This window comes from Quercus suber, unplaced genomic scaffold (genome assembly GCF_002906115.3).
Source record: "Quercus suber isolate HL8 unplaced genomic scaffold, Cork oak 2.0 scaffold_10, whole genome shotgun sequence".
Lineage (NCBI taxonomy): Eukaryota > Viridiplantae > Streptophyta > Magnoliopsida > Fagales > Fagaceae > Quercus > Quercus suber.
This window is the reverse complement of record NW_027069476.1, coordinates 1058832-1130920: the sequence shown is the minus strand read 5'-3', so window position 1 is coordinate 1130920 and position 72089 is coordinate 1058832. Positions and strand designations below refer to the sequence as shown.

The 72089-nt window shown below is 34.6% G+C and overlaps 5 protein-coding genes across 5 annotated transcripts; 1 reads left to right on the top strand and 4 right to left on the bottom strand.

The window, feature by feature from the left end:
• Nucleotides 1-30647: 30647 nt before the first annotated feature.
• LOC112013808 (uncharacterized) lies at nt 30648-33164 on the top strand. The gene is made up of 2 exons (XM_024046187.2): nt 30648-31150; nt 32484-33164. Exons 1-2 carry the CDS (start codon nt 30868-30870, stop codon nt 32855-32857), a joined length of 657 nt encoding a protein of 218 aa, XP_023901955.1. The 5' UTR covers nt 30648-30867; the 3' UTR covers nt 32858-33164.
• Nucleotides 33165-33436: 272 nt separating this feature from the next.
• Nucleotides 33437-36157, bottom strand: LOC112036532 (S-type anion channel SLAH1). The gene is made up of 2 exons (XM_024069366.2): nt 35271-36157; nt 33437-33739 (listed from the first exon to the last, which is right to left on the bottom strand). The coding sequence occupies exons 1-2, from the start codon at nt 36135-36137 to the stop codon at nt 33437-33439; spliced, it is 1170 nt and encodes a 389-aa protein (XP_023925134.2). The 5' UTR covers nt 36138-36157.
• Nucleotides 36158-41591: 5434 nt separating this feature from the next.
• On the bottom strand, nt 41592-43033 carry LOC112036531 (mitogen-activated protein kinase kinase kinase 18). Its single transcript, XM_024069365.2, has one exon. It carries the CDS (start codon nt 42900-42902, stop codon nt 41607-41609), a length of 1296 nt encoding a protein of 431 aa, XP_023925133.1. The 5' UTR covers nt 42903-43033; the 3' UTR covers nt 41592-41606.
• A 4420-nt stretch (nt 43034-47453) lies between these two features.
• LOC112036536 (aspartic proteinase) lies at nt 47454-55469 on the bottom strand. Its single transcript, XM_065777628.1, has 14 exons — nt 55341-55469; nt 53685-54062; nt 53518-53578; nt 53211-53305; nt 53016-53128; nt 52362-52530; nt 52200-52239; nt 51975-52039; nt 51338-51451; nt 51076-51140; nt 50437-50593; nt 48713-48832; nt 47817-47905; nt 47454-47715 (listed from the first exon to the last, which is right to left on the bottom strand). Exons 2-14 carry the CDS (start codon nt 54054-54056, stop codon nt 47631-47633), a joined length of 1545 nt encoding a protein of 514 aa, XP_065633700.1. The 5' UTR covers nt 54057-54062; nt 55341-55469; the 3' UTR covers nt 47454-47630.
• A 7440-nt stretch (nt 55470-62909) lies between these two features.
• LOC112036537 (probable WRKY transcription factor 31) lies at nt 62910-65842 on the bottom strand. The gene is made up of 6 exons (XM_065777624.1): nt 65271-65842; nt 64992-65090; nt 64677-64841; nt 64172-64546; nt 63969-64082; nt 62910-63840 (listed from the first exon to the last, which is right to left on the bottom strand). The coding sequence occupies exons 1-6, from the start codon at nt 65685-65687 to the stop codon at nt 63121-63123; spliced, it is 1890 nt and encodes a 629-aa protein (XP_065633696.1). The 5' UTR covers nt 65688-65842; the 3' UTR covers nt 62910-63120.
• Between the last annotated feature and the right edge of the window lie 6247 nt (nt 65843-72089).

Here is a 72089-nt window from a genome sequence, read left to right as displayed (position 1 = left end):
TGGAACCATTCAACCTCATGACGATGCTTTGGTAGTCACACTCAGGATCAGGGGATATGATGTGAAGAGGGTGATGGTGGACCAGGGTAACGCGGTGGAGATTATGTATCCTGACCTCTTCAAGGGGCTGAACCTCAGGCTTGATGACTTAACTCCATACTGTTCTCCCCTGGCCAGCTTTAAGGGAAGGATAGTCACCCCAAAAGGACAGATACGGCTGCCCGTACAGACTGGCTCAGAAATAGTTGAAGTGGACTTCATTGTTGTAGATGTTTATTCCCCTTATACGGCAATTGTAGCTAGACCTTGGTTACATACGCTAGGGGCTGTTTCCTCCACTTTGCATCAAAAAGTCAAATATCCGTCCGAAGGGGGCGTTTGTGAAATCCGCGGAGATCAAGCCTCGGCTAGGCAATGTTTGGTGGCTGCCATACGACATAAGCCTGAGACTGAATTCTCAACCAGGGCGAAAAGTGACCTATAGCAGTTAAGGGGTCGGATATCACCCGTTGAAGATCTTGTTGAAGGCACTAAATGCGAGGACTTAGTGCAGGTTTTAACTGGGAACAATCCTGAAAGGTACTTTCAAATCGGGTCTCAGATACCTCAACCAGAGAAGGAAGAGCTAATTGATTTCCTTAAAAGAAATATTGACGTATTCGCCTGGAGTACTTATGAAGCCCCAAGAGTGGATCCGGAGTTCATTTGCCATCATTTGAGGGTTAACCCACTGAGTGTACCCAAGAAGCAGCCTCCTCAGCGGCCATCCAAAGAGCATGCAGATGCAGTCAAAGAAGAGGTGATGAATCTCAAACAAGCTGGGGCTATTAAAGAAGTTTTTTACCCCGAATGGTTGGTAAATACTGTGGTGGTAAAGAAAAAGAGTGGAAGGTGGCGAGTTTGTGTGGACTTCACGGACTTGAATAAGGCTTGTCCTAAGGATCCTTTCCCTATGCCGAAGATTGATCAATTAGTAAATGCTACTATCGGCCATCCTCAGATGAGTTTCTTGGATGCTTTCCAAGGTTACCATCAGATACCGTTAGTCCCAGATGACCAGGAGAAAACCGCTTTCGTTACCCCCATTGGTAATTACCATTATAAAGTGATGCCATTCGGTCTAAAAAACGTAGGTTCTACTTATCAGCGGATGATGACCAAGATGTTTGAATCACAATTGGGCAAAAGCGTTAAGGTCTATATAGACGACATGGTGGTAAAAAGCAAGGTTATTTCTGAGCATGTGAAGGACCTTGATAACGTTTTTGAAACCCTAAGGAGACAAAAGTTGCGCTTGAACGCCTCGAAGTGCTCATTTGGTGTGGGATCAGGCAAATTTTTGGGTTACATGGTAACGCACAGGGGAATTGAGGTCAATCCCGATCAGATAAAGGCTATTCAAAATTTGCAGCCTCCTCGAAATCCGAAAGAGGTTTAGAAGTTAACAAGGATGGCAGCTGCTTTGAACCGATTCATCTCCAGGTTCGCGGATAGGTGTAAACCCTTTTTCTCGCTGATCAACAAGTGGAAGGGATTTGAATGGACTGAAGAATGTGCTTCAGCTTTCCAACAACTTAAAGACTACTTGGCTCGGCCACCAATTATGTCTAGCCCTGAACCAGATGAGGTCTTATTTACCTATATTGCAGTGGTTCCCCATGCTGTAAGTCTAGTGCTGATAAGAGTGGATCAAGGTATACAAAGGCCGGTTTACTGTGTAAGTAAGTCTCTACATGAGGCCGAGATCAGATACTTGCCATTGGAAAAAGCAATTTTGGCAATAGTACTTGGAACACGAAAATTGCCCCACTACTTCCAAGCACATACTGTTGTTATGCTCACGCAACTCCCACTTAAGACAGTAGTCCGAAGTGCCGACTACACGGAGAGGATAGCCAAGTGGGGCATTATTTTAGGAGCTTTTGATATCAAGTATATGCCTCGCACTTCCGTCAAAGGGCAGATCCTTGCGGATTTAGTGGCTGAGTTCACGGAGCCCAGCTTAGAAGAAGTAACGGCAAAGAAAGACATGGATGAAAAATCAGTTAGCATGATTTCTCAACAAGATCCTGCCCGTTGGGAGGTGTATGTAGACGGCATTGCGAATCGGAAAGGTTCTGGAGTAGGGCTAGTCATGATATCTCCAGAGAGAATCGTCATTGAAAAGTCGTTAAGGCTGGATTTCGGTGCGACCAATAACGAGGCAGAGTATGAAGCCCTGTTGATGGGAATGTCTATGGTCTTCCATGAGCCCACCGGGGTAGGAAGGGATGCAATTCGAGTCCACCAGATCCGAAACAGTCTCTGCTGGATGGACCCTATAATTAGATTCTTGAAAGATGACATTTTGCCGGAAGAACGGGGGGAGGCTGACAAAATTCGAAGGAAGGCAACCAGATTTTGGCTGTCCGAGGACCGAAAATTATACAAGCGATCCTATTCGGGACCATACCTGTTGTGTATTCATCCAGAGACGGCTGAGTCGCTACTATAAGAGTTGTATGAAGGAATTTGTGGGAGTCACACGGGAGGTAAGTCTTTGGCTCACCGAGCCATTACTCAAGGGTATTGGTGGCTGAACATGCAAAAAGAAGCCCATGATTATGTAAAGAAGTGTGATCAATGTCAACGATTTACGCCGAACATACACCAACCAGGTGGAGTCCTCAACCCACTATCTAGTCCGTGGCTATTTGCACAGTGGGGTTTGGATATAGTGGGTCCATTCCCAAAGGCCACAAGAAACAGGAAGTGCCTTCTGGTCGGCACAGACTATTTCACGAAATGGGTCGAAGCTGAGCCTCTGGCCAATATCCGAGACGTAGATGTGCAAAGATTTGTATGGAAGAATATCATTACCCGTTTCGGAGTTCCTCATACTCTCATCTCGGACAACGGCTTACAGTTCGACAGTAACGCATTTCGGAGTTATTGTAGCGAACTGGGAATCACGAATAGATACTCTACCCATTCCTATCCTTAGGGGAATGGGCAAGCTAAGGCAGTTAATAAAGTCATAGTTAATGGATTAAAGAAGAGATTGGACGATGCGAAGGGCAAGTGGGTTGAAGAGTTGCCACACGTGCTTTGGGCTTACAGAACTACGCCTCGCAGGTCTACTGGAGAAACTCCTTTTTCAATGACTTATGGTACTGAAGCTGTCATTCCTTTGGAAACAGGGTTCCCAACTCTAAAAACTAGCTCGTTTAGTCCGACCAGCAATGATGAACTCCTAGAAACAGGCTTGGATTTGATCGAAGAAAGAAGAGAAAATGCAATGGTTCGGTTGGCACATTACCAGCAGAAATTCAGGCAGGGCTATGATGCCAACGTAAAGCTAAGACCCCTAGAACCCGGTGACTTGGTACTCAAGAAAGTCGTTGGCACTGCGAAAAACCCAGCCTGGGGGAAATTAGGACCAAACTGGGAGGGACCATATCGCATTACTTCAGGGGCTGGCATTGGGGCATATTTCCTAGAGGACTTGGATAGTTATGTAATACCACGCCCCTGGAATGTAAATAACCTCAAAAGGTACTATTATTAATCGAATCATTTCTTTGTTCACTATGATAACTTGTCATCCTTGTCTGTTCTTTAAGTGTTTAAACTTAAATCCAATCATGCATGTAGTCCTCGGACTAGATGATTTGAGTTAGTTAACACTCCTTATCTGTTCTTTAAGTGTTTAAACTTAAATCCGATCATGCCTGTAGTCTTCGGACCAGATGATTTGGGTTAGTTAACACTCCTTATCTGTTCTTTAAGTGTTTAAACTTAAATCTAATCATGCCTGTAGTCCTCGGACCAGATGATTTGGGTTAGTTAACACTCTTTATCGGTTCTCTAAGTGTTTAAACTTAAATCCAATCATGCCTATAGTCCTCGGACCAGATGATTTGGGTTAGTTAACACCCCTTGGTTATTCTCCCTAAGTATTTAAACTTAAATCTAATCATGCTTGTAATCCTCGGACCAGGTGATTTTTAGTTAGTTAATACTTTTGTGCTGTTATTAATACTGAAGGTTATTTTTGGAATAAATCTTGCCTGACCTTATTAACTGTGTTTAATATCAACTCTAACCTATGCTAACATTCCTAGTGTACATGCAAAAAGATCTATCCATCTTTTATAATACTTGTTGTGATCATCACTTAACAGTAACCTTTATGTACTATCCTCTTCGGAATCAACTTTAGTTATATATATTATCAGCAAGATAGAGTGATTATGTTTGCCTACATTACCATAATTACAAAGTGAAGTTACTTGTAGCAAAGGAAAACCATATGGTATGCAACAAATACACCAAAAGTAAAAGAGAAACTGCTTCATTGATTAAAATAGGATAATTTACAGTCCCTTACATAAAGGGAGAACAAGATTAAAAAAAAAAAAAACCACTAAAGTCTAAGTTTCCGCTGGGGCTTGGTCCTTGGGCTTCGAGGATGTTTTCTTTTCTTTCAAGCCCTCGCCCATTTCCTTAGGTGGCTCAGCGGGGGTGCTCTGATCACCTGGCTGGCAAGAATCCTTGGGAGGTTCAAGGGTGATTGGGGGAGCTTGGCTAACCAAAGGTTGCTCCGAGGCCTCTGGGAGTTGTGTTGTAGGAGGGGGATCAGACTCTGGGAGCTCTCGGATGTCTGGGTCATAATAAACGCTCTTAGGTAGCTGCAGCTCCGAGTCAGCAGACACCCCAGCAGCATCCAGTGCCTTGCCTCATGTCATATCGCAGTAGTCCCGGGCGACTGAAGCAAATTGCTCAGTAAGACCCTTCTCGGTCGCCTCTACTCCCAGTTAGTAGGCTGCTTTCTTTTCAGCCTCGATCACCTTCTTGGCCAGCTGAGCGTCCCTCCGAGCCTACTTGGTAGCCTCCTTGGCCTTCTGGAGTTCAGTGCGAAGTTCCTTCATAAGCGCTTTCTCAGATGCCAGATTGTTCTGAGTGTCATTCAGCAACTTGTGTTGGGCTTCGGCCTGGGTCTCAGCATTTCTGAGACCAGCATTGAGGCTATCCCTTTCCTGGGTCACCCTTTTTAACTGGTCCGAGATCTGAGAGACCTCCTCCTTTAGGTTGCCCAGTGCCTTTTCTGCCTCGGACCTAGAGTGGGCCTCCGCTTGGGCTTCAACGTAGGCTTTTTGGTTCCACTCTTCGGCCATGAAGACTTTCTGTGTAATCTAAACAAGTAAAGTAATAAGGTTAGCATAAAATATAGGAAATCAATATGCCAACCAAAGAGCCGGATAAGCACGCTTACCATAGCCAGGTCCCTCTTCAGGGACATGAAAAGATCATACTGGCTGAAGCGCCTGTATGATTCCATGTCTCGGGGGAGGAGCAGTGGTTGCTCCAAAACTTCAACTATCAGCCTGGCTCTACCCCCGTCGTAGTTCCTAACCGAGGTCTCCCAGGAAAAAGGAACACCATCTAGTTCCAGCCTGGGAGACCACGTGCGTTACCCTCGGCGCACGTCGGCCACAGGAGGCTCCTCCCTGCTCTCCACGGACGAGGCCCTCTTACTCCGGTGGTCCTTTACCACCTTCTGCTACTTTGTGGTCTTTGGTGGTACCACCACCTCCCGCTCCTCAGGCTCGAGAGGCCTCTTCTTCTTCAGATCCGGTATCGGTTTCAAGGTCGGATCAGAGACCTGAGGTGGGGGTGGGGGTAGAGGTAAGTTCACCACTAGCCGAGAAGTCCCCGTCCCTTTGGACTCAGTCTTATTACCCCTTTTCTTCAGTAGAAGCTTTAAATCAGACATTTCTTCTTCCTCCGAAGAGTCCTCAGGGCGTGTAGTTATCAGAAGAGGTTGGCGGACACTGGATTGCCTGTCGGCTTCCTTCTCGGAATCTGTAGAGGGTATTACCTGTACCCCCCCCTGAAACTTCCCCTTCGAATCTAAATTTGTCTATCTGTTCCTCTAACGAAGTGGAAGAAGAGCCGACCCTTTCTCCTGCGACTACCAGCTCGAGGGGAACTTGTTGAATTGGTCGGATTAGCAGTAGAATGCCCGGTGGGTTGGGGTGTGGAACGGGCTCAAGGTCGTATGGCGCTAAAAAGTGTCGCCAAACGACATCTATTCGCCGAACCCGGTGATCACCCTGTGTAATGGCGTTGCCAGCTGGCTAGATGTCTGCTTTCTTGGGCATATAACCGAGTATAAGTGGGATGGACCGGAGCTATCCGTCTTCACTTACGAATATCTCTGAGCGTAGTAGATAATTGAGGGCGGAGGCGTTGATAAGGCTGAGCCGAGAAGCAGTATGTGCCTTATCTGTAAACAAACAAACAAACAGATCCGGTCAGAAGATTGAAATATGATGGCATAAAAAACAGGTTATGAAGAATGAAGATCTTAAGACTATTGTTAGAAATCCTAAATCTAAGAAGTCACACCTGGCTCTCCTGGCTCGGTTGGACAGTGTAGACCATCATGCCATGCGCCCGAGATGATTAAATAGTCGTCTTTCATCCCTTTATTTGATTTAGGAAGGCAGGAGAACAATCTAACGATATCGGATTGGGATTTAAGGTAGTATCCCGCCCCTTTTTGGCTATGACATTCATACATATATGCCAGGTCATGCCAGGTCAGCCCTAATCCTAACTGTTGGTTCAAGGCATCGATAACTCCTAGTATCCTAAAGGTGTTAGGCGCGCACTGCTCAGGAGAGAGCCTGTGGTTGCGAAGGTAGTTCAAGGTAATGGAACCCATTGGGAGGGTCATTCCCTCTTCAATGAAGGCTATCATTGGGATTACGACCACTCCCTCTCTTCGGGCCGTTAGTATCCGCTCCGGAGGGCAATATCTCAGATTCACCCCCCGCGGTATACCATAATTTTGCTTAAATTCCTCTATCAACGCCGGACTATAGGCGAGATATTGGAATTTGCCCATTCTTAGAGAACGACTGAAGCAGTGGACAAGAAATGGGTTTTGGAGGTAGAAAATATTAGCCGAGAAGAAAATAAAGGACCAAGAGGTGCCGAAACTTACACAAGCAAGATTGGAAGATAATCCCTGGACTCGAAATGGGCTCAAAATGGACTCTTGGTGGATCCTGGAAGAAAAGAACACAAAAATCCGAAGAAGCTTGAAGGGTTTTGAATGAAAGAGCTCTCTAGGTATTCTGAGGATGCGTAAAGTAAAGAAAAATAACCTCCTCTGAGAGTTTATATACGGGGACAGGTGAAATGGTGTAATTCATCCCGTCCAAATCCCGAAGAAGAACCCTGACCGTTGGATCAATAACCCACCGTTGGATGCAAAAGACAAAACGCCACCTAGAGTAATTAATACAACGCTTTGGGAATACGGAACTGACAGCGACAATAATGAAGCGCTTGTCTCTATGCTCGCGCGCGTGTGAACGGGGGTATTTATGATTTCCCTCTTTTAAATTTCTTTATTTTTATTTCTTTTTCCTTACGTGGCAGGTCAAAATCTTATTCTTTCTCCTCGGATGCGAGGAGAAAAATTTAAATTTTGAGGGGTTATTGTGGGAGAAAAGGGCCCATTTTAACATAGCGGGCCGAGAGCCCATATGAGGACTACTGTGCGACCGAGAAGAAGGAGATGGTAAGGGCAAGGCCCATCTAGAAGAGGGACCCCCAGAGGGAAAAGTGATTACAATCCAAAGAGGTCGCCTTCTGTCCGAAGAAGTTATATTCCTCTGACGCGTATAGTATGGATCAATTGAATGTATAAAAGGTCAATATGATCTTCCGATGACTCCTTTTGATCAAGATAAGCTCTGAGTACACTAGGAGACGATAAGGATGAAGAAATATCTTAAGGGAAAGCTGCTACCACCGTATTTAATGCTCTGCAGCAACTTTTCTAGCCGCATTTATGTGGAGAAGACCCCTGAACAGTGTATCCTCACCTACCGCCACTCACACAGAGCTAAAGGAGATGCTTGACATGACATATACTCAAGAAGACTCACGGATGAAGTACAAGTGGACGATGGAGATGAGGAGAAGGGAGGTTATATAAAGGAAAGAAGCTCCTAACGTAGAGGAGGAGGAAAAAAGAACAAGAACTTTGCTGTAACCCTAAGATTTGTATTCGCCAGATAATCAATAATATAGCTTTTCGGATATCCATTCTTTACGTGTAAATTCATGTTGGTTTGTGCTTGAGGGTTGTGATTCGATATTGTTGATCCCATATTTAACCTAGTTCTTTCACCCATACTCTACAAAATTCATTGTTTTGGGCTTGGGCCACAATTCCTAACCCCACAATTATTATTATTATTATTATTAATCAAAAGTGATAGAATTTTATTGAAAATATTCCAAGTGTATAGGTTCCTTAACTCCCTGGCATGATTAGCCAAAACATTGTCTAACTTATTACACTATTTAGAAATTGTCCTATAATATACATTTTTTGCATAATATACAAAAGCATGAATATGTTCTAAAACATCTAAAATCTCCTTAAAGCATGGTTCCTGCAAGTGCATTAATGCCAACAAATGTGATGCTCTCAACAGAGCCGTAGCAGCCACCCACAATGGGTCTTGAAAAGGAATTAATTCACTATGGGCTATATAGAAGAACCACGACTATCTCTAACAATATTGATTAAACCTACAAAATTCTTGGCTTTTGAAAAAGGTCAATGCCATTTTCATTTTGAATAATCATTTGAATAATAGTACTGACTTAGTTTTCTTATTTATGTCCTATATGCATAGATTTCTAAAAATATGGTAGAAGAGTAAATTGAAAACTGAAATGGGATGGTGAAGCAAATTGAACAATCCCAACTCCTATAAGCTATTATCAAGATCCAAGACAATTTCAATTCCTAATTTCCAAAACAATTTCAATAACACCAAAAGCATATCCCAAAAATATGCAAATCAAAGAGAAGAAACAAATTAATAGGAAACAAACACTTACAAAGGGACCAAGGATCTTGTTCCGTTAATGCCATCCCTACTAAAACTCTCATTGCCTACAATTGCTCAATGGTGATCTCACCTACTATATTTGCCATTTATTTTTAAAAAGTCACAAATTCTGGCCAATAACAAATAAAAGTAGAAAACTTCTAAAAAATTCATTCAAGCATTGCACAATGTAGGGATGTGTGATTAAATAATGCACATATATTTGTATGTTTCAAGAAGTTGCAAGGGTACCAAAAAAAGTAAAAAATAGTGATACTAATATCACATTGCACAACTTATTATTGCTAGAACTACCAATATAGCAAAACAAAACTCTGTTGCTCATAGTTTGGATTCCAAACTTTTTAGTGTGAATGGAGGATGTTTCACCACAACTTTGTTTTTTTTTTTTCTATATTTCAAGTTGATTTAGCCGATATTTTTTTAATAATATTATTTAGTTTCTTTCTCAAAAAAAAAAAGAAAAAAAAAAGAAAAAAAGAAAAATAGAACTGTGACACTAAATATGAAAATAAGAAACATAACAAATACAGCAATTTATTTATATGGTTATGCCCTCAACAGGCTGCTTGAGGTTGATCTTTTGTGTAGATCGCTTGTGGGCTCAAGATTTGCGAAGTGTAGGTAAAGGTAATAGTAGATGGGGGTGTGTAATGGCGTTTTTGATGGCGCACGCTGTGGATTCAATTTGTATTGCATTTGAGATTCAGATGTGTGTGAGAGTGCCTATTTTTTTTAGCACTATGGCCCAAGGATCCTGGGCTGTGTGAGATGTTCTTGGTGGACTGGGATCAATTCTCCGCAGCTAAAGGGCTGTTTTAAGAATAGATTGGCGCACAGAACGAACTTCCTACAATACAAACAACTAATAAAAAAGTATTCGTATTGAATGACATTTTAACAGTAAAGGAAATGCATAATAAATGAAATATAATGCAAAGAACACGTTAGGGATCCTCTAATTAGTGAGGTGTGTTTCATTAGTTTCTTTTAATTGTGATTACAAAGCTCACCAAGACATGATGCAAGGTTCAAATGAGTTCAAAAATTACAGACTTTGATAGCCATTCAAGCTTCAAAGACTTGCAAAGTTTGAATTCGTTGAATCCGAGCGTGTACTGTAGTGGCTGCCTCTGGGATACCGGGAACAGATTCCTCTATTTTCCCTTTAGTTTTACAGAGTCTCTTCTACAATCTTTGTGAGACTTTTGAAAAATGACTTTAAATGCCTTAACGAATGATCTAAGCGTCCAGAATTGAATGCCTTATCCTTTTTCCTTCCCCCCTTTTTATAGCACAGCTTCGGGCTCTTGGGGTACTACCGATTTTTCCTTTTTGCCCTTTGAAGTCGGTTCCGTGCCTGGTTGCTTCAGGATCATGTCGTTTCCCTTTTCTTCATAGTTTCTTTCTTTTTGTTGCGACCAGATGAAAGTCTCCCAGCTAGCTTCCCATTTCCAGATTTTCCCGTTGGCTGACCTGAGGCCTTTTGGCTTTTGCTCCAGCTTTCCCAGTTGTACTTTTCCTTGTCTCTTTCTTCAAATGGTTGGAACCAAAGCTCCTGCATTTTTGCTTTGTACTTCCACTGTGTGCCTGGGTCATAAGGTCCGCGTGCCTTTTGTCTCTTTTCTTTCTTCAAATCTGCTTTAGTTTCACCTCACGCGTCCAGGGATCCTCTGCCTTTGGTACTGCTTCCGGGCGTCCCGACCCAATTCTTCCTTCTGGGCTTCCTTTGGCTTGCTGTTTCTTTCATCTGTTTTCTTGGGCCCCTTTCTTCGTGGACCTCTGGATCAGATCCTCTGGGCTCCTTTCCTTTTCTTTCTTTTCTTCTTCCTTTTCTTTATTGTGAGAGCCCACCCTTTATTTTCTCTCTTTTTTTTTTTTTTTGGTGAAATGGGCCCAAAGTCTTTTTCCATCTCAAAAAAAAAAAAAAAAGGGCCTATTTGTGGCTATTTAATTATTTTGAACCTCAACAATGTGTAAATCTATATGGTTGTGTAAATGCAAGGTTGATCTGAACACGTACGTAAATCTGTATCAATTGTAACACTATTGTTTGATGTTACCAAAGCCATTTCTAAACACTTTGCTGTTGCCTTAACAAGCAAAAAAGAGCACCTCAACAAGTATGCTTAAAAAAAATGATAGTAAAAATTTTCACAAATTTAATTGTTTTTAGAAAAGATAATATTTTTTGTGCTTTATTAGTTAATGCAATTATGTGTTTGAATTTAATTGGGAAACATTATGTGATTTTCAACCAAAAAAAATATTTCAGTGAACTCTTATTCTAATAAATTGTATATTTTCTTTTTGGAAAAGAAAAAAAGAAAAGAAAAAGAAAACTGTGAAATAAAATTGTGTTATATAGAGTTTGGCTCTAACCACCCATTGAAATATGACAATTGTACTTATCATGTGTATTGCAAATAATAAGCACATGTGAGGGACGGACTCAAGATTTCAAGTTAGAGGGGGTCGGGGTATAAGCAAAAAGAACTCCAAATGAGCATCCATATAGTATTAAATAACTATCAATCAAGAAAAATACACAAAATCATTGTTTCTTAATATATTAAAATGCAATCATCTACTAACAAAGACAAAAGACACAAAAACACCATTAGTTCTTAATACTTTATAATGTAATCATCTATGAAAAGGGAACTCGACACTGTTTTAAATCTTACAAAATGACTAATTGTTGTTACTAAGTAAAGAAGAATCTTAGAATGTGGGTGATATACATAATGCATCAAATATAAATTTAGACTTCTCAAATTATAGATTTATTAGTTCCATAAATTTATATAATTATAAAATAAAAATTAAAGCGTTATGATTTATGAGTTAGCATTGTGAGCAAGTGTGACAATTTTATTTTGTTCAATTTATGCGACATTTTTATTTTATGATGTATTTGTCTTTGTTATGTTCTTCAATTTGTGGGACAACAATGTATTATATATTCAACTCTATATAGATTGTTGCCCACTACGACACTATCAATTTATTATGCTATGCCAACACAACTAGTATTATATATCTCATTCTCAGCTCACAACTAGTCACAACACAAATCTCAGCAAAAATTCAAAAAAAATTCAAAAAAAAAAAACCACAATCACAACGTAACAGTACACTAGTCTAGTAGACTCACACGGCCATATCAGTTATCAAGTATTGGGAGAGAAGAAAAAAATCATAGCAGTTAAACACTTCAAGTTTTTAAAGAGAAAGAGAAGTACTTGGCAGATAAAGGGTGGCATCATGCTGACTAGCGACGGCGATGTTGGCAGTTGGGTCTGCTCGGCTGGCCCTCTATGTCTCCTATGTCGGCATTGTGTGGGTACTAGCTTACTGTGGGTTTGGGTATTTTCTGTATGCGTCTCTCTTTCTCTCTCCCTCTCTCTCGTTCTCGCTCTCTTGTTAAGGACATATTTTATGTAATTGACTAATCATTTGATAAAACGCACTTTATTTATATTTGGGTAGATCTAGGATGTGTTTAATACTTCAACAAATAAGAGTTCAAGTCCAGTATTGAAGCCATGCAAATTTGTTCAAGAAACAAGTGACAAAGTGTTGATTCATTAAAGCTCAATAGCTGCTCAACGGATAGGTATCTATCGAGATTTAATGAGGCTCGACAGATACTATCTATCGAGGTATCTATCGAGAATTATGAAAATCAGTTTTTAAGATCTGATTTTCGGCCCATGCTTATGTATTTGTGTAGAGTTTCTTTTCTCACAAACCTAGACATATATAAGGCTTATTTTAGAGGCCATCACATAAGAGAATATAAGGAGAACACATGCAAAAGGTGACCGATGCCTTATTCTCTCTGAAAGAAGCTACTACATCTTTGCGCCTTAGGGTTTTGTAACCAAATGCTTCTTGATCTTCATTGTTAATGAAGTGAAGAACTTTGCAGCCAACATCTTTTTTAAGTTGGTGTGTTAGCCACGTACTGGAAGCCACGCATCTTTGGTTAGTCACGTACTGGGATCCGTGCATCAAAAAGGGTGGCGTTCATATATTGAAGAGTTCAGAGGTTCAGAAGCAATAGAAACTTCATTGTTGATGAAGTGAAGAACTTTGCAACCAACATCTTTTTTAAGTTGGTGTGTTAGCCACGTATTGGAAGCCATGCATCTTTGGTTAGTCACGTACTGGGATCCATGCATCAAAAACGGTGGCGTTCATATATTGAAGAGTTTAGAGGTTCTAAAGCAGTAGAAACTTCATTGTTGATGAAGTGAAGAACTTTGCAACCAACATCTTTTTTAAGTTGGTGTGTTAGCCACGTATTGGAAGCCATGCATCTTTGGTTAGTCACGTACTGGGATCCGTGCATCAAAAAGGGTGGCGTTCATATATTGAAGAGTTCAGAGGTTCTGAAACAGTAGAAAGTTTCTGCTGTAAGTTCATTTATGAGGATTGTAGAGTCTAGGGACAAAGGTTTTGTACTAAATCTAAAACTTTTCTTTACTATAGTGGATTACTTTTCGGGAAGGTTTCCCCCCTAGGTTTTTTATTGTGAAGCTAGTTTGTTTCATTAGTTTTCCTAGATCATCATATCTTATCTTATTTAGTTTTTTGTTGTGCATGATTTTGACATGATATTGATGTTTGTTTGTTTGTTTTAACAAGTTTTATTCATAATATATCTAATTAACAACTTGGATTTAAAACTTGTTAATTCTATCAACTGGGGTCTAAATTTCCCAACATCTCTCTCTCTCTCTCTCTCTCTCTCTCTCTCTCTCTTAATTTGATATTCTAATTTTCCTTTTAAAAAAAAAATTAACGGGTAAATTCTGACTTTAGTAGGCTAGGTTTTTATTTGTAAAAAGGATTGAAGGTTGTTGTTTGGGCTGGGTTAAGATTTTAGTTTTGGAGGAGGGGAAAGCTTTTTGAAGTAAGTGGGGGGCCAAGTCTATTTTTGTCTTGGGTCTTATATATATATATATATATATATATATATATATATATATATATATATATATATATATGTATATATATTATATTCTTTTAGGCCCGTCGATGTGATCTTCCTATCAATGGTTGGAGCTCAAGACTCTAAAATCCAAACATGTTTAGAACCAAACTTTGTCCAATTGTGACTTAATATTCTATTTGGGGGAAAAAAATGTGACATCATCTATTTGGAGGGTGCCATGATAAGGTTTTTAGCTTTTAGTTCTACACCAGAACCTAAGGGCCTATTTGGTTTGAGAAAAAAATGGTGTATTTTGTACTCATTTTCATTTTTTTGTGGGACCCACCACTAAAAAACTTGTTTGACTTTGTATTTGTATTCAGTTTTCATATTTATTATAAAAAAAATAGGATTTGAATACAAAAACTAAATACAATGGCGTTTTTGTTATAAAAAAAAAAAAAAAAAAAATCGTGGGTCCCACTATCATTGACTTATCACATCAAAGAAATCTCTCTCTCTCTCTCTCTCTCTCTCTCTCTCTCTCTCTCTCTCTCTGATTATGGTTGTCATAAAATAAAAAAATAAAAAAATAAAAAAGTGAAGGGAAAGACAAAGTAAAAAATGATACCAAACAAAAAAAATAGATAGAAACAAAAAATGAGTACAAGATTTGAGTATACAAAATTAGTGAAAAAAATGAAAATAGAAAATGAATACAATCTCTACACAAACCAAACAGGCCCAATCCTTCTTGACTTTGAACTCTTCCGCGTGTGTGTATATATATACACGTGTACAAAATCTTCTATATATATATATATATATAACTAGGTTTCAAGTTCATAGTAAACCCTTGAAGGCTTGAACAAATAAGAAGAAGATCGCCCACATTCTGAAACTCCACTAGCCAACACACCGTGGTCTTAGTTTCTGGAGAGTGGCACAAACGGTATGTAGCGATTTCTTCGTCATCGTTACCATACTTGTACTCATAGGGACGTAGCTAACGTTTGACTTTGGGGGCAATAATCCCCCCAAATTAAAAATAAAATAATATTAATATATATATATATACACACATATATATACAACTTACTAATTTTTACAATTTGGTTCAATAAAATTACACTTAATCCCATAATAATATCAATAATATTAATATATATTAAAAACAAAATAATATATATATATATATATAACAATATCATTGATCCTTTTAAAGGCCATAAAAGGAATTATAGATCTAAAATTTAAAAAAAAAATTAACAATCACAAAAAAATTAGTCCAACAGTAAAAATTACCAATAGCAAAACTAAAAAAAAAAAAAAAAATTAAGTCTTATCAACCAATTTTACCCAAAACAAACAACCAAACCCTTTAAAAAACTTTAAACAAAATTGTAGGGTCAGTTTTTGCGGCCCATGCCCAAGGAAATATGGATTCAGAGCCCACCGAGCCCAAAACAATAAATTTTGTAGAGAGTGGGTGAAAGAACTAGGCTAGTGATGAAAATAACAGTATCAAACAGCAACACTAATGGGAAGATTTGGATTAATGTGTTCTCGGACTAATAGGTGCTTTTCATTGATCATCTAGGATTACAATGCCTGGAACTCCTCGAATCCCCCCTTATCTCCTTTTTCTCCCCCCCTTTATATAGCATTGCCTTCTTACATCTCCTCCGTCCACTTGTTCATCATCCAGGCACCCATTTGAGTGCATGTCCCATCACCCCACTTTTAGCCTTATGTGAGTGGCAGTAGCTGAGAAAGCACTGTTCAGGGGTCCTATCCACATAAATGCGGCCAGGAAAGTGGGTGCAGTGTATTAAATGGGGTGGTTGAAGTATGCCTCCTTGATATTTCTCTGCTCCCGTTACCTTTATGTGTGTCCGAGGTTCCTCTCCCTCTTGACACTTGTCAAATAGGTCGCTTGAACCTCCCATGCTTGTGTTGGGTCTAACCTCTTCGGATCCGAGGATGCAGGACTACTCGGACATATGAGCATCTCCTCGGATGGTACGCGTGCTCATCTCAAGGCATCCCCCTTTGGCGTGGGCTTCTGACTGAAGGCCTCACCTCCTCGGATGAAGAGTGTTCCTCATTCAGGGCCTTGGGCCCAATAAGTTGGGTTGGGTTTTTCTCCCCCCACAAAAATAATTTTACTCTTACCTAGCCATAAACACACACCAAGTTTCCTTTTCATAAATGATTGTATTGTAATGTGTTAAGACACAATGATGTGTTTGTCTTTGTTGATGGTTTGTTAATACTAAATAGATGCTTATTTGTTTTCTGCCTCCTAACTCCAAGAAACCACTAGTATAGTTGTTGTATAGCGATTGGCTTATGATTTGCTAATATATATATATATACACACACATACTTATATGCCATCCTTACATGCTTAATCTCAATTCTCAGCCATTGTTTTTCTTTCTAATTTTTTTTTTCCAATATTTCCTATATTCTCAAATAATATTCTATATCAAAAAAAAAAAAAAAAAAAAAAACTCAATTGATATTGTTTAGTTTTGTGAAATTTTAAAGTACTCGCAAGTGTACAAACTGTACCAAAATATAGTTTGACAAGAACGAGGTCAAATCCACAGAGACTTGAATGAATGTAAGAAAACTAATTAAACCTTAATCAAACTAATCCTAATCTAGTTAAATAAAAAAAATGTTGTTTTGAAATTAAAATAAACTAAGCAAATAATTGAACTAAGCAAAGATATAATATAAAGCCGTAAAGAGATGTGAACAATCTAGAGAAATGAATTAAGGTTTTGGAATCTGCCTTATTAATTCATATTAGCATATATTTATGATTATTAATTTTTCCCAACCACTACATGATAATCTAGAAATCAATCTTGCTATCATGAAAAATATTCTCATTAAAATCTCTATTTAAATGTCTAAAGCATGCTCTTCTTTGCTTCCTAGGTATAAAATCAAATAATCAATTGTGTATCTATTGACAAATAATTACAAGAGATATCCAATTTTAAAATCAAGAAATAATAAACCAAGCATTCAATTAATTAAGATAAATTCTAAATCATGATTGTAAATCATGAAAAAAACATGATTGAAATCATATCTAGAATCTCATCTTAGTCAATTGATATGAAGTAAGAACAATTTATATCATTAAAGAACAAATATTGTGAGAAAAATCAAATCACATAAATATTACTGATAATCCTTAACAAGGTTTCATCCTTAACCCTAATTATAAATTTAGCTACTCATGATTATTGAAATAAAACACAAAAATAAAATACTAAACATTAAACTAAACAAATAAATAAAACTAATTGTCATTGAGGAAAACCAAAGGAGTAGCGGCGGCCCTATACCAACCCTAGCCAAATCCCCATTACACAAACTGACCTAGAGGCTTATAGATGAATATAGCCGCCTGACACTCTGCTATATTTCCTAATACAATCAGAATAAGGAATTCCTATTCCCAAGCCACGCACGTGCAAGGAACTCCTTGCTTTACCCGGTTACCTTTATTTCTTTTGTGACACGGACACCTCATTGCTTGATTGGAGGAGTTTCTTTCCTAGCAAACTTCATCCATGTTGGATTGCATCTTGGGCTTCTTCTTGAATACACACCTGGGCTGGATGTCCTACTTCTTTGGGCTGAATCTATACTTCATGGCAAGCTGTCTTCTTAAGTCGGCTTTATAATCGGCCTGGCCCACCTAGTATACAACTTGTGACTTGCTCAACCTCTCAACGTGAATAGCCTTTATTTTCCATAAAACAAATATAATATATAATTAGTGACAAAATAATATAAGAGCAAGGCTAACTATGCAAATCTGATGGTACTTTATTGTATATATTTTATGCTTATCATTTAGCAGTTTGAAGGTCTATCCTACATGAAGTTTTTGGTTGTTTTGATTGTTTAAATTATAATTCATATGGAACTTCATCCTATCTAATAGGGAAAGCCCTAGAAACTGACAAATTTTTTTTTTTTTAATTTATAATCTGCGATTTTGTAGAGGATAAGTCAGTCTGGTCAATATTTTGAAATTTTAAATTTGTACAATAGCTCATTTCATGTTTTAGTTAAGTGTATATTTGAAATTAAGATTTTTGGAATAATATTTGCTGCAATTGCATGGTGCAACAGCTATAGTAGCCATAGATATTATTTCGGATCTAGATCCAAGATTCTCTAGAGTTCTTAATCCTATCCATATATTTTGAATTGAATTGAGTGATTTGAATATTATCACATCATCATCAATGATGCTAGTCAGCATTTTTTATTTATTAAATATTAATGACATGGAAAAATCAAATTTACTCTTTTCAAGGTTAGGATTTTAAGAACTCTATATGATGGAGCTATCTTAAGAACTCTAAAAAAATCTTAATTCGAGTCCTTGTATCCTATTATATGGTGGCAACATCCTAGCTTACTATCAAAGGGGCTTCACTAAGAGGGAACTTGGATAATTGGCAGCGCATGTGAGAAGTTGCATTCTCGATCTCGAAGCCATGGGGTAAGTCACCAGCTTAATTAAGCTCTCCATCTCTTCAATGTTATAATGAGCCAACAAGTTCTCGCTAGACACTCTTATCAGAAAACTGAGCACCTCTGTCACTTTTATCATTAATGGCCTTTTTTTCCCCATAACTATTCAAAAAATTCATTCTAGTTTAGCTTATTCCAGTATTTACTCCCTTTCAACTCTATCAATGACCATAATATTCAAAATTTGGAAAAGATTCTTGTTTTCTAATAAATCGGTAAAATATTCAACGAGGTTTCTCAATTCTCCAAACCTCGTAAAATTGCAAGAGTTTTTGTCAAGATTAGACTTAGACCTGATAACCCGAATATTAATACCTAATCTAACCCAATATTTTTTTACCAAGAGTAAAAACGTGTCAGCCTTATTTGACCCATTTTTAAAGTGATTTTTCCCACATTAGATTCAGATAGGACAGTACAAGCTTAACAGTTTCACATGCGCATTTAGTAGTTATGGTGAAACAATTATAGATTGTGAACTATGGAACTTTTATTTTTGAGTTATTTATTGTTTGTTCTTTTATTTTTATTGAAAGGAATATATAGAGAATATAATCATAATATTGTTATTTTTATTGTTATTGTTATTGTAATGGTTACTTTTTTTTTTTGGGATGTGAAAAAATATGAGAAAACTCGTAACCTACTCAATTCAATCCACAACATGATAGACCTGCCCTCCTTGTAACTTTTTATTTACTCTACCCGATGTTACCTAATCCATTTTCCATGTCTACTTTTGTTTTGTTAATAACTCTACGAGAACAACCTCAGAACCTCATACATCACTTTTTGTGCTAAAATGACCTATTGTAAGATATTCGGGTTCCAAATTGTAGAGTTCCTAGAGTTGTTGTAGCTAGTCTATGGAATTGAAATCGAAGCTCCAAAATTAGATATTTTTGTTGTAAGGTGATGATCCAAGAGTATTGTTGGACTTGACATCTCTATCAATAATTGGTGTATGAGTTAACAATAGAATGCAAATAATATAGGAGTACATGCAATTTCCTCTGCAATTTTAGGCGAGTCTTCAAAGATTTTCAAAGCAGTAATGCAGTCTTATGGATATTCTTTTAATGCATTCCTTGTCAACATTTATGCAAGCCTTCCAGGATTGTACAAAATGTGACTTAATCGTACGGATATCCTTCAAGTGTGTTCCATATAATATGTATTCAAAAACTAACAATTGGAAGTTTGTGTGCATGCATACGCCTACAAGTTTGACAACATCCTTGTGATTGAGGTGCGAAAATAATACTAATTTCATATTGAAATTGCTAGTTAAGATTAGTCTTGTCTACCCCTCTAGCAGTTGAGTGAGAGACTTAAAAATTTATCTAGCCCACAAGTGCTAACATGGTATGGGTACAACACAATACGAGGTACAGGGATACAAAATTTCTTAAAAACTATGGTATGACACATTGGAGATACGACAATTAATTAAATTAATATTTATCGGTATGAACAACAGGTACAACACAATATGAGATATGAGAATACAACATTTCTTAAAAAACTATGGTATCACACAGGGATATGAAAATTAATTAAATATTTTTTAATGTATATTTTATAATTTTTTCAACAAATGTTTATGTTTAGGTTAGATTTTAAAATTAAGTAACAATAATAAAACTTTTGTACATTTTGATAAATTTAATAAATAAATAAAATAATGTTAATAAAGTATTCAATTTAATATGAAATAGAAATCTCTACATGCTCTATATTACCTCATGTCAAGAATTTGTGATATTAATTATAAAGTAAATTTTTAAGTGATTTACACTATTTTAGATTTTAGCGTATAAAAAATAATTATAAGGCTTCCTTGTACTGGGTATGCCATTGAGCCGCTCTTTTTGTGCATGACAAGTGGCCATTACTTGGCCTGACACCTTATTGTGGTGGTGGGGCTCTTAGCCAACACACGATCATGTGGGCCAAATCTTAACCATCCTTTTTTTGTGAGAGTTCAATAAGATTGATGGCCCACATGCTTCTGAGTGGCATGATTTTTTTTTTTTTTTGGTCAAAATTCTATACCTACCATCATGATCTTTTTTGTTGTGGTGGTGGTTGGTTTTGATTGTGGTGGTGGTGATGGATTTCACGTGGTGGTGATGGGTTGTCAAGGTGGTAGCTACTATGGTTGATTTGTTTGAGTTTTTTTTTTTTTTTTTTTGGCTATAGGGTTTGATTTTTGGATGGGAATTAACTATGGTAGTGGTGCTTGGTTTTGATTGTTGTGGTGGTGATGGATTGCAAGTGGTGGTGGTGATTGGTTTTATTTGTGGGTGAAGAGAGAAAGAGACAGAGAGGAAGAGAGAGAAATTGCCATGGGTGAGGAGAGAAATGGTGAAGAAGAGAGATAAATGTGAAATGAATAAAAGAGTGAATAGTGTTGTGTTTATGTGAAAAATAAGAATTGAGATGTTTGGTGAATTTTAAAATGGTATTGTAAAATAGATAAAATAACTATTTTAGATGGTAAAATAGGTTTTCTTTTAGCAACCCAGCTGTGAATCTTTGTGATGTAAGTTTACTGCTTTTTTTTTTTGGTATTATAACAGTGGTTAATTATTATGAACTGTAACTCATGCTAATTATACATGAAAACATTCAAGAGTTGTAATGATTAGGTTGGTTTTACTTATGTAAGTGAAGCGGTTATCTCAACTTTTGCACTAAATATTATGAATGGATCATTTGGCACCATTTTTTTAATAAAAAAAAAAAAAAAAAAAAAAAAAAAACGAACACATGGTCCAAAATACAAAATTAGACAACACTTAGAATAATAATGTGAATTTTGATTGTATTTTGACTTTGGTATAATATATATGATTACTTTTAATATCAATCTAAAATCATAAATAAATAAAACTTGTGCAATAAATCTATCAATTTTTGCTGCATACATTGCTTGGGTTTGTACTATCTTTTTCAAGAAAGAAATTGAAATATTCATGGATTACAGCATTAGCAAAAGTACTAAAATTGATATTGTTAATTAAGAGGGTGATTGAAAATATGATTGTAAATATAATAAAATAACATTGAAGCATATACACGATGTGCTCGTATGTATTAATCGGTTGAAACTCCACAATTTCGGGACAAAATATAAATTTTTTTTTTTTTTTTAATCATAAGGATAGATAGGTGCGTGTGTCTCTATGATAACGCCACGTTGTCCCATCGCCCCCTATTCGTTTGCCAAAAGGAGAGAACTTTTATGTAAATTTGTAATTGTTTCGCCACCCTTATCCCCTATCTGGTTCTATATGATAATGCTATCCTATGCAATATAATTCAAGTAACATGCCTCCAAAAGCAGAGGAGCTTTTAGCTTTTCACAGTCATTGATGATGGATCTGGTTAATCACCTAATTATCAATCAAATTTTATATAACAAAAAATCTGTAAAGTTGTGATTTACAACTATATTTTATGTTGATTTTAATTTCGTGTTAAATTTAATTGTAATTTTGTTCAATCATTTTTCTGTATTTTTGTTGGATTTAATGTAAAGGCTGTGTTGGGGAGATAAACACATTGGGGAGCTTCCTTGAGTAATTAATATAACATATAGAGACACACTTTAACCCAAAAGGCCTAAGCCCAATGGGTATGTGCTCAATTATGTTATATTAACTACTCATTCTTCTTATCTTTATTCAATGTGGGACTTCACTCACACGTGTAACCCAACAATCTCCCCCTCACGTGTGAGTCTCTGCCACTCTTTATGGGCTTTAAGACCTCTCTGTGGGCCATAAATAAGTCCTACTCGCTCCCCCTTGCCTAATGGCCTTTTCACTTTATCAGCGCGCCATCCATGGGTCTCTCGTACGCCATCCATGGGAACCACGTGTCAACCCCACACGCACATCCATGGGAACCCCGCACGTTCATGTCCATGGGAATCTCGCACCTCATCATTGTCTACCACCACTAGCAATAATACTCTTTTGTTGGGCCTTTTCCAAGATTGTTTGTGTGGGCTTTATGGGTTTGCTTGGTGTAATATACCGCCTCCGCTTTAACTGCGAAAGGGACCTGCCCTGCTTCATTTGCGAAAGGGTTTCAAGTACACACACTCCGTTCCCACTCCAACTGCGAAAGGAACCTCGATAACCTTGCCATCTTTGCCCCACACCACCATGGGCTCTGATACCACTTGTTGGGGAGATAAACACATTGGGGAGCTTCCTTGAGTAATTAATATAACATATAGAGACACACTTTAACCCAAAAGGCCTAAGCCCTATGAGTATGTGCTCAATTATGTTATATTAACCACTCATTCTTCTTATCTTTATTCAATGTGGGACTTCACTCACATGTGTAACCCTACAATCTCCCCCTCATGTGTGAGTCTCTGCCACTCTGTGGGTTTCAAGACTTCTCTGTGGGCCATGAACAAGTCCTTCTCACTCCCCCTTGCCTAATGGGCTTTTCACTTTATCAGAGCGCCATCCATGGGTCTCTCGTACGCCATCCATGGGAACCACGTGTCAACTCCACACGCACATCCATGGGAACCCCGCACGTCCATGTCCATGGGAACCTCGCATCACACCATAATTTAGCACCATTAGCAATATTCATTTGTTGGGTTTTTTTTCTTTTTTCTTCTCCAAGATTTTTGTGTGTGGGCCGTCTAGGGTTTTTTGTCCCCGCTGGGTAGGGACCATGAACACATCACCACCTTCGCCGCACATCACCATGGGCTCTGATACCACTTGATGGGGAAATAAACACCTTAGGGAGCTTCCTTTAAGTAATTAATATAACATATAGAGACACACTTTAACCCAAAAGGCCTAAGCCTTATGGGTATGTGCTCAATTATGTTATATTACCTACTCATTCTTCTCATCTTTATTCAATGTGGGACTTCACTCACACGTGTAACCCAACAGGCTGTGTGTGAGAGTTTGGTGAAGAATTTGTGAAAAAGTATTTTTCATGACTAGACTCACAACTAAAGACCTGTGAAACAAGCCACGTAAGAAGCACATGCTGGAATTTGAAGAGTCTTTGACAGGCTAGTTTTCGTGAGTGACTCGCGATTGAAGTCAAGTCGCGAGTGACCCACGAAACGCACTGCCTGTTACTTTTTGGAGTGACTTTTCCCATTCTTTAACAACACTATATAAACTCTCATTACCCACGAAATGTAAGAAGAAGAATGAGTATTTTCTAAAGAAACTTTTGAGAGAGAAACCTTAGCCAAACACTTGTTTTACCCACAATCCTAGACAAAATTGCAAAATGCCCATTTTGGGCAAACTAAGCAGCGTTTTGCCCTTTTTCTTAAACTAATTAGGGAAATGCCCCTATTTTGAAACTCGATTTTCTCAAAATCGAGTTATTAAAAAAAAAAAATCCTGGAGCCCTATAACGGCGTTTTTAAAGACCTATAGTGACGTTTTCAAGGCCTATAGTGACGTTTTGTAACTCAACTTCCAATAAATCAAGTTATAGGCAATTTTTAAAATTTTTTTTACCTATAACTCGATTTTATATAAATCGAGTTACAAAACACCACTATAGATCCTGAAAACGTCACTATAGGCTCCTTAAAAACGCCGCTATAGGGCCTAAATCGATTTTGAGAAACTCGATTTTCAAAAGAAGGGCATTTCCCTAATTAGTTTGAGAAAAAGGACAAAACGCTGCTTAGTTTGCCCAAAATGGGCATTTTGCAATTTTGTCCCAACAATCCTCTATATCATTTCTCTAAAGTTTCCATCCACTCCCACCTCTCCATTTATACATCCTTGAGAGATTCTTAACCCAAACACTTACCTCGCCCATCCTAAGTGTTGAGAGAAGTTTTGGTGCCTTTGAGAAGCATTGGAAGAAGCCATTGAAAGGTGGATGCAATCAAACAGAATTGTGGGATCCGAAAAGCTAGTAAAGACAAGACTCCGAGAAGTCCGTTGGTAGCAGGAGTTTGGTAGGCTCAAGTACATTATGTAGATTAGGCTTGGAGTATTTTTTTTTTTTTTTGATATTCGTGTACTCCTACTTATTCACTGGTGGATTGATTTTGGCTTGGAGGGCCGCAGAAAGATTTTTCACCGAGTACTTCGATTTCCTCTTCGATACCATGTCTCGGTATTATCTTGTATTTGCTTCTATCTTCCTTACTCTTTAAGCTTTACATTTACTGCTCATTGTACTTGCTTATGGCTTAAAGTAGTGTTATCGATTTATTGTATGTGCTTTACTCTTGTTTTGCACTTAGATAAGTTAAAGTAAAAGCAATTAAGCCGTAATTCAAAATTAGAGATTTAAACAAGTATTAGTGTTTTCTCACTAATTGTGCTTTCAAAAGGCAAAAGCATTTTCAACCAAAAAGAACGAATCATCTAGAATAGTTGCAATACATTACACTTACAAACCCTCCAATATAAATGAAAATGTATTCAATTAGCTCCCTGTTTTTGCTTGCAATCGATTACATCAATCCTTTCTCCCTGTCAGCTTTCGGTTCTGCAAGTTGAGCCGCCAACTGCAAGACCAATTATTTCTAAATTTTTTATTTATTTATAAGATAAGATAGGGAAAATTTGACACAAATGAAACCACTACTGGCCAATAGCATCTAGGTCGAGTGGCACCCTTTTTGTATTTCTACCGTTGACATTTAAGGTATGAATCTCCCCTCCCTCTTAAAATGTATCAAAAAAAGGAAAAGAAAAAAGAAAACAAATCCTCCTCTTCTCGTTGAAATCTATCCAAAAATATCAGAAAAAGAAAACCATTTGCAATGTAACAATGAAAATAATGTTATATAAGCAAAAGTGTTATGGCTCAATTGACACTTCTAATTAGTATTTTTAACAGAAACGTATATAGCTTAATTCCTCCTCTCTCAACTATTGAATTAAATATATATATATATATATTTAAAGTAACATAAGAAGCTTTCCACAATTTCATGAATATCAATTTCTGTATGCATGAAGAGTCGATATTGAAGGGGATAAAAAACAAATATGACGGATGCATGAGCCTAACGACACTGAATAATGTATGGCGACGGATCGAGGTTCTAGACGGAAAGAATACATGACAGGTAGTCTTATATGGACAGAATCCTTGGTGTATGGACACGAGGGCGACTAATGTCAAGCCATGTGGCACCCACATGGCTTAAGTGAATTCCAAGGAATCTTAAATGGAAATATCTTGCGCTCTACGTTTGGTCTTGGTCAAGGAACCCCTATATGGGAAGAATCCCATGAAATACGTGCTTTTATTAGAATCCTCTCTATAAGGAAAGGTCTTTCTACCCAAGGAATAGGAGTTGGTTCTACACTACTATAAAAACCCTGCAAGCACTCGCAAACGAAGGTACGCATAGTTTACCCAGCTCTGGCACTCTAGAGTTGTGAGAAGTTTTCTAACTTAACTTTCGGAGAGTTTTTGGCCGGTACCACACCAGTACTCTCCTAAGGTCTTCTTGTTCTGTGTTGTGCAAGTATTGCCTTGAGCACATAAGAATTGTGTGACTTACTGACAATTTTTGGCATCATCAGATATATTTTTCATATAGTTCTATGGTAAAAGCTTTAAGTTATTAGGAGAGGTTCAAGTGTTCAACCATTACATAAACCCCTACCAATGTCCATATCTAATCAACGTGGGACTCTAACATGGCCTCACCTCTAAATCTCAACATCCAAACAAAGTTATTCTACGTCCAATAATACAAAACATGATTGAAATTAATACCAACCCACGTAGGGTAACAGGTATTACTCCATATGTGGTAACTTATTATATGGTGGCAACATCCTAGCTTAGTGTCAAAGGAGCTTCAACGAGGAGGAACTTGGATAATTTGCAGCCCATGTGAAAAGTTGCATTCTCGATCTTAAGCCACGCCAGTTTAGCAACTTCCTATATTTGCTTCCTTTCAATGCTATTAAACAATCCTAATGTTTAAAATTTTGAAGACATTATTTTTTGAATGAAGATATAAAATATTCAACGAGGTTACTCCAATCTCTAAATCTTGTAAAAGTGCATGAGTTTTGTTTAGACCTAGTAAAATTGGACCCAAACCCAAAAACCTGAAAATTAATAACCGATCTGACCCATGATTTTTTTACCAAGAGTAAAAATGGTTCAATCTAACCTAACTCATTTTAAAGTAATTTTTTTCCACATTAAATTCAAATGGGATAGTACAGTATATTCATTCTAAATAGTGTCACCATAAATACTCATTTTAAGTGTTTGTGAGGTGTGGGAGGCAAGAGCCGATGTTCAAGTCTCCAGGAGGGAACTTTACACATAAATACACTTAGATTATGTTAGAGTAGAATTTCTATCTTATATAAAAAATTAAAAATTAAAAAAGAAAAAAAAAAAGAAAGAGTCTCACATGCACATTTAGAATTTATGGTGATGATATACTGTATCTTAAAAAAAATTATGGTCAATGACATTTAGTTTTTTCCCCCATTCTTTTATGATGATAGTGAACTATGGATGTGTAATCTTTTATGTATTATTTAACATTTATTTTTGGGTAATTTATTATTTGTTTTCCTATTTGTATTGAAAGGAAGATAAATACAATATTGTTATTGTTATTGTTATTATTATTGTTATTGTTACTTTATTTTTTTGTATGTGAACAAAAAATATGAGTCAACTCATAACCAATAAGCCTAACCAATAACCTAGGTGCCTTGGAGTCTGTCAAAGATTCATGTCGTTAATACAGACGGTTCGTTCGGGAAGGAGCTCTTGTGTGAGAAGTTTCGAAGTTGTGGTGGATCACAACAATGAGTTATCTACTCAGATATTAGAGTCTAGGAAACAAATTTTTTGTTCTAGATTGCAAACTCCTTTTGTAGTTAATTGCCTTAATTTGGGTGTGCTGTCTTAGTAGTGGTTTTTTCCTTTGAAAATGTTCTCCATCGTTTTTCCACTTTGTCACGAAATCTGATTGTCTTGATTGTTTTACTATAATAAACTGATACTTAAGCTAATAAAAAATATTTAAGCTAATAAAAATAATAAACTTAATCACTAAATCATTATTTTAACCTTACTTTCGTACCTTTACACACAATTTAAATGTACAGCTAAATAGGTAGGTTAAATGATAGAGTTCATTGGTGAAAGGTTGGCCTCTAACTACAATAGTTTCTCACATTTTTAATGCCTCAACCAGATTTTTGTGTATAGATGGAACACATGTGGACTGCAAATTGCCAACTATGGCTTTCAATTATTAGTTTGTACAAAACCTTATCCTTTCCAAAACCACAGCCTTTTTTTTTTTTTTTTTTTAATGTAGTTGTTATTTATTTAAATTTAAAGAAGGTAGCTTTGATTTTTTTGACAAATTTCTTTTGATTATATCCCAAAAACTTGTAATCAAGTTGCCCAAACTCTTACTGGGACTGCAAAAGAGGTTGTGGAGGCATTGGTTTGGACTGAGAAATGCCCTCTTTCCTGTTTTCCATTCTTAATGTTTAATGGAATAAAGTTCAATCCATTTTTACTATTAAAAAAAAAACATCAGGAAATTGGGGAAGGGATGGACTAACATGGTCATGGGATCAAATGAGGATTAGCAGGGTGATGTTGATTTTCATACTCTTTTAAGAGTGGTGTGGTCCAAGCTTTAATTGATCTTTTAAAATTGCCTATCTATCTACATACACTCATGACATGAGTCCTTGTGTTGTACACGGTGATTAACATTCTCTCTGGAGGAATTGGAAGACAGGAATAATGCATCTTGAGAAATAATCATTTTTGCAAAGCATACATAATTTACCAATTGCCACAATCAAATACATATAATCGTTTTAACTTAACCTGTTCATTCAAAACTCCAAAGCCACTTCGGCTAGAATACCCAACACAGCAATATCAAAATTTCATAGATCAATTAAATTTGATCGTGCGTAATTCGATTACGTGCAAATTTCAGCAATCAAAATATCAAATGGATCATTATTTGTCATTGTATGTTCATTTGGGTTTCTCAGAGGTTCTACTTCTATTTTGTTTGCGAAAAGTTACATCAAAATTTCCGTGTGATTCTAATAGTTGAATCGAAATTTAGACTTAAACTTAGCTCATTTGTTGGATAAAAGAACATTAATAAATTATTTCTCAAATCAAGCTTGAATCAATTGACCAATTTAAAAATTCTGATAAAGTGCTTGGACAAAACTTTTTTTTTGAATCAAGGCAAAGCATTTTAATTAATGAAAACTGTTAAAATCAGCCTAAAGTACATCTGTAATATCTGGTGGTACATCTTCCATCCAGAGTTGTAAAGAAAAAAAATTTGTTCGCCTCGCTAGTGAGTAGATTATAGTATATGAGAATAAGTTACGTTTGAAAAATAAGAGACTAAATACCGTATGTCTTTTACAATGTGACCAAAGTTTGACAAAACCTTATTATAACATTATATATTTTAATGCTGTTGCTTTTTATTTTTGGAGGAAAATATAGTTGTTTTTAAGTCTTAAGCTTTTTTTTTTTTTAGTTTAGTTTACTTTTTGTTTTTATTTTTATTTTTTGGCATTTCGTTAAGGAAGATTGTGCAAATCTGCCTGAGGTACAGTTTCAAAGTCTTAAATTCTTTAAATTATCTTCCAAATTTACACCCTTAAAAGAGAAGTCAAATCGTCCTAAAATCTTTATCACAAACCAAGTTGTCAACGTGGTCACTGGCCTTTGTTTTCTGTTTTATGTCCTTTTCCAATACATTTAATTAATGTTCGTAGATAACCATCTTGACACCACATGGTTTTTGACTTTTTCGTTAACTTTTCTTCTTTTGAAATTGCACCTTAAGGCTTAAGCCTACTCTACTTTCTACCCCACTTTTGCTGTTATAATTAGACAATCTATTTCTTTTTTAATTTTTTTTTTCAATTATAGTCCTACACTAAAAACCAGAATTGGTCAAGTATACCACATTCTTCTAAACAAATTCATACTTAATCAACTCAAATACAAATATTAATTCATACTTAATCAACTCAAGTACAAATATTAATGTGAATTCCAGTTACCTTAATTAATAAAGTTTTTTATCATTGAATAAAATATTTGAGGTTTAATTCCTGCACAAATATTAATTCAACTTAAGTAAAATAAAAAAATAAAAAAAATAAAAAGCTTTTTATGACTATCGATTAGATCAATTCTTTCAAGAGAATTGCTATGTTCCAAACACTTTTACAACAAATTATAGATGATAGGTTGTTATTATCTATTACAAGTGAACAAAAAAGTAATCTAAGTTGTAAATTCAAATTAGAACCAGTAACAACTCAACACCTTTGATTTGTTGTGAAAAATATTGTAAATGTAACACTTCTCTTCTTTCAATGTGTGTCCTAAAAACTAAAAAGTTTCTCTTCATTACTTTTTCAATAAATAAAAAAATTTATTTCAGGTTGAAAATTATTTTTTATAAATTTAAAAATATACTTAGTATCACATCCTTATAAAACACATCATATCTCTCTTCTATATATTAAGAGGATTCAAAAAGTTAGTAATGTCTTTATAAAATATAAAAAATACCACTAATCTAATTAGATAATCTTTATTCCTAAAAAATAAAAATAAAATGTTAAAATTGTAATTCAACAAAATTCAAAAAAAAAAAAAACTATTTGAGAAACTTTTTTTTTCCTAAAAATTAGTATACACTCTCTATTTAAATACCTCAAAGAAAAAAAAACCTTCTATTTAAAAAAAAAATTTCCGAAAAATTAGCACACACTAAATCTAGCAGTTTACTCATTTTCAAAATCCTAAATTTTATCTTCTTAAAAATTTCTTCTTGTGTAACCTCACTAATAATAGACAAATTCATATTTAAAAATTAAGACATTAAAACTCAAAATATTAGAGAGAGAGAGACTCATCACACGTGTAGAGTTCGTATGATGAGGCTAGTACACTTTTAAATTCATTGAAAGATAAATATTTCCAATAAAGTGGTGTCATGAGATGAGATTTACATTGGCTTTATTTTGATTTATAACATAACAACTAACATGTACCCCCATTTATTCATAGTTTGTGTTTCCACCCCCAAATAAAATATTAGATAAGTCAAAAGGCCCTTTTATGTAAAAATAACTAAAGCCTAGGGACTTTCTCATAAAATTTATAAAATCTCCATTTTGAAGCAAAAACAAAGAAGAGGAAACCCACTCCTTCCTTTCCTTCCAAATTCCATTTACTCCGCTCGCATCTTCCCTTCTCTTCACTCCATCAACCCAACCAAACCAAACCAAATCAAACCAAACCAATTCTTTTCTCTTGTTTCCCATCCACCTATAAATCCCAACAACAACAATAAAAACCAACACCACCTCAAAGCAAAAAAAAAAAAAAAGAAGAGAAACAATGCAACAGCTATTGTTCACGGTGATATTGTCGGAAATGGCATTGATATTGGTGCTACTATTCAAGACCCCATTGAGGAAGCTAGTGATAATGGGCTTGGATCGCGTCAAGCGCGGTCGTGGGCCAATCATGGTCAAGACCGTTGGTGCCACCGTCTTTGTGGTGCTCTTGTCCAGCGTCTACAGCATGACCAAGATCCAGAAGCGTTGGATCGATGAGGGAGCTGTTAATCCAACGGATCAGGTCCTCATGGCCAAGCATCTCCTTGAAGCCACTCTTATGGGTAATTACTAATCTAATCTAATCTAATCTTTGCATTTTTTAAAAAATTTTTATGTATTAATCATTGGGTTTTTTTGTAGAACAAGAATTTTGTGAATCATGATTTGATTTGAATGAATTAAATGATTTTGATTTTCAAGGAAATGAGACTTTGTGGTTGGCCTATTTTGACAGATTGGTTAACCGGATCTTTGCATTTTCTTCTTTTAAGTATTGCAATCTCAAATAAACTTCAAAACTGAGCAATGACCTTTTTTGTGTCATTAAGATTTTCCTTAAATTTAATGGAAAAGTAATTGTCTAATGAAAAGTCAATGCTAGGATCATTATTTGTACTGACTAAGAAGGAATGACTTGATCAGCAAACAAAATATGTAACATTTTGGTATAGTTCGGTCAATGCTAAAATCGTTGTTCTGAATTTATACATACTGTGATGTAATATATATTTGGGTAGCCATAAGCCCAAAATTATTCACAGCGGTGGTTCCATGTGAAAGTGGTTTTCACACTAATTTCATTCCGTTGCCTTGACAAATTGTGAAAAAAATTGTGAAATTTGTTGTGTCTATAGCACTGTTGTGACTTGTGACCATTGAATGCATCAATACCTTTGTCAAAACACCTAGGTAATGTTTTGTTGCTTATAAGTACATGTTTGAAAGTCTGTCCGCGGTTTATCTAAGACTCTGAAGTATTTTAATCTTGTTATAAATTAGTCCTTGTTATTTTTCACCTTGTTTTTCAGTTACAGACAAGCTGTTAAGTGATTTGCTTCATGGTATTTTTGTTAAAAAGTTTTCATTTTGGAGCCAATGAGCTCTGGCTCGAATATCACTTCATCTTCAAGAGTAGTGGGGGAGGGTGAGGTCATTGGTTCAAATCCTCTGGGTACATTTGCAACTTACTGATTACAAAGGAAATATATGTTGGAACCTTTACTGCTGGACACGATGTTCGATGACGCTTGAATGCTCTCACTTTTTCTTTTACCCATCTATGTTTTGGTATTGGGCAAAGAAAAAAAAAAGTATGCAAAGTTATTGAACAGTCTATAAACTTAGCTGGATACATGTGGGCGACCTTTATTAATTTGCTGAGGATACATAGCCGACTCCAAAATTTTGGGACTTAGACTTGATTGTTGTTGTTTTAGTTAAAAGTTTTGCGTGTACAGGATCACATCATGTTTTTTCATTTTGTAACGTAATAATGCTTTATGGCTTTGAGTTTTAGGTCTGGGCTGCTTGTTTCAGTTTGAACCCCATTTTGCTCAATAAACTTGTTAGCTGTGGACCTATGTTAAAATGTAAACCTGGGGCAACTGCTTGCAGGTTCCTCCCTATTCCTTGCACTGATGATAGACAGACTACACCATTATATCAGAGAGCTACGTATAAGAAGGAAGAGCATGGAGGCAGTTCAGAAACAGGCTCGAGGATCTGAAAATGGGAAAGTTGAGGAAGCTAAAGCAATGGAGGAAGAGACAGCTAAATTGCGAGAAAAACTTAAGCATCTAGAATCAGAACTTGAGACGAGGACAAAAGAAGTGAATGCTGCAGAGGCCAATGCAGTTGCGCTAAGTAAACAATCTGAAGGATTCCTTCTTGAGTATGACCGCTTACTTGAGGAAAACCAAAACCTTAGGAACCAGTTGCAATCATTGGACAGGAGATTGTCACATTCTGGTAGCAAGAAGAATACTTAAGCAACACGGCACCTCTTGCATTTTTTCCTTCTTGAAGTTTTCTTTCATTTTTCATAGTATCTTTTGGGGGTTTCATGATGGTTTGGTTAGGTACAGGCTATGCACCAATGTAAGTGTGTTAACTAAAAATCTTCTCCTTCCACCCCATTCCCTGCCTCAACCCCAAGGGAAAAAAAATTCATGAGTAAATAGGATTTTCATTGTGTGTTTAATTTTACTTAGAGCTTAAGTGCTGGAGTTGATCAATTTTGTCCTGACAAACTGAGACAAATTATTAGGTTATAACATGGAAACAAATTTCTGCTGATTTTGTTATGTTTATGAATATGCATTTTTATCCCCCTTTTTTTGTATGGTTTAAAGTTTGGATTGTAATTAAGACCTTTTGGGTTCTTTCTTCTACAATTGAACTATTCAAATCATTCACAAAGTTTATAAGTTTCCATTATAATTAGTGACATTCTTCAGTCAACAGCTCTATGACAGTAGAGCATAAGCTTTGCACCACAATTAGTCGTCATAATTGCAGGTAAACCATAACCGGTCTGCACCACCAGCCTAGTTTCAAGTCTCCTTGTCTCACTTGTCAACTGCAATCTCTGGCTTAGTTGCAGTCTTCCTTAGTTCATTAATAGAACTCAGAATAGGATCATATTCACGCAAAAGCCTGTTGCTGTTGAGTGCAGTAAGTAGCATCAAACCCAGAAAGACTGGAACACACATAATCAATAGCACAAGCGTCATCGCAGGTGCTATATGACCTTTCACCTCTTTTGCGTATTCCACAGAGGCTAGAGCAAGAAAGGTAAGCGGGAAGGAGTAAGCCCACCATGCAACATGGAACCTCTTCATAGATTTCTTGAAAAGGGTTGGCCTACAAGCCTGTATATAAATCCATGAGTGGATTAGTTGCACGTTTCAATTAGCTAGGGAACCCCTTCTTCTAATAACAAAGCCAGAGGCCACGGCTGCATTAACACGTATATTAATCACCTCTCTTACATGCAAAGGTGTGTGTAAATGCTGCTTTGTATGGGGCTTTCATAGCACTCTTCCTCTATTATTTGTCACCTAGAAATGTTTATTGACAACCAGCTAAATTTTCTCATCGCACATCTATATTTTTAGGGATGCAAAAACTAAAGAAACTTTATTTCTTCAACTTGACCTTTATGGCCTAACAGCTAAAGCTTATTACTTCAAAAAGTTGCCAATGAAAACTCTGATCCAACCAATCATTAGTTTAATGGTGAACATTCAAATAGAGATTAGAGTGCTCTTCACTTCACTATGCAATACCTCTCACATTATTTTCACTTTTTAAAAAAATTTTAACTTTTTAAACTCTCAACTTTTTTACATTTTTAACTTCCTTGATCCAATGGTTGGTATCAAAAGTTAACTTTTTAATTTTTAATTTGAACAATGAGAAGGTATTGCATGGTGTAATAACCCTAATTATTGCACCAGATCTCAATCCGATATGATACTATCTACTCTCTGTGACATTAATTATTTAAAGTTGTAGAAAATTGAGGCATTAAACTTGTCATAATGTCAAGAGCAACAAATATTTTACACTTACTATCAATGTTAGATCATTCCTTCCATGTACTTTGCTGACTAGACTAAAAGCCACTTCAAAGGCATATATACTCAGTAGAGGTATAACATTTGAATCAAACAAAAAGTTTAAGGGTTATGACAAGCTGAATATTAAAAGTTTATGATTAATTCATTTATTTGTATTTTAAACGTAAGTCTAGCTTGAACTCATCACTAAGTTAGAATACATGTTTAAACTTAGTTCATTTTTTAACAATCTTGAATTTCTTCATGAATTGCTTAATTAACTTATCATTTTTCCATGTATAGTAGATACTATAGCTAAAATTTTTACCTCTTACCAAATCTATACTAATAATTAATAACTAAATTACAATTGAAATTATTTTGTTTGATTTAATTGGATAGAATGATTTTTATTTATAAAATTTTAAAAATTAGAGTCACCAACCTTGTATCGTTTAAAAAATATATATAATTTTTACCAAATAATAATTTGATATCTTATGAATTTATTTGCAAACTTACACAACCTAATCTTAAGTCAATATAAATATTATTCGTATGCATTTATACACATAAACATATAATATTATATTGTGTAGACTTGAATCAAGCCTCGCTCTCATGAGCTTGTTCACAAACACAATAATATGTTTGAGCTCAGCTCAATTAATAGTCAAGCCCAAACTTTAGTTTAAACTTGCCTCGTTTGTTAAATAAACAACCATAAAGAAGTTTTACCCAAACTGTTTATGAACTCGGTTCATTTACACAGTACTTGTGCTGCTATTGAAATAGTGTAGAAATGGAAGTATGTGAGAGAAGAGTAAATGATGGAAATTACCAGAGACATAAAAAGGAATAGAGAGAGGAAGAAAAGCATCTTTGATGAAGTATCAAAAGCTCCTGAAATGGAGCTCCAAGCTAAACTTGCCATGCTTGGTGCAACAATGAACAAGAAGAAAGCTGGCCTCAGCATCACTGGAAAATGATTGCCACCAGGTAGGCGCTGATAGAGGGTAATGAAGAGTACTAAATAATGTGCCATGCCTACTGAGAACATGAAAATTGCACTCTCTTTCCACCCCATCTGTGCTGCTCCTTGAGCACCTACCAAGTTCCCTAACACTGATATCTGACTTGTTGGATTTGCCATCATTGATAGAAACCTCTTTTCAGTGGTGAACCATTGCCCATATATTTTGATGTCAAGCACCAATATTGGAATTGCAAAAACCAACCAAAGAACTAGATAAGTGCGACTCTTTGGACTTATTAATGGGGCTGATTGAAGCATGAGAAGCCATGAAATCCAAGGGGCATACAAGAAGTTCACTCCTATATGGTGTAAGAATTCTGCCTTGACCAGGTGAAAATGAAAGTAACACCTTAGAATATATAGCATAGAGAGTGTAATTAGCACCAAAAGTGCAAGACACCACAGTAAATGAAAAGCCGTTGAAGAAATCATGTGGAATACTTGTTGGAAAGCTTGTGACTCATCTGTTGGCTTACTTAGAATTTTCCATAGTAAAGCTTGGGCACCAAGAGAGATGCTTATTCTGAAGAAGCCTGCACGAAGCCTGGTTAAGATGTATGATTGTGATGGATTGGAAATGGGAATTGGATGGGCATGAGACTCTTGGCTAGTGACATTAATGGAAGCATCAATTACTACCTCAACTTGTGGTTTCAATACAGGGTCTTCCATTAGTAATAGTATAATAATAGAAGTGATCAGTGACTTTGTGTAAGATTTGCATTTTTCAAAATAAGTACAAAGGGTGTTTATATAGGGAAAGGAGTGAGTGTGAGAAACACTTGAAAAATCAATTCAATATTGCGTGTAAAGCCACTACACTCTAACATTTAGGGCTTCTTTGGATTGAAGGGAGAGAGAGGGAGTGGAGGGGAATAGAGTAGAGTAAAATTAGCTGAAAATATGCTAATTTTGAGCTAATTTTACTCTACTCTACTCTTCATCCATTTCCCTCAATCCAAACGAACTATTAACAAGCTAGTACAGTAGTCCTAAAGAGTATTATTGTCTTTTGGAAATGCAAAATTAGTAAGTTTTTGAATTTGAGTTTTATTCTCATATCATTTTTAATTGATAATAGTTAACTCACTTAATCTTGTTGTGACATGATTGATCTTAAGAAAGGTTTTATCAATTTTAATTTTGAAAAACTTCTTGAAACAAGCATAACAAACAAGTCTTTTTATATAATCAAGAATTTTTATATTACATGTTTGAATATTATTATGATAACTTTCATTGTTGTTTTTATGTTGTATCATTTCATTATTTTCTAATTTATTTGACCAAATTGCAAAAGGCCTTTGACGTCTAAGATTTGGGTCAATTGCAAACATACCCCCATACTTTTCATTTTGTATTATTGACCTTTGTGTTGTCATAAATGATAAAATTGAATGTGGTCACTTTCCATGCATGTGACGAATTTTTTATAAAGAAAATTATTTTTAAAACAAGTTCATTTTTTTAATTTAATTTAATAGAAAAAAATTATTTAAATTAAATTGAATTGGGAAAAAAACTATACCTGACTAAACAACCTTTATAGTTTGTAAAAACTTTTAATAGAGATTGTTTGTTTGGAAGCATTTTTTCTATAGACTTTCAGTCATTCAAGATTTTGTGTGTGTGTGTGTGTGGCTGAATTTCAATCATTAATAAAGCTTTTACATCAGTATGTCCAAAGTAATAAAGTAGAAGAAGTCCGAAGGTACTAGCCAACCACTAAGGTTGTTGGCAATTCCTAAACCCATCTAAAAAGAAGTATTTGAACTTTCCAGATAGTTTAGGAATTGCCAACAACCTTAGTCGTTGGCTAGTACCTTCGGACTTCTTCTAAACTGTGATGTAACCAAAAATATAAGGTAGCTTAGGTATTTATGAGGGGGAATCCGTCTCTCTGAGCTCACAGTAGTAGTTGGATGGACCATTTGACCCATAAGCTCTGTTTTGATGCAGGTCTAGGTCCTATGATCATGGTTACCATATATGCTGACCTAGAAGTATCTGAGAAGCCTACTGCAACTACTAACCTAATCACACTAGGTGACTAGGTAAGACAAAGGAAGCCTCATCGATCACATACGTCTATTAGAGGCCTGTCCAAAATAGGGGAAAATATACCCTGCATTGGGTATATATTTCCTCTCTCTTACAACTGGTGGGTTCCACCAATGAGTGGGACCCACCAATTGTGAGAGAGGAGAAGCATATACCCGATGCAGGGTATAACTTCTCCCAAAATAGGCCTAATTGGAACTTAACTAGGAACTGTCGACTACAAGAAAGGCAACATGTGCCATAGAGTTGAGATTATAGGGATTCATATCAATTGCTTCAACTATTGCCCTTATCATTGCATTTAATCCAACTACCATCAAGTTGCATTAAATTGCTACTTGACAACCATCTTAGCTTGGTTCCCTTTTGATTTTAGGAGACGAGAATGATCCCATGTTTCCCTTTTTCTTCAGTAATGACTAGATGGGATGGATATAGAAGCATAGTGTAAACGCATAGTGGCAAAATTTAACTACAAAATTGGTCACATCCTTACTCAATATCTTTTTATTGAAGGTGAATTTTAACAAATTCACCATTGAATTACATCTTCTTCTTATATCCTCCATGCTTTCGAAATTCAAGAAAATTAAAGATCAATAGCTATATCATCAATAAATTTTTTAAATTGCAAGTTTTTGTAATTTAAAATTATGCATAAAATATAAGCTTATAAATCATATAATAAATGATATTCGATTAACAAAAAATTTGACATATGTATTAAGAGCGTAAAAAATATGCAATTCAACGGTTAAATTTCAAAATATATAATAATATTTATTTTATTGAGTAAGTTTATAACCTTAAATTATAACTAATTTTGTAGCTAAACTTTGTTCATTGATATATAGGAAAAAGTAATAAAGAAACGGTTTATGTAGCTAAGACTATCTAAAAAGATTATTAAATATTGATACATCTGGTATGTCATAGATCCTAGGAGATGGTTGGAAGGAGGAAGATAAGAAATGGTTGAAATGGTTGGTGATAGCCAAACAAAAAGGAAGAGAAAAGGCATAGAAGCAAGAAGCTACTGGTGCTCAAAAACATAATACAACTTCAATGCTTAATTCTGCTATTTAAAAATAAAAAAGGTGTGCCCTATTATAGTACACAAGGTGCTAAATTCTACCAAAGTATTGGAGATGATAAAGTGAAACACTTATATTATGGGGAAGTGAAATGGCTAGTAGCTTTTAGTTTCTAAACAGGAAAAAAATGGTGATTGGCACGATAGGAAAGTGGAAACAAACAAAAGCATTTGGAGTGTAGTTAAGTGATAACTTATAATAAAGCCGTCCGTAAATCCTGAACTACAACCTTTTAATATTGGAGGGTTATATAAGAAAGGATGTCCAAACAAATTTGGAAAGAGAAGCCATGCCTTTAAATTTTAGTTTTATTTTTATTTTTTACAGTGGCCTCTCATAAACAAGTTGAGAAAAAAAAAATTAGCTTATACTTGTGACGTAAGGGTGCAACACAAGTGAAATAAAAAATAATCATGGCAATAAAGTTAATGAACTCTGTCCCTATTTATTAGGGTTTTTTTTTTTTTTTTTTGAAACTGAGTCATTTGAAAAGTTATACGTTTAAATGTATTTTCAAAAATTGCACTTTCAAAATGGGATATTAAATTGGCACTAAAGAGTAAGAGGAGGTAGATTGTTTGTTTGTTTGCTTGTTTTGTTTTTTTTGTTTTTAATTTTTTTTATACAAGATAGAAATTCTATTCTAGCCTAATCTAAGTGTATATGGGTGTGAAACTCCCAACTGGAGACTTGAATCTCGATTCTTGATTTTCATACTCCACAAACACTTATACTTAAAATGACTACCACAAGAGGAAGTAAATTTTTAAATGCACATTAACTTATATTTGTATGGTATTCATTAAAAATAAAGTAAAATATATGTACAAATATCAAGAAAAGTATATACAATTAGAATGAATTTATTTATTCAAATCAATAAATTATTGAAAAATATAATTTTTCTTAAATGAGTATTATAAATGAAATATTTATTATTTCTTAACTCGTTTGGGTAGGATTAAAAAGAAAAAAAGAAAGCATTTGATGGTGGACTATGAGCAAATGCATTTGAGTCATTGAAAGATAGCCAAGGTGGGGGGACCTAATGAATTGATTGAGCAAGTGCTGAAATGTTATCATTTACTTGGGGAAAAGGTTGGGCTCGTGCTTTTGCAAGAAACTTATTTTTAGTTGGAAGCTGCATGTGGTTATGAATCATCAGTTAGGTATTGATTGATTCAATGGCGGCTCTAAGAATTTTTTTTAGAGTGGTCACTAAAAAATTAAATTGTCACAATATTTTTTTTGGTACTATTTTTTAAAGAAAAATGAAATTATAAATTATTTTTATTGAATAGGTTAAATGAGCCACAAATTTTATCTTTTTGTTTAATAATAGGTTTTTTGTTGAGTAATTTTTTCGTTTGTTGTTGTTTGGTCTTGTCTTGTTTTTATTTGGTTTATGTTTATTGTTATTTGGGCTAATATTTATTGTCGTTGTTTAAGCTTTAAAAAAAGAACATGGATTAAGAATTATGTTTGAAAGTAGAATTAATTTTGGAGTAATGCTACGTTCACAATATTTTTACAATAAATCTTACGCAAAAAGTTGTTATTGGTGGGTAAAAAAAATAATATTAATATTTAGCCCAAATTAGAATCAGTAACAATTTACTACATTAGATTTGTTGTAAAATTATTGTGAAAAATGTTGTGAATGTAATAACACTACTCTTATTTTTGTTGAATCCAAATTTTTGTAATTCTCAAGTCAGGGTGTTAATAATTTTTATTAGGATGGTTACAATAAATTAGTTTAATATATAATATATTTTTTGCAAGTGTATGTATACATTTTGTTTTTGCAAGTCAAAGTAGTCTTGTGACCACCTTGATTGCACGTAGAGCTGCCACTGGATCGATTGACCTAAAGTGGCCGCAAAGACATGCGACAATAGAATGCCTGCACTCTGCAAAGATAAAATGGGCCATCTCTTACGTTGGCAATGGCTGATTTCTGAAAAGGAGTTGCAGGTGGCGAGTGATTGGTGACTATTACTTGTATTTTTAATTACATAAACATATATTTAATAGTTATATAATTTATTCAAATGATTTAACTAGTCATGGGATTATTAAATTCATGGATAGTCATGGGGTTTCCTCTTTATAGCACGTTCATATCCAACTCACCTAGTTGTGTGATTTGTTTAATACTTAATAGAAGTGCATTCATGTGAACAAGAATATAAAATGATTATACAAGATAATAATATTTAACAATGGTTAAGCCAATTTTAAGTGTACGTCCATGAGAAACACCAAACAAAATCTACTATCAATGATATGGATTACAATAACACTCACTAATACCTTACAAACTTACATACTCACACACCCATTAAAATGTAAAAAAATATATGTTTGTCCTCACTTATTAAGAGAGAGTTTGTGCCCACATATGAAGAGAAGTGTGAGAATTATGGTTAAGTTAAGCGATTAAAGTCACCATTTCTTAACAACTCAAACTTTTTGGATAAGCAATAATTTATCAAACTCTTAGACAAAAGCCACTAAACCCCTTACAAAAATGCTTATTTATAATTTCCTAATTCTGCTCTTTAATTTAGAAAGAATACACAATTATTTTTTCAATAAGAAACTTTCATTCCATACTGAGAAAGTTTTATTTTCTTCCAATGACAGGTAAAAGCCTTTCCAACCTAAATCAAGTGATTTGAGACAATTTCTAAGAAGCTGATACTACTTGCTTTTATACCCAACTAATATCTTTATCTAATCTCAAGAGAAGGTTTAAGGTTTGAGCTAGTTCTGCTGGCAGACAAGCCCAAACCCACCAAGTTGTACCGCAGACTAGGCCTGTCCTCTTTTACAACATCCCCAGGCCCATTCTTTTACCCATTAAAATAAATTCACTATTATATTTATATGGCCTGGGTATAACTATAAAATAAAGTAGGTCCCAGCTCTAGCCTAGCGGCCCAGGTAAAAATATTGGCAAGAATGAACCTTAATCGTATGGTTATGAAAGCAAAAAATGAGCATTATTCTCAAATGAAATATTGTTTCCATTTAAATCAACTTTGGTACATTTAGAGGCCACCAATGGGCCTCCATTATTGCTACTATTGCTATTATCATTACCACTAATACTACTTCTAATATTACAAGCCTCTATCCCACTAGTGCTCGTGGGTTCATTGTAAAATACCAAGTTGTTGTCCCGACTAACACCTGCTACGGATTCATTGGCATTTAACAAAGCGAAGTCCTGGCTGGGATTGACCAACTCTGGCTCTTTGTTACTATTGCTTCTAACTGTAACCCAATCTTCCTCACATGCCCAATTTGGCTTTTGTTGACACAATGTGGTCCTACCTTCACTCAACCGCTGGATTCTTTCCTTGAGAGAATTCAAGGACCTTTTGTGGGTTGTACTTGGATTTGTCTCAAGCTCATCCATGGATTCCCAAAAGCCTTTATCCAATACACAAGTTGGAGTATCCGAACCAAAACTATTAACTCCTTTCAACTGAGATTTGGGCTCCTCAAGAAAAGAATGATTAAGAAGTTCACTAGCTGACCACCTTTCCATTGGGTCTCTCTTCAAGCAATTGCCCAAGAAATCCTTAGCTTGCTTTGACATGAAGTTAGGAACCTCTGGCACTTCACCCGAATAACCAATTCGGTAAAGGGCTGACACCGGGTCCGAAACACCGGGCCATGGGGCCCGCCCTGTAGCCATCTCGATCATGGTACATCCTAGAGCCCACACATCAGCAGGAAACCCCTGTTGCTCTCCACGCGCCACCTCAGGTGCCATGAACACCGGAGTGCCGGCAATAGCCAAATCAGCACTCGACACTTCACCAAGCTCCCTAGCACAGCCCAAATCAGCAATCTTCACCCCATCATTAGTGACCAAAATGTTGTGACATTTAATGTCACAATGCACTATGCTATTAGAATGAAGGTATTCGAGCCCCAACACAATCTTGCGCGTGTAGGCTTGGATTGTGGCCTCGTCTAGACCACCACCTTGGCTGTGAATTGCATCAATAAGGGTGCCACGGGGAGCATATTCCATGAAAAGATTGTATAGAAGCTTACCATTTTCAGATGAAACATTGCATCCCTTGTATGCTACAATTTGTGGACAACTTACTGTAGAAAGAATTCTTTGCTCCCTCTGGAGGAATTCTGATTGTGAGAGGTCAGTGGACTTGACCGCGAAAATCTCTCCGGACCCATGAACCTTAGCCACTGAGACCGTGGCGGATGAGCCACGGCCAATGATTTGGCCTCTGGTCCAGTCCATTGAAGAGCTGAGCTAACTAGGAAGGAGGGTGAGAGAACTGAGTTATAAGAAGGAAAAATTTTGCAGTTTGGTGTGTCTGTTTTGTTAGGTGAGAGCTCAATTCAACACACACATACACACACACACACACACATATATATATATATATAAAGTCATAGTCTTCAATATTGGTATTGTATGGTTGGCTTAATCCAAGAAGTAATGCTTTTTGTACATTTCTTTTTGAAAGTTTTGGTGATTTTCATCGGAACCAATGGGCAGCCGCAGTCTTTTTTTTTTTTTCCCCCCCTCATTGTGAGAGAACCACGTGGCAAGAAGAGAAGTGATGACAACTTAACTTTGGCCGGCGGTTACATAACTTAACTATGAATTAACTATATATATTTGTCCACATGGCATCATGTGAAAACGTGCGCAACGGGTGCTAGCTGCTAGGTGTGGAAAGTGGTGTTGTTGATGAGCATAGGATACAATGGATTATGGGATATTCCAATGGGTTTGGTTTGGGGTTTAAGAATAGGAAAAGGTCACCAATTCTTAGATTTTTTTAAGTGCTTGACTTTGTTGAAGTAACTCCTCTTAGCAATAATCAACAAAAAAAAAGACAAAGTTGTACAAGTTAAGTTGGGACTGTACCAAACCATCCATGGTTTTACTAGGGATGGTGTTTTGCCCAAAAAAATTTTGGTGGCAGGTAGACTCTTATTAGTGCATATACAATGACTCCTAAATCCCAAGTCCCAATGCACAAATTGATTCTCAGAACAAAGATTAAGAATTGCAAGGTCCATACCAAAAATCTCTGGACCACATGCATTGATTGGAGTAACTTGTTTGACATTTATAACCTAAAGCACTTTGCAAGCAAGACCTGTACCATTTTTGTATTTGGGTAGTGTCAAGATTCAAAGGCTATGCACCAAATCTAGTGGACTTATGTAGTAATTTACTAATAATATCTAAGTTTGCACATTAAGATCAATGCAATTAAAATTTTGATGATACTAGGATAATAATAAAGGGCAATAATGTTAATGAATGAATATTGGAGTGAAAATAAAGTTTCCCTTTTCAAGAATTAAGAGAGCTTGCATAGTTTCAAGCTTTGCTTGGATTGTGGGTGAAGTTTGCAAGAGGAATCAAAGTAAAGGCAACAGGGCAAGAGAGGATACAGAAGGCTTTTTTGTACGTATAAACCAACCAAAAAGCAAAAGGGTTAGAGAGGATCAGGATAGAGCTGGCTATGTGGAACCAACTCCATAAAGCTAAAAAACTCACTTTCGGAACTGATAGTTGGACTTTAGCTGAAAATGGGAAAGCCTAAACCGCCCAACCAAAACTCACATTCTCTTTGAAAATTGGATAGCCTAAACAGTCCAAAGTCCAATCCATTACAAGTGTCAATTTACTCTTTCATTTCTTAGTCCCAAATCCCAATCGTTTTACAGAGAAAAAAAAAATATATTTTTTTCACATTCTTTTTCAATTGTTGAGACGAAATTGATCTTCTTATCACAATTTACCAACCATTATTTATAAAAAATATTGTTAAAATTGTGTGCATTGTTCTTAACAATACCAGCCTATCAGCTTCTCAGCCAACAAAAACAATAAAAATAAAAGTATATGAATAATTTAAGGAATTCCTTTTAGCTAAGTTTGGGCGGCTTTAAAGCTTAGCAACAAAGTATATGCTTATGCTAGAGTGTAAAATGTGTCCCTCTCAAGCAAACCCTTTACCCAATCATTGAATCTATTTCTTCACTTTCGGCAAAGCTTAGGGGACCCTCACGTTTTTTTTTTCTTCCCATGCAGGCATTGAAATGTTTCTCAGCACCATTGTAATAAATGAATCTTTCTTTTAAAAAATCATGAAATAGATTCCCAAAACTTTGTGAAGATTTTTAAGCACGCTCAATATTTGAAATCATTTATTTTTTTGTGGAGAACACATGGGAATGTTAACTCATCTTTCCATCTCAATTTCTCGAGTAACATTTGGCCAGCAGGTGACCATTTTTTTTTTTTGGATAAGAGTAGGTGACCATATTGACATAGCATAGCACTGTATTCAGCTAAAATTAATCATTTTATTGTTCAAAGCGTGAACCAGCAAACACATCAAAACATGCTTTTCTTTGGCTTACAAATAAAGAAGCATTGTACTAAAATTTCTTTTGGGTCATTTTCTACGCATGTTTAAGGACAAAATCCTTCGAGGAATCTATAAAACATAAGCGTTTTTTCAACGAGGATTAGACATTTCTCGTTGTATATATCTCAAATAAGGTTTTCTTTATTAGTTGATATTGTAAGTAATTAATTAGAAAATGGGATAGAAAGTCAAGTTTAATCCTTAATGAAAGACATGTTCACACCACAATAAGGGCTGCTCAAGGAATTGTGGGGCCTAAAGGTGACAATCTAAAGTCAGGTCTATTCTTATACTTTAAATATTAAAATAATATTTATTTAACTTTTGGTTTTTTTTTTTCATTTAAAATCTATTTTTTTAGAAAAAAAATTACAAATTAAAATGAACCTATCGCATTATTCAATGACTATACAACTAAAATAAACACTATTCATTGAATGAAGTAACCAAATACTAAGAGATTTTAATTGAAAATTTTAATAAAGTTATATATTTGATATTTCTAAATATAATTTGAGTATAAATTTATTTACTAGTGTAAGATTAATGAGTTCTTTTAACATTTATGTGTGAGAGGTTAAATAATTGACCCATCTAATAAAAATATTTTTCTTTAACTAGTTTTTCTTTGATAAAAAACAATTACTTTTTTATTCATGAGTGAATATTTAGAATTTAATTAATACTTCTATTAATACAAGAATATTTCTATTTGTAAAAATTTAGGGGTTATTTTTCAATGGGGCCTTAGGCGGCTCACCCAATGAGCCGGCACTGACCACAATGAAAGCAAACCAAAGTTGGTAATTAACTTTGTGGTCTGATTGAAAACCTTTGTGTCCTTTGGAGAATGGAAGGGGCAATGTGACTTCTCACTTCTTTGAGCATCACACAAGCGATACAAAAAGAAGGATGAACCCACACGAAAATTCTTATACATAAACACGTGACACAACCACATGCGCATGCCAATGTATTGAATTGGAGAGGAAGTGCTTGGATTATATGCTGCAATTATTTATGTCCCTGAAATGTAGGCGTGGTATATTATTTCTAAGTCTAAATTTTTTATTGGGGTATTGAAAGTCTAACTAGTAGTTAACCCATTAACCAAGTACTGAGTCAAATTATAATATTGCTAACCTTACAAAGTCACAATTAAATAAAGCAACCAAGCTATATATATATAGCCCAAAGATCAACTAATCAAATTAAATTCTAATAAGTTGATGTGATAATTCAACACTACCAGTACATAAAAATAGGCCAAACCCTTCCTGATTTTAATGCTCAAAAATTTCAAAAGGGGCTTATCAGACCTAATAACTCATTCTATTTCCCTTTTTATGGTAGTTGTTCTCCATAGAGATTGTTTGTGCTTGAAGGTGGTTTTTACTTTTTAGGCTAAGAGATTTCTGATGAGAAATGTGTTTGAGGGATGAGAATCATATGAATATCTTATATATAACGCCCGGCCTAAATCTGAGTCAAATTACATGTGATTATTTTTCCTTTATATTCAAGAAGCTATGGATAGTGATGGATCTTAACATTGACAAAAGGCCATGAGGGAGGAGTTACAATCCTTGAATAAGAATCAAGGTTGGGTCCTTGTTGAGTTGCCAAAGGATCGCCCGAGGGGAACATGCTGCAAGAGCGTCAACGAGTGGAAAGCGCAAGTGCAAAATACGTGCCCAAAACGACAATAGTGTGGTTCCAACTGCCATCGCTATACAGTAAACCATAGGGGTGCTGGCCCCAAGTCAGTGTCAATGGTGGGCAAAACAAATAAGAGGAAAAAAAATCAACTATGATTTCAAGCCTAAACAGATCGATGGGAAGGTAATGGAGCAAGACAACAAGGCTCAAGGGCTGGATGGAGGTGGCAGAGTGGTCAAAAATAAGAGGGAGGGGGAGGCAGTCAGTATGACATTTATTGGTAAATCTTCTGGCCAAATACCATCCAGACACATTGGATTTTTCAACCAAAAAAATACCCTCCCAACCATTTCGACCAACATTATTGCTGGTTGGTCGATGGCACGGTTTGACCAGATTGTTGAACGGTACAATTACGTGAACTGTAACTACAGGTTTTAACTTTGCTACCTTTGTGCTAAACTAAGTTGCATGTTTTTTTTTTTTAGAAATTAAACATATTATATTTCCCCCTCATTTTTTAACTGCAGGACAAATAGGGGAGAATCAAGCCTGGAAAAGAAGGACGAGGAAAAAATGAAGCAGCAGTAGCTTGAAGCCATGATGTTTGAACTTACCTACCTCATGCTCCTTGAACAAATCAACAAATGGCTGTAAAGTTTCAACAATTCAATGACGCATTTGCGTTGCAAAAAGGACCCATATGAAACTCGACGATTGTGAGGTTGGCAAATAAATAAGGATAGAAATTGGGCTCACATTGCACGCATAATAAACTATTCAGATGGATAAAAGAGATCCATTTTAAATATTTACAAGCAGCATTAACTCTCCTCCATTTAACTTCTTCAAGTTTAAATAAGGTTCACACAGACAGCAAATAGATAAAGATATCACAGCCCAGGGTAGATTGTTTATGCTGCCTCTGCGAATCCAACTCTCAGTTTACCAGCATCAAAGATAGTGTGGTAGCGACCCATGAAGACATCCCCCAATATCCTGCATTGCAAAAGAACCATAGTGAGAATCATCTGCACCAGAAGCATCACATTTACAGATGCTGAATGATAAATGGAAAGTTGACTTGAATGGAACTCTACCAGAGAGGTCCACGAGGAGGAGGAATGTCCATAGCCATAAAGCCACTGATGCACTGAGCCATAGGACCCTCACCCACCTTCAGTATGTACTGGTGTCACCATCCAGAAAAGTTTGACATCAGTACAATGATATTCTAGTTATATAAAGTTTGCCAAGATAATATCATCATATATATATATATGACAGTAGCTCAACAAAAGACATGGAGAATTTTTATTCTAAACAATGGCTGGTATCAGTTCAAAGTTCTTGAATGTTTCAGCTTGTTTGGCTCTTTAGTTTTATTATGCAGTTAACTAGATACAGATGATCAGAAGATGAGTAAGATGCAAACAAAGAAACAATTTTTAAAAAAAATATTGTCTTTGAAGCTTCAATGACACCTCCTACCCTTATAAGAAACTTTTCCTTTCAGAATTTATAGTCAGTGAGTTAATTTTTTTCTCTAAGTAATACGTGAACAAGTTCTAATCTAATTCTAAGCTTAAAAAATCATACCAAGATGGTTTTATCGATACCATTCTGACAACTTATCATTTTAAAAAAATGAATTAAGAATAAAAACAAAAAATCTAGACCATTTTGACAAAGCATTGGGCAATTTTATGTTAGATGGTGTTATTGAAAACACTGCTACTCAAGCAGCCATTTAAGGTAACCTTTATTTTTTATTTTGGATGATACAATTGAACCCATAGAAAACAAGAGTCAGAAGTCAAAGCAAGCTTTACTAGGTCCTACATATGTAATTTCCAGGTCAAGGGTGCATGCTAAAGAAGAAAAATTAAGTACAACAACGATCACTGCTGACATGTAAAAAATACCATAATACTATTACTAAAATTTCTCTCAAAAAGGGGAAAAAATTTCATGATTGATTAAGATGACATGTTACCTCCTGTGGGGTGAGGTCAAAAATTTTTCCACCAATTGTGAAGGAAACAGTAGGCATGTTAGAAATATTTCCACAATCCACAGAAGATTCTCCCATTGGGCTTGGCACCCGATCACAAAGCTGTGGAAGTATCAGATGGTCAAGTCAGCATGAGCAGAAATCTCCTAAAGATATATACAACAATGCAGTACCAGACATATTTCACCTCATTGACATAGGTCAGCACATAATCTAGTGTCTGATTCTTCTTTAGCTGGCTTTGCATCCACACAACTGCCATTTCACAAGCAGGGCACATAGCATCATGAATTCCACCAGATGCTTTGCCACTGTTCTCTTCCACGACACTCTCAATGCCAATACTGTACAAAAACATTCACAGACCAATAAGTTCCCCGTCTAAAAATTAAATCAGGGTGATTTTTTAAAGAAGCAATTACAAATGTGTTGCAATTTTTTTTTTACCTTTCAAAAAAAAAAATATAGTGTGGTAGCGACCCATGAAGACATCCCCCAATATCCTGCATTGCAAAAGAACCATAGTGAGAATCATCTGCACCAGAAGCATCACATTTACAGATGCTGAATGATAAATGGAAAGTTGACTTGAATGGAACTCTACCAGAGAGGTCCACGAGGAGGAGGAATGTCCATAGCCATAAAGCCACTGATGCACTGAGCCATAGGACCCTCACCCACCTTCAGTATGTACTGGTGTCACCATCCAGAAAAGTTTGACATCAGTACAATGATATTCTAGTTATATAAAGTTTGCCAAGATAATATCATCATATATATATATATGACAGTAGCTCAACAAAAGACATGGAGAATTTTTATTCTAAACAATGGCTGGTATCAGTTCAAAGTTCTTGAATGTTTCAGCTTGTTTGGCTCTTTAGTTTTATTATGCAGTTAACTAGATACAGATGATCAGAAGATGAGTAAGATGCAAACAAAGAAACAATTTTTAAAAAAAATATTGTCTTTGAAGCTTCAATGACACCTCCTACCCTTATAAGAAACTTTTCCTTTCAGAATTTATAGTCAGTGAGTTAATTTTTTTCTCTAAGTAATACGTGAACAAGTTCTAATCTAATTCTAAGCTTAAAAAATCATACCAAGATGGTTTTATCGATACCATTCTGACAACTTATCATTTTAAAAAAATGAATTAAGAATAAAAACAAAAAATCTAGACCATTTTGACAAAGCATTGGGCAATTTTATGTTAGATGGTGTTATTGAAAACACTGCTACTCAAGCAGCCATTTAAGGTAACCTTTATTTTTTATTTTGGATGATACGATTGAACCCATAGAAAACAAGAGTCAGAAGTCAAAGCAAGCTTTACTAGGTCCTACATATGTAATTTCCAGGTCAAGGGTGCACGCTAAAGAAGAAAAATTAAGTACAACAACGATCACTGCTGACATGTAAAAATTACCATAATACTATTACTAAAATTTCTCTCAAAAAGGGGAAAAAAATTTCATGATTGATTAAGATGACATGTTACCTCCTGTGGGCTGAGGTCAAAAATTTTTCCACCAATTGTGAAGGAAACAGTAGGCATGTTAGAAATATTTCCACAATCCACAGAAGATTCTCCCATTGGGCTTGGCACCCGATCACAAAGCTGTGGAAGTATCAGATGGTCAAGTCAGCATGAGCAGAAATCTCCTAAAGATATATACAACAATGCAGTACCAGACATATTTCACCTCATTGACATAGGTCAGCACATAATCTAGTGTCTGATTCTTCTTTAGCTGGCTTTGCATCCACACAACTGCCATTTCACAAGCAGGGCACATAGCATCACGAATTCCACCAGATGCTTTGCCACTGTTCTCTTCCACGACACTCTCAATGCCAATACTGTACAAAAACATTCACAGACCAATAAGTTCCCCGTCTAAAAATTAAATCAGGGAGATTTTTTAAAGAAGCAATTACAAATGTGTTGCAATTTTTTTTTTACCTTTTAAAAAAAAAAACCCGGAAATAATTAAAAGTTTTCAAAAACGACTGACGAAAACCAAATTTAAAAACAAAATAATATATTTTGAGCTTGACAGCAACATGGGTACCATTTAAGGGCTCACAATGCAGTCTGGAAGCAGATAATGAAAAGGAAATAACAACAGGAAACGTTACAAGGGGCACCCCAAGAGAATATATATATATATATTCATTGGTATGTGACAAATACACCCAGTGAGTTTTCAACCCACAACTTTTCCCTCCCACCCATTATTGTGGGAGGGTGAAGTTCCATTTTAGCCAAACGGCCTAAACTCACTAGCATATTGTAAGAGAGATAAAAAGGCAGAGGACTATTAAAAATGTTTGACTATGACCTAACTCCGCGGGCACCATCAAATGTACACAATCCAATCTGGGAGCAGATCTTCTTCGGGTGTGCCTGTTATGCACAATGAAAGCTAGAACTTAGTTCAATAATGGAATTAACTGGAACATTCTGCAAGGGACATAAGTGAATTGACATGCTGAGACAAAATCTTTTCCACTCGTTATGAAAAGGATAAAATAAAATAATAAGCCGTATTACCTGATAAGAAAAAACAAAAAAATAGAAATTAATAAAAGCCAAGTATTTACCTCAGCTACAAGCAAGTCAATAATTGTTTGTCCATACTGCTCAACAACTGCCTTGCATTCCTGACTAGCAACTCCATTGGCTCCAATTGCTTGATTTATCATTGTAATCACAGCCTTAGCAAAAAAGAAAAAAAGAACCATATATTTCAGGGACAAGCACATGTAAAATATTAAGAAAGCAGTCACAGACATTTTTCATTTAGAAACATAAATTCTACATCTTAGATTTTCTCACTTTCAAGGCAATGCGCCAAGATGACCAGCCTACAAGGTTTTAGGACACCCAAATGAATAACGGTAATAACCATAGAATTCAGCCATCAAATTCAAGATATGAAAATGAGAATTGGAAGAATGTGACCGGAAAATCACAGAAGCATACCATAATAAGGATGATATATCTATCAAACAAAGCTCACTTAAAAATGTATTAGTTGTTTCTCATTTTCTGCTTCTACATTGTGTCATCTTGCTCACACAATAACTCTATTGAATAATGTTTCAAGTTTAACCTCAACGGAAACTAAAGCTGAAAATGACATCCGAAGGGGCAAAATAAACTATCACAACATATGAAGCAAGAGATTGATAAACAATAATCAAAATAGCTCCAAATAACTTGAGCTATTATACATACCGTTGGACCTGCCATTAGGGAAGTTCCAGAATCTGCAATAGCTGCACAACTGCCAGTACAATAGCCTACATAGCAGCCAGATGGAAAATTGAGTCCCACAAAATAACAGGAGCCAGATCGTAAAAAAATCTATGTCTTCCTTCAACGCCCCCCTTGCCTCCCAAAAAAAAAAAAACATCTCTTTTTCATTTGAGGAATTGTACTAGGCATCGAGAGAGAACATACCAGTTGGTTTACCACCGATAAGAACATCACCCATGTCAAACTATCAAAAAGAAATATATTTTGGCAAAATGAGAAGATAATTGAAAATATAAAAGTATATTGAATATCTAATATCTATTAACCATGATTAAATACGAAGTTTCTAGACAACCTAGTACCTACCTGCCAATAGCCTTTTTGTGTCACGGGAACAAATGTGTGTTCGCCCTTGAAGTGATTTGGATCTACCCCACCAAAGACAAGTTCACCGCCTGCTTCTTCCTCTGTTTTACGGTTGAGCCAGAACGAAAATACTGGCTCTTTAATAAGACCTTGTTCAACCATATTGTACCTGTACAACAGTCAACAAGCAAGCACCTCATTAAAAATTTCATATTAAGAAATTTATTTCAGTGAAAGACCAATTAGAAGCAAAGATATACACACATACCACAAAGGAGTAGCATTTCCAACTGAAATTTCCTGAAATCCAAGTCCTAATAGACCATCAAACTTTGCCACCAAAAATGTGACACCAGGCTCTCTAGTTGCCTCAATGAATTCCTGAAGGGATCAGCTGTAATTAGTACAGTTGGAACAAATGTGTGTTCGCCCTTGAAGTGATTTGGATCTACCCCACCAAAGACAAGTTCACCGCCTGCTTCTTCCTCTGTTTTACGGTTGAGCCAGAACGAAAATACTGGCTCTTTAATAAGACCTTGTTCAACCATGTTGTACCTGTACAACAGTCAACAAGCAAGCACCTCGTTAAAAATTTCATATTAAGAAATTTATTTCAGTTAAAGACCAATTAGAACCAAAGACATACACACATACCACAAAGGAGTAGCATTTCCAACTGAAATTTCCTGAAATCCAAGTCCTAATAGACCATCAAACTTTGCCACCAAAAATGTGACACCAGGCTCTCTAGTTGCCTCAATGAATTCCTGAAGGGATCAGCTGTAATTAGTACAGTCTAATCAAACTACTAAGATTTGAAACAATGTAGAGGAAAAATGTTCAAGGTACCTGACTCTTTACAACTAGGTCCCCAACTTTGACATCATCATAGCTAAAGAAACCGGAAATAGCTCCACTACCATACTGGATAGCAGCAGATGTCCCTTCATGATGGATGATAACAGAGCTACATCAGACAACATAGATAATACACACATATATATTGTGCATTCAAAAGGCAATTCTCCAAGACAGCCCCTTGCAATCACATATCATGAAGTGGGCACTGTAATTAAGAGTAAAGGGCCATGCAGCATGATGTTGATTATTATAAATGAAATGAACTTTTTTCTAAGGTTGGGACAAAAGGACTAACCCTCCTTCTTGTACGTTTTCGACTCACTTGACTTGTACTTAGAATGAAAATAACACGCAAGCTGCACCACAAATGCAAAAACATGAATCTATTGCCTTCAATCAAGATTTTTAATAAAGCCAAGAATGCTAATTACATTCATTATAAACATAGAAATCCAAGCTCACCGATAAAAAGCACTTATCCGATGGCACCCACAGATTAGAGCTGCCAGTGTCAAAAATTACAGTGAAAATTTGAGGGGGAGTACCAATGCCAATCTCACCAAAATACTGAGCATCCAAGTAGTTATTCAACGGAACAATATCCGTCTTATCAGAGTCCCCAAGACTATAACGGATATGATACTTCCTAACAGAAGCTCTTACAGCCTGTGCCTCCTTGGACTCAAGCCGCACAGCAAGGCGGTTGTTTTGGTCCAATTTAATCTTCTTCAGTCCAATCCTAACCAACCTATCGTTGGAAGCAGAGGTGACCAGCGAAAACAAAAGGGTTGAAAGGAACACAGATAACACTACTGCTTTCAAATTGCTTCCCATGTTCACCTATTTCATCCACATTGCAATTTTCAGGTTCAGGAAAAGCATGAACAAGCAAAACAAATAATATGCAAAACGTATATACATGGGTTGGGTTCAAGTTACATTGGGAGAAACTGTTGTCAATGTTACAACACTCAATAACTATCTATTGGATGTATTTTTTGACAAATTTACCGTTGGATTACATTCTCTCCTTATACCCTACACACTTGCAATATATCAACAAGTTTGGAGATCAATATCTATCTCATCTATATGCAAAATATTGACTTTATGCATCAATGGTAAACAACACCTGATCGTCACAAATTTTGGCAAACATGCTATGAACATAACGAACATGTAATCTAACAGTGAAACTTTAAAAATATTAATTTAATAAAAAGTTATGAAACGGTGTAATGTTAAGTTGAATTTAACAATAAAGCTGAGTTTTTTAGCTTAGTTCAAGTTCAGTTTACATGTTTTATCTTCATATACTAACAGTGTAGCTTAGTTACAGATCAGTTTTTGATATTTAGAACAAAAAAACAGAACACAATAAATTCTAAACTACATTTCTATCATTTCAGCAACTTTCTCAGCAACCAAACAGGGAAGTGCAGAAAATTCAAGCACAAGTTCAGTTTAACTGCTTCAAAAATAGTAGGAAATTTAAATTTAATCAAAATTTTCAATCCTTCACTATACTTATTCAGTACAGAACCTGAAAATTTTTTATTCTTTCTTCTTTTTTAGTCCGAAACATATTCTAGAAACTAAGTAATTCGTAGACAAAAAGCGCTTAAGCTACAAGCTTTAAGTAAAAAGTTAAAACTTTCAAATTTTATTAAACTTCAGTTTCCTTCGTTTTTTCTCACGAAACAAACAGAGCTTAACTAGAAAAAATAAAAATAATAAAATAACCACATTTACCAAGATAAAAAGCGCTTAAGTAAAAAAGTTAAAATTTTAAACTTTATTAAACTTCATTTTCCTTTGTTTTCCCACGAAACAAACAGAGTTTAATCATCAAAAAAAAAAAAAAAAAAACCACATTTTCTGAAAACAAAAAAACAACTTATACAAAACGCTCCAAGCACTAACATGAATGCAATGATCAAGCACAATCTCCAAACAAACTTGCATCAAAAGGCATTAGAAATATTATAATAATGACCGATCACCTAGCCAATATATTCTCACATGCAAAAAACAATAAATCCTTAGCAGAGCAAACCAAATCAGAGTGATAAAATAAAATATTAATAATTTATTGCAATAAATATTTAATTCACTCACCGAATTGTATAGCACAAGGAAAAGCAGAGGAAAAAGAGTTGAAGAGAAAAGAGGAAGAAACAGAGAATTTAAAATGGACGAAAGTACGAGAGAGAGAGAGAGAGAGACTGTGTGACAGTGTGAGAGACTCAGTGGGGCCCAGCTAATACTGTATCTTTCTTACTTTCGTTAAAAGGGAAAAAATGGTGGGGCCCAGCTAAAAATATAGCGTGAAAGTTTCGTGTTTTTTGAAGCCGTTTGATCTTTTTCTGCTGCAGAGATGGCGTGGTAACTGGTAAGCGTTGGACACACACGATGGACTCGTGTTTGTGTTTTTTTTTTTTTTTTTTTTTTTGGGAAAAAGAAGAATTTAGGGTCCGGAAAATAAGCTGAAATTGAAAAAAAAATTGTCGAAAGTTTATTAAAAAAGATTTAAAAATATGAAAAAACGATTGAAAAAGTGAAGTTTTAAAAAGCTATAGATAAAAGATAAAAGCTAAACGTAACTCTTGTCAAATATATTTTTAGTGGATGTTTGGTACATATGTTTGAAAATATATGTGAAAATATGTGTGGGTGAAAAAATATATGAAAAAATATATGAAGTTGTTTAAAAACTAAAAATATTTATTTAAACAAGTCTACCAAACAACCCTTTGCCAAATATACTCTTAGTGGGTGTTTGGTACATGTGTTTGAAAATATGCGTAAAAATACATGTGTGTGAAAAAATATATAAAAATATATATAAAATTATTTAAAAACTAAAAATATTTATTTAAAGAAGTCTACCAAACAACCCTTTGTAGGATTTGATATTCTTTTTGGAGTAATGTTAAAAATACATAAAAATATATAATTTTGTGTCGCAACTCATGGCGGGAGACGCGTTCGGAGAACTGGGGAAGTGATTGCTTACGTGGCAGTGGTGCATGCAATTTGTTCACTTCAACACGCCACACATCGTTTTGTAGCGTCGTGGGATGTTTGTGATTTTGTGAGAAAATACAAAAGGAAGGCAATTGCAGGAATAGCTTTTTGCTCTTCATTCATTCTGTACTAACTTCATTAATGATTGTAGGAATAGGACAGATATTCTGAACGCTTGCTCGGGTTTATAATAAGCCTTTAAAGGAGTATTTACTAGGTAAACATTTTCGAATATAAACAATTTCTTTTTAGGCATATTCAACTATATATTTAGAATAATTGTTCATTAATAGAACCAGAAACCAATAACCAAAAACATGTCATGAACTACGTAATTAATTGTTAGTCCTTCTGCTTCTCAAAAAAAAATTGTTAGTCCTTCTCCAATAAGGCTTTAGTGGTCTCCATTTTTTTTTTTTCAAAAATAAAACCAAGAGCATCAATATTCGGAGTTGTAAAACTCCTAATATGCTCTATTTTAGCATCAAATCATAAAAGTAAAGCATTATCCGGAAGGCTAATTGTAAAAAATTTACAACTAAGCTACAATAGTGTCCTAAATTTAGAACCTACTATATATAGCAAGTTTGCAAAAATAAAATAATATTTTTTAATTCCTACTCCTCCTAGAATATCTCCTTCTTTCTCTCTCTTTAGTCTCTCATCTCCTCTTTCTATGTTATTTTATTATGTAGATATATTATTTTAATGTGTTATATAGGAAAATAAAAACTGAGATGTTGAGTGTATTATTAAGTGAAATAATACAATAGATAAAGTAACTTTTTAGATAGTAAAATAAAACATTTTTTGTAATCCCAGATGCTAATATTTTTATAAAATTATAATCTATGCATATTAATAAATAAATAAATAAAACTCTCTTCTATCTTTTTTCTCAATAAAAGAAAGGACAAAATTGAGCTACAAAATTAATTGTAACCTTAGGAACCTTACTTAATATCTTTTCATTGGAAGTGAATTTTGACAAATCCATCATTAGAACACATTTTCTTCTTATGTTCTCCATCTTTGCAAAATTTCTAAAAAATTAAAGATCAATAGTTATGTTATCAATAAATTATTTAAAATGTAAGTTTTTGTAGTTTAAAATTATGCATAAAATATAAACTTATAGATCATATAGTAAATAATATTTTATTGATACAAAAGTTAACATGTGTATTAAGAGCATAAAGAACATGCAATTCAACAGTTAAAATTTTAAAATATGTAGTAATATTTATTTTATTAAATAACAACTAATTTTGTAACTAAATTTTGTTTAAAAAAAATTCTCTTTTTGGTGTCCAGTGTCCACTATTACAGCCCGTCAAAATTAACCATTTCTGGTAAAAGTCATTGTCAAAATTAACCTTTTTTATTTTTGGTAAAAATCATTGTCAAAATCAACCTCATTGTACGGTTTTAAATACATGTGGGAGGTGAGGTAAGATCACAACTCACAAGTTAGATTTTCCAAAAGAATATTGTGAATGATTCAGCCTAGGCAGTCTCATAACTATTACTATTTTTTAAAGGACAAAGTTTAGCTATAAAATTGGTTGTAACTTAAGGCTACAAACTCACCCAATAAAATAAATATTACAACATATTTTGAAAATCTAACCGTTGAATTGCATGTTTTTTACGCCCTTAATACACATGTTAAATATTGTGTCAATCGATTATCATTTACTATATAATCTATAAGCTTATATTTTGTGCATAGTTTTAAATTACAAAAATTTGCAATTTAAAAAATTTATTGATGACATAACTATTAATCTTTAATTTTCTTGAAATTTTGCAAGTATGGAGGATATAAGAAGAAGATGTAATCCAATGGTGGATTTTTCAAAATTCACCTCCAATAAAAAAATATTAAGTAAGTTTGTAGTCTAAGGCTACAACTAATTTTGTAACTAAATTTTGTCATTTCTTAAAAGGACAAGAAACCAATCATTGCATTGTAGGTTTGGATTTGCTCTCAAAAAATCTGGTAGGTTTGGCTGAACTAGATGAAGATGTTTCCGAAAAGCAAGCTCAATGGCTATGGATGATCGTAATAAATTAATTTAAGGTAACCCAACTGAAAGATACACTCCTTGAGTGCAAGAAAGAGAATGCTTCGAAGGGAACTTTGGAAACTAAAGTCACCAACTACATAGATGATCACATGAATATGCCTGTCTCCAACATTTGAAAAACTTGTGTGTTAGACAAGTTCATAAGTCATGAGCACCAAATGACCACAGTATGTCCATTTTTTATGTGCAGTTTTGGATGGAGAGAAAAAAGCGAGTAGAATAGGGTTCGCTGGAAATTTTCCTTTATCCAAACTGGCCAGTATTTTGCTTTTGGACTTTCTTGTATGATACTCTAATGTGAATCCACTACTAATACTAATTTTAATATATACCAATGTTTGTTTCAATATAAATACTTTCTTATAGAAATCATTTTTGTCTAAAAACATTTTTAGAGAAGTACTTGCTCTCCTACTGTTTAGTTGTATTCTTGAATATACTCTATAAAATAAACTATGCCCTAATATTTTTATATAGATATAAAAATAAAGATTTTATTTCAACACTTTAAATTATTAATAATACAAAATTTAATAAAATCAATATAAAAAATAAGAACAATCAAAATAAAGTTATTGAAAATTACTCTAATAAACAAAATTTAAATAATAGTGCAACAAAAAAAAGGGGGTACTGGGAAATCTTTTCTGACGCCTAAACTTCTTATTAAATAAATAAATAAAAAAGTGAGTTTTGGCCTTTGTTTAGGAAAAAAAGAAAGGCAAAAATGCACTTTTTCACCCTCACTTTATTTTGATTAATTGTCATTTTAATCCACTAAGTTTAAAAGTTTTATTTTAGCACATTAACTTTGCTTATGTGATTACTTTACTCCTTCATTCTATTGCCATTAAAATATTTCTATTAATTCCCTTATAAAATGATGTTGTTTCACATTTTAACATATGAATGAATATCTAATAAATTAAAATAAAATTCAATCAAAAAATAAAATTAGTTGATTGTTACTAGATTCAATGGAGTTGAAATCTTAAGATAAGGTCGAAGAAAATAAATTTGATAAAAGTATAGAGGTATATCTTAAAAAAAAAAAAATTATAAGTTGTACATATTCATATACTACAATATTACGAAATTTTCTATGATACACAATATATCTGTCCGTAACTGGGAAAAAAGTTACAGAAAAATATGTGTTAGTGGACTTATTGACAAATGTTGGGCTTTTGCATTTCAACTAGTTGGGCCTTAGAAATTAAAACGTACATTATAATATTTTTTTTCTTTAGAAATAACAAAGAGTGGGCCTTTAGAAGCACGGCCTATAAAACTATCCAAAGAACAAAAAATAAAATTAAAGAACCTTTCAAGCCCAACGAAATACTATTTCGGCGAAATTAGGGCCTAAAGATGTATAAAACTAAAGGGGACCTTTTATTTATTTATTTTTTTCTGAGAATCAAACCAAAGTGGAATTTTTTTTTTAAGAAAAAACCTAAAATGGACCTTGATTAAAAAAAAAAAGGGTTTGCACCTCATCTTTTTATATCTTTGTATGATCCAGCCAATAAATTCATAACCAAAATACAAACACAAGGGATTAGCCATCCTTTAAAATCAATTAGTTAATATAATTTTTTTTAAATATTGTATGGTTTCCAATGCCTAATAGTTGCTCCTAGTCAAAGGGGGACTTGAATGATAATTTTATTAATGCAAAAGTTAGAGTATATCTAATAGATAATGTAAAACATTTTTTCTTCCAAATTTTGGAAACCCAAGCCCAAAAATAGAGCTCCAACAATTTAGTTCTTAATGAACCAATTAGACAATGTAGTTCTAGTCTAGGTTTTGTTGGTAGCAATATGTGGAGATCAGTTTAGTCTTTGTTAGTCCCAAACAGGGTTAAAGTTTATCTCTGGAGAGCTTTATCTGATTCTTTGCAACAACAAATAATTTGAGTAAGAAGGGTGTTTAGGTTGAACCTTTGTGCTCGTGTCACCAGGCAGAGGATACCGTTTTACATGCTTTTGTGGTCTTGTCCAATGGCAAAAGATCAAAGATGTTTGGCCAGCTTGGTCTATTTAGATTACAGAAGACAAGTTGTTATCAAGGTGATTTTCGAGACTTGTGTGACCAATTGCTTCACACTCTAGATAAAATTGTTCTTATGCCGGTTTTTGGAGGCTGTTATTTGTGATTATCATGGAAAGGTGATTGGGGAATGTAGTTTGGAGATCCTAATCAATATAAAGAAAGAGCTTCAGATGTTTTAATTAATTTAAGATGTCCACAACTTTGAGACTTTAGATGGTATAAAGATGTTTTTTATTTCAAAAGTTTTAAGTAAAAATGACTGTCAACAATCCTACTGGAAAGAAAAATTTATTGTTGGTTTACCTTATTTCTTTTCCCAAAATGTTAGATTTATATAGCTAATAATTACGGAACTATAGACTATCCTAGCTTAACATATGGTGACATAATATCCTCAATCAATAAAACAGGTCTATGGATGTGTAATGATCTAAGACTAAAAAATTAGATAGAGAAAGAAAAAAGATATGCTAAAAAGGAACTAGGAACTTTTTGTGAACAATATGGATTTGATCCGTTAATTGCTCCTTCTAGGAAAAGAAGGAAAGAAAAGAAAGATGTTGATAGATACAAAAACAATAATAGAAGATATAATAGAAGTAGATCTAAAGAAAAGAAAGAAGAGTCCAATTAGAAGACAAGTTGTTATCAAGGTGATTTTCGAGACTTGTGTGATCAATTGTAGATAAGATTGTTCTTATGCTGGTTTTTGGAGGCTGTTATTCGTGATTATCATGGAAAGGTGATTGGGGCATGTAGTTTGAAGATGCTAATGTGTTCCTGCATTTGGTTTGCTTAGCAATTGTGTTCTTAGACCCTCCTAGACAGTGATAAGTGGTAATGGTTAATGGGTTTTGGGCCTATGGGTGTTTGACGAATGCTGGTGGGTTGTGGGTGGAGCAAAAGATTATTTTTTTTTTGTGTTGTGACTTGAGCAAGGTATATTAGTGAGTCTATTATGTATGGGTTGTAGGCGATGAAAAAGAAGAAAGGGAAGTAATTAATAAGAAGAAATCTGATGAGAATGGATAAGAAAGTGAGACATTTGAGGATAGAAATTAATAAAGGAAAAATAAAAGAATAAAAAGATTGTTTATATAAAATAGAAAAAAGATATATACTTAAATAGTTTGTTAGAAATGTATTTGAAAAAGTAATTAGGTAATAATCGAAATGTGGCTTCTTCTCAAAATTTAGGCAAGAATCTTGAGATGGTGTTAAAGATGCTCTCTTACTGAAAAAGTTATGGTACTCTTTTTAGATAAGCTTGAGATTTATAGCTGTAACGTTTTATCGAATATCACATCATTTAAATCAATTATTGTTTAAGAACACGAGGAAGACATCATCATTTTATTTTTATTCTTTTCAAAGTATATAGTAAAAAAGCCTACCCATAATGAGAAAGGGCAAATTCAATCAACCAATATAAATTTCTATTACATATATAATTATTTGTTACTCAAAACATCGTATCGTGCTTTCACTCTTACCTAACTTATTTAACTTATGTTTATTTAAAAAAAGAAAAAAAAAGAAATTTACCTTATGTATAAGGTTTTAAAGAGTTCAACACAACACCGAAAAGCACAAAGGTGCTTCAAAGCAAATCGGACGCAATTACCTAGAAGTTTCTATGTGCACAATGGATCAACAATTTTCTCCATGGAAGAGAAAATGCAAGGAAATTTTGAAATTGAGATTAGTCTTGCTATTCACATGCATGCACGTGTGATAAAAAAAAAAGGGTGTGCTTCTCTCACGCCTCATTAGTCTTCAGTCTTTAATTATAGTCTTTTTTCCATTTCCCAGTACCCACGCCCCTTGGTGGAGCTGAAAGAGTAAAAGATCCTTGTACGATGGATGATGTACGGTGCGACTCACAAAGTTCCAAGTTTCTCTGTTGTTGTTTTCTCTCTCTCTCTAAATTTTTATAGTATTACCACATGATTGGAATTCGATGGCATAACCCATAACGCGATGTCAATCAAGGTGGACGGAAAGTCAATAACGTATCCCAGTTGTCCAATTGAAAAAATTGTACCAAACTAATCCACGAAACTACAAGTACCACCCACCATTTCTTTATTGGGTCTTTGAAAAAAAAAAAATGTATTGGCATTTTTATAGTTGTATGAAGTTGACCTCTATATCACTCATTTTCATCATTCATGTCTCACACACGTAATTGCCTGGAAAGTCTCTACTTGGTCTACGATTTCGGGCCCTGATTAATTGTACAAAGTTTACGTGTCAAACCGTGGGCCGATTTTCTTGACTAGGATATTAACGAATATACCGTCAAAAGTCTTTTTTGTGTAAAGCCAAAAACAACTATGATTCTTTTCTTCTTGTAAACGTTGTGTTTTTTTTTTTGTCTCTACTGTTCCCAGGATTGGGTCAGTGATTGATTAATTTGAAGGAAAAACAGAACAAAGATTAAAAAATAATTGAGAAAGTCTAATGATGTAACAAAGCAGCTAAAATTTTTTAATTTTTTTTTGTCTATGTATTTACTGAGAAATTTGAATTAAATTATTCAAAATGAAACAATAAGAAATAATGGACTTGTGTGTCATAAACCCTCCCATAACAAGGACAAAAATTATGAACATCTAATCACATTCTTATCCCACCAAAAAAAGGTAAAACCCCCCAATAAAAGAACAAGATTGGGAAAAAAAAAAAAATTAAGGACAAGAGAAAATTATCAGGCCCAACTTCTAATTCCCTGGAAAATTGCCCATTTTGTTGCTATTGTTGGAGTTGCTTGTGGTCATGCTGGCACTGATATTGTTATTGGTAGCGGTGGTGGAAGTGTTATTGTTATTATTTGGATGAGCTCCGCCACCAATGATGGATGAGATGGCGGCTGCAAGAGCTGCCGTGAAGTTTGGGTCAGCTGTGATGGCTGCTGTGGCAGCACTGACTGTGTCAGCCAATGAGGGCTGCTGCTGCTGCGTTTGGTGCAATGGTGGTTGGGGTGCTTGGTGGCCCAATTGGGCATGTCCCATTTCTTGGGAAAGCTGGAGGCCCGAGAATTTGGACTGGTTGTAAAGTGCTTGACCAAAGACTTGAGGCAATTGTGCGGTTTGTACTGACCCAAAGCCATTCTGGCCTTGACCTGGGAAATGGATGGGGAATTGGGTTGGGGGTCTTTGGAATTGTAATGGGTTTGGGTTATGTGTGAGGTCTAGTGTCACAGTTGGAAATGGTGCCGACGCTGAAATTGTTGCCATGCTTGATGAACAAGGGAGAATAGCTCTTGCTAGCAAGTTTGGGTTCATTATCCCATCTGCACTTGACATAGACCCCGAGAGTAACATAGAGGCAGCTGCTGCTGTTGTTGATGCCATGGCCATTGCAGCTGGTGGAAGTGGATGATTGTGGTTTCCTTCATAGGTAGTGATTAGAATTGATCGATCTTCGGCACAACGTTGAACCTGTAAATCAAAACCCATCATTCTTGTTAGTCTAAACCAGAATTTACTGTATTTGATTGAAACTATATATGATTATGACTATAGCTAAATTCTATAATGGAGCAATTCCAAGAATATAAAAAACTTACTTGTTTGCGAACAGGACAACCAACTGCCATAGTGCATCGATAATAAGCCCGGGGACATGGGTTTCCTTTGGCCATTTTTTGTCCATATTTTCGCCATTGGCAACCATCAGTAATCTGCAAATGAATCAAATTACATAAATTTCACTCATAAAAATGTACACCCTATTGTTGAAATTTGTTACAAGATCGACAAATTAACGTACCATGGGTGCTTCTGACCGCGCACGAACTGAGACACGAGCCTTTCTCATTGTGGCTTCGGTGGATTGATCAATAGGCTTGGTTGGAGTCAATTTTGGAGCCTTATTAGGAGCCCAACCTTGTGATTCAGATTCTGGGCTCTCTTCCCTACCAACTTTTTTACCCTCTCTATCCGAATCATATGGAAGAACGTCACTGTTCTTCACAACATTAGAATTGTTCCTTGGCGATCCAGAAATGGTCCTATCTTCTGAGGAAGAGTTAGATATCTCGTCTGCCTCAGCTGCGGCACCAGGACCTGGATTCATAAACTGTATTGGTACCATTTGTGACCCTCCAACCTCAACTTTTCTCTCTTCAGATTTACCTTCAACAGCCTGACCATAATACCAATACAATTAACTTAGTTATTTTGAACACAAACACAATTATAATACAAGGACTAGACCAGGTATTTCCCAATTAAATTTATCCATTTTTATTAGGTGTAGTAGTTGTTGTTGTTACCTCATTCTCTTGTGCACTATCGGCTCCATGAGTCTGTTGTTGTTGCATTAATGCTACAAGATGACTATGTAAGACGCTGTAATTGTTGCTCACTTGACCAAGCATGTCTTTCAACCTTTGATTCTCCATATTCATACGTTGGAGCTCCATTTGTAAGTGTGCCAGCTGAAACATACACGTGAATTTCTTTAATGGGCAATCTTCCAAAATTATTGCAAAACAAAAAAAGAAACCCCAAAAAAAAGAAAAAAAAAGAGCTTTATCCTTTTTTTTTTCTTATCTAGAATAAATAGATAATTTAGGAAAATCTCTTACCTCAATCTTAGCTCGCTTATCATCTGATTCTGATGAAACCCCATCATCCACCGTTGATTGATCACTTCCGGTATTAGCAGTAAGAAGGTGTAACCCAGTCTATATTTAGAAAAAACAATAATTAGCATCAAAAGCAAATATCATAGTGATAAATTAATGATAATACACTTTTATAAAAAAAAAAAAAGTGAAAATAAATTAGAGAGCTTACGTTGACATCCAAATCAGTAATACACTTTTATAAAAAAAAAAAAAGTGAAAATAAATTAGAGAGCTTACGTTGACATCCAAATCAGGCCTTGAAGGAGCTTCACCAAGAGAATTCTCCTTCTTGACACTAACTCTATTAGTTTTGGGAGCATCATCATCACGATCATGATGATCAGCATCTTCACTAGCTAAACGAGGCTTTTTGGCAAAGAAGTCAACCTCATCAACAACAGCCCTACGGGTCTCAACATGATCAGACGGTGGTGATGAAGAAGCAGCAGCAGCAGGCTCATGATGATGGTAATCTCTACGGCCAAGATTCACCGGAAACATAGTATTATCGACGCTGATCGATCTCTTGTTGTGGTGGTTGTTAAGGTTGCGTTGTGGGTGTGGGTGTGGGGGCCTTTTGTTGTTGTTGTTGTTGTTGTTAAGGAAGAAACCGAGCGAGTCAGAATCAAGGGTAAGACCCCATCCTTTGTCCATATAAGCAAGAAAGAAAGGTTTTTTTTTTTTTTTTAGAGACAAAGCAAAAATCTATAGAGAGAGCAGAAGAGATTTTAAGAGAGAGAGTCAAAGAGAGAAAGAGAGAGAAAGAGTATGTGGAGGATGAAGGAAGTCTGTGAAGTCTTTTACCGGTGCAATGGGCTCGCCTATAAAAAGGGTTTGGAACGAAGACCAAATGGATTGGAACTTGGATTTTTTTATTTTTTTATTTAATTTTTTAAAACTTTTTGGTGTGTGTTTTGAGAGAGAGCATTTGATGGGACTTTTGCCATATTGCGTCAGACGGTGCGTCACTCTTCCCAGATGTCTTTGGGGCCCACTGTTGTTTTGTAGACTTTCCCATTCTCGGATTTACATTTCAATGGGTTGCCCCATTTTGTCTTCTTCACCCAGTAACTTGCTCCGACACCAAATTGATTCCATTTTTGTTTTTGTTTTGCTGTTTTACTCTCCTTTCACACTTTTCTTATAAAGTTGAAAATATCATTTGATCAATTTTTAAAAAATTTTACCGGTCAATGTAACTAAGAGTCTGAGACTATTTTTTTAACCAAAACCTACTAAAACACCCTTACTATTATTCTTCCTAAAAACAATAACTTTATTTTATTTTATTTTAATAATATTTAAGCGCAGGAGTTATAATTGTTTTATGTTTAAGTCACCAACTCAGTTTTTAGCATAAGACAATTCTTTAGTATAAGTGAAATTTAAATTAAAACATCAAAAATTCAAATACTCATTTTTTCAACTATCAAAATTTTCAAGCAATGTGTGAACAGAGAAAAATATCCATAACAAAGGTAAAATAAAATCCAAGTTTCTCCAACTACCCAATTGTAAAAAAAATAAAAAAAAATAAAAAATAAAAGACTAGATCCCAATTTTCAATTTATTGAAAGCAATGTGAACATAGACAAAATCCGGGTCGGGGATCCCAAAAGAAAAGTTTGGTAGGTGGTAAGTACCGACCCAAAGAGGTAGACAAAAAAGGAGAAAGTGAGTGATGGAAACGAGGTTTCGTCCACATTTCGTCAAGAAAGAGTTTGACTGGGTTTCATTTCTTCTATATATCTATAAAATCAAAAGCCCAAAGAAAAAGAAAAAAAGAAAAAAGAAAAGAGAACCCACCGCCCCGAACGGTGCGGCGCGTTCCACGTGAGGAAAAAAAAGAAAAAAAGAAAAAAGAAAAGTGTGGAGGGTAGCCAAGTCAACGAATTTGACGGCCCGGCTCTTCTCTCGCTATCTATCTCATACTATGCTGGTTTTTTTTCTCTTCTGGACTGGTGGGGGCTGTTGATGACTGGCGACCGGGTGGGCCAGTCGGCTAGTCTCTGCATGGCCCCACGTAGCATGACAAGATATACCACGTTTCATATCTCTCTACCTCTACCCCCGGGAACCATGTTGACTGTCTACCCGTGGGACCGAGTCACTTGCTTGGACTTTCTTCTCTCACCTATTGCCTCCCACCTCTCTGTCATATTCATCTTTTTATATACTTCTTCTACTTGATACTGCTACTATTTTGTCTACGACTACTCATTAATACACACCTAGTTTTCTTTTGACTTTAGGTAAATAACACCGGGAGAATAGGTGGTTAACATGGTTTTCTCTTTTTATTCTTTTTCATTTGTCTAGGTAAATATTTAGGAATTATCAAATCGAGTGTGAAGTCTATAATATTTTGTGCTCAAATCAACATAACAACTATGAAGATATGATAATCACAATATTAAAAAGTATTGTTAAATGAATGATTAAATTTTAAGAAATGGTTTGTACTTAAAAGGATTTTTATTAATTTATTATGGTATGTGGTCTTAAGTTTGAGTCATGTCTTTACTCTACCCCTATTTAAAAAAATTATAAAACTTAAATATTAGATCCCATCTAGTGGTTCTCATGTCTCGTGATGAAATCAAACAAGTTTGGGATTCCAAAACTCCTCCATAACATTTTGGGATCACATCTATGAGATTTATTCCTGTAATTACTTAGCCTATGTGGAATAGGAAAATTACACCAAAAACTAATTATTCGGGCACTTAAGACCTAAAGTTTGTATTTTTACTTTACATTAGTATTATGCTTGTATGATGTATGATTTAATTAAAATTTAGATGTAAACTAATTAAATATTTAAGTGATATATATGAATAATATAAATAGTAAAAATAATAGAATAAAAATTATTTTAGGTTACGTAATGAATGCACATGGGTACATATCCAAAGAATATAATATAATTTAAAATAAATAATGAAACTTGTAACCACGACGGTTAGAATCCAACTTTTATTCTATTGGATTTTACATGATATGGGTAGGGGCGGAGCTAAAGCTAAGCTTAGCGGGCCATGGCCCCTCCAAATTTAAAAAAAAAAAAAAAAAAAAAACTCTTTTATTTTACGTATTGTTATTAAAAATTTTAAATACTTAGCTTCAAAAATAAAAGTCCTCCCCCCCCCCCCCCAAATTATTTAGTCTAATGATGCTTTTAAAAAATAATAGAATTTGTCAATTGGCCTAGTAGTTATACAGACTAGGTAGTTTTTGTTTTCTCAAATTCATTTTTGTATATGTTTAATATCAAATTAGACAAATTTTGAACACTCATTGGAATTTAAACACATGATAAATTTCCCTAAAAATATTATCTAGTGAATATGCATATGACAAAGTAGATAGTTTTTTATACTATATATTTATAAATTATGACTTACCCTAGTATCAAAATATTAAGGTTTATATATGTGTGTGTATTTATGCATGTATGCGATGGTTTATCTTGATTCTTGACTAATATATTAGTACTACAATTTGGCTCCTCCAAACAAAAAATTCGAACTCCACCCTAAATATGGGTGGGTTGGATATGAACTTGAATAATTAATTATTATATTGTGAATTTTTTAATTATAATAACTAAATAGCCAATTATTGTATAATTTTATAGTTCTTATCAAATGTATAAGAGTTTTTTTTTTTTTTTTTTTTTTTTTTATAATTTTTTTTTTTTACTATTATTACTAACAAGAAATCACTAATGGCATAGTACCATGGATGTGGCTCATTTATAGTCAGCAATATTGTTTTATTCACATTTTGCCTCTATTTTTATTGGATTTTGTTAACAAGTTCCTAAACTAAGATCCTTAAATTGTGGGAACAAGTGAAGGTGCATTTAGTCGTAGTTGATTATTTTAACCTTTCATTAAAAAATAAAAATAAAAAAGAAAATTTTAAAAAAAGAATTAAGAAAACACACACAACCACTTTCAATTTGTGTATTGTGTAGCGTTCCAGTGAATTAACAATATATGTATTTTATTTATTTATTTATTTATTTTGATACGTATTTTATTTATTTATTTCAAAGAATGTGCATTACATCTCATCATTAAACATGTAATTTTCCTTCACGCATGTTTAACGATATATGTTAGTAAAAGCTATATTCTTCTTTTAACTTTGCTGATCTCACCAGTCACCACTACATATAAATGATCATATTAGAGAAATTAATGAAGGGTTAGTCTCAAGTTTACACTTTGTGTAACTTTTTGTTGACATCTTTCATGTAGTTGATCAACTTGTTAAGTTAATATTACACCAAACAAATAACTTTTTATTTGATTAATATTAAAAAAAAATTATTTCTGGATTAAATGTTTTATTTTCCTTTAATATGCACACAAAACTATGAAATAATTTTTTTTATTTACTATGAAATCCATAAATTAATGTTTTGCATCTAATTTGAAGTATAATTTTATTTTTTGAAGATTTAAGCATGTTATAGATGTGATAATTATTATTATTTTTTTTTTTTGAGAAAGTGATAATTATTAATTTCTAATTGTCTTCATATTTTGCAATCTTGGAGTGTATAAAAAGACAATGTAATTCAACAGTAGACTTCTCAATAAATACATTTAATAGAAAGTTATAAAGTGGTATAACATTAATAAAAGTTGAGCATTATCATTTCCATTTCAACTCCTCTTTGTTTCACCACCGCACACTCTTGGTGCGTTAGTCACTTCATAAGTATAAGTGCTTATGGGGTGTGGGGGTAAGGGCCGGGGTTCAAGTTTCAAAAAGGAAGCTTCACATATATATACACTTAGATTAGATTAAAGTAGAAATTTTATCTTGTAAAAAAAAAAAAACTCCTCTTTGCTTCATCACCATGTACCCTTAGCATAATGATTACCCCACAAATACAAGTTTTTATGAATAGAGGGGAGATATGGGTCGAGGTTCAAGTTTCTAAAAGTGATCTTCACACACATATGTTAAAGTAGGATTGCTATCTCTATTGTTTTGATATAAAAAATCCTCTTTATTTTATCCATTTCACAATTAAAATTTTATTTTATTTTGATCTAATAGTGTATAGATTGTTATAAAAAAATAGTATACAAATTGTCACATTATTTAAAATTCTAAATGACGTGATATATAGTTTATACTATAGTTGTGGATTCCATTCTCTTCTTACTAGAATGAATACAAATTATCGTATTATTAAGAAAATCGGAATGAAAAGATCCCTCATTCCATCTCAGACTAAAATCTAGGCCATTTCGTCCAATTTTGATTAGTGATTTTGGTTCATTATGTTCAAATACCAATTTGGTCTTTTTTTTTTTTTTTTTTAATACAAAATAACCTAAAACTATGTTAATTGAATTTGATTATTATTATTATTATATTTCATTAATGATGAATTAATACGAGAATTATATATATTAGTAGTAATCCCAAAACAGTATGCTAGAATTAATCGATACCTAAATATCCATTCCAAATTCCAATAGACAAATCGAAATGGGCACCAACATGGAATTAACAACATTGTTTTATACACTTGATTTGTATAAGTTAGGGTTTGTTTGGATTGAGGGGGGAAAGAGGGAGAGTGGAGGAGAGTAGAGTAGAGTAGAGTTAGCTGAAAATAGGCTAATTTTAGGTTAAATCTACTTTACTTTACTCTACTCCCACTCTCTCCTCCTTAATCCAAATAGACCATTAATTTTAAACATGAAATGAATTCCTTTCAAATGAAAATTTAAAAAATAAATAAAAATTACACAATATTTAACTTAAACCTAACCCATTAATGAAATGTTAGTTTTTGGTGCACAAGTGACACAAAAATACTCCTATTTATTTATTTATTTATTTTTTTGCACTTGATTCATGTAATCCTTTCCCCACTTCTAAATGCATCCCATCCACTTTCTTTTATACATATATATATTTTAAATAATTTAAAAGTTACAATGAATAGAAAATTTTAAACCTTAAAAATTTTTATTTAAAACACCAAAATATGACAGTTGAGGTATAAAACTCATATATTGTAACCAAAGCTTGGGGAAGCATCAAATTCATAGTTCGCCATAAGTTTTATGATAAGGTTTCTGTAGATGACACCACCGGTCATTATCATTATCCAAGAAAATTTGAAATTCTTATCTTAAATTGCCCCGGCTTTATACGAACCCTTTTCTACCATTCTTTCGTGAATGGTTATCTTACCTTTCTTCTTTACACGACGTTTGTTTTATTATAATTGTTTGAAGGAGCCTATATTATTGTGTAATGTCATCATCAGCCAAATTCAACTTTCTCTTACAAGTCACTGTAGCATATAACACTTTATATAAATAAACAATGTTATTTGCATTTGCCTTTTAGACTAACATTTCCCATCTTGCAAACTTGGTTTATCTGAATTTAAATTGGACTTCCACTAAAAAAAAAAAGGAGATTTTTTAGTTGGTTATTTTGCAAGAAAGGTTTATAGTTCTATCACAGGATATTTCAGAGCAGTTTTATCTATTAATTTTATGATTAATTTGTTAAAAGAATTACCACCTGATTTGTAGATTGTATTCTATACTGATTTTTATAGTAATAATAATTGACTTACCTTTTTCTTTTATATTAAAAAAAATGGATGTTTCAGAGGGTTGTTCTTAATGATTTCATTCATGCCATATTTGGTGACTTACTTTAGATTATATCAAGTTTTTTTTTTTTTGGGAAAATTTTCAATTAATTTTATGTAGATGGTTGGTTTATTAAGCAATCAAATCTAAAAATTAAACTTTAATTAAAGTGGTTCACTAAATCGAAAGGTGAACAAACGTTCTCAAACAAGCTGCCCTTCATTTTTCACTTCGCAGTTTATTGTTATCTATTTTTTGGGCTGAAGCTATTATCTATTTAAACGCAGAATTGAGAATTTTTTTTGTTGATTTTTTATTAAGTGATGAAGGAAATTAATAGAAAATGCTTTATATATATTTGTCCCAAACCCACCTCAAAACGATTATTCTAACTTCTAAAAGGTAATCATCCGAA

Excerpts from the sequence above, each read along its gene's own strand:
- LOC112036536 (XM_065777628.1), bottom strand. The coding sequence starts at position 54,056 with ATGGGAAGCAATTTGAAAGCAGTAGTGTTATCTGTGTTCCTTTCAACC. Across the intron at positions 50,594-51,075 it reads GATGGTGCCCGCGGAGTTAG|TATTGGCATTGAGAGTGTCG; the intron begins GTCATAGTCAAA and ends GTTTTTGTACAG. Across the intron at positions 47,716-47,816 it reads CCTCCTCGTGGACCTCTCTG|GATATTGGGGGATGTCTTCA; the intron begins GTAGAGTTCCAT and ends TTTGCAATGCAG.
- LOC112036532 (XM_024069366.2), bottom strand. The coding sequence starts at position 36,137 with ATGGAAGACCCTGTATTGAAACCACAAGTTGAGGTAGTAATTGATGCT. Across the intron at positions 33,740-35,270 it reads TATTCCTTTTTATGTCTCTG|GCTTGTAGGCCAACCCTTTT; the intron begins GTAATTTCCATC and ends ATTTATATACAG.
- LOC112036537 (XM_065777624.1), bottom strand. The coding sequence starts at position 65,687 with ATGGACAAAGGATGGGGTCTTACCCTTGATTCTGACTCGCTCGGTTTC. Across the intron at positions 65,091-65,270 it reads GGCCTGATTTGGATGTCAAC|ACTGGGTTACACCTTCTTAC; the intron begins GTAAGCTCTCTA and ends TTCTAAATATAG. Across the intron at positions 63,841-63,968 it reads GTTGTCCTGTTCGCAAACAA|GTTCAACGTTGTGCCGAAGA; the intron begins GTAAGTTTTTTA and ends TTTGATTTACAG.
- LOC112013808 (XM_024046187.2), top strand. The coding sequence starts at position 30,868 with ATGCAACAGCTATTGTTCACGGTGATATTGTCGGAAATGGCATTGATA. Across the intron at positions 31,151-32,483 it reads CCTTGAAGCCACTCTTATGG|GTTCCTCCCTATTCCTTGCA; the intron begins GTAATTACTAAT and ends AACTGCTTGCAG.
- LOC112036531 (XM_024069365.2), bottom strand. The coding sequence starts at position 42,902 with ATGGACTGGACCAGAGGCCAAATCATTGGCCGTGGCTCATCCGCCACG.